The sequence below is a fragment of the Tachyglossus aculeatus genome, chromosome 25 (assembly GCF_015852505.1).
Source record: "Tachyglossus aculeatus isolate mTacAcu1 chromosome 25, mTacAcu1.pri, whole genome shotgun sequence".
Lineage (NCBI taxonomy): Eukaryota > Metazoa > Chordata > Mammalia > Monotremata > Tachyglossidae > Tachyglossus > Tachyglossus aculeatus.
Window position 1 is genome coordinate 7,618,294 of NC_052090.1, and position 72,089 is coordinate 7,690,382.

A 72,089-nucleotide genomic window follows, 5' to 3' on the forward strand; every position below is an offset into this window, starting at 1 on the left:
TGCTTGTATCTACCCCAGCACTTAGTACAGTACCTGACACATAGTAAGTGCATAACAAATACCATAATATCATTATTAGCACATATTACCTGTCCTCCAGGAGTTTACAGTCTAACAGGCTGAATTGTAAAAGATTGAAAGCTCAGGTAATTGAAGGGTTTGGGTGTGGTGTAGGGTAGTTATGGTGGGGGTAATCATGGGGTTGGATAAGACAGTACTGTAAATTGGACTCTAATAGACTGGGACTTAGACATTGGCATACCAGTCCAAATCCCTCAGGATGTGAGCACTGTGATAATAGTGATTATGATATTTGTTAATGTTTATTATATGCCAAGCACTGTGATAAGTGCTGGGGGTAGATAAAAGATATTCAGGTTGGACACAGTCCCTGTCCCACATGGGACTTATGGTCTAAGTAGAGGAAGTAGAATTTAAAGCATGTAATTTTCTTCCTAAAACCAAAATTTGGTGGGCCAAATTATGATTTGCTGGACACAAAAAGGAATGTAGTGTAATTTTCTCTTCTCACTTTATTTTAATGGTATATGTTAACACTTACTATATGCCAATCACTATACTAAGTGCAGATATAAGATAATCAGGTGGACCCAATCCCTGTCCCACATGAGGCTCACAATTGTAACCCCCATTTTACATATGAAGAAGCTGAGACAAGGAGAAGTTAAGTGACATGGCCAAGGTCATCCAAGAGATAAGTGGCAGAGCCAGGACTAGAATCCACGTCAATTGACTCCCAGGGCCATGCTGTTTCCACTAAGCCATGCTGCTTCTCTGCTTGACTCACTGCAGTTTGAATTGTAGAAATGAGGTCCAGGGCTCTAACCCGTGGGATTCTATGAACCACAGAGGAACAAGACTCAATTTTCCTGGCCCTTTCAGTAATTTTGGCCTCATGTAAGCATTTATCTCTTCCTCGCACACAACAAATTGCAGCTTGCCTTTCCTAGGTCTATTTTTCAGGCATCGTGTCTTCGATGCGACCACCAAACACACCAGCTGAAGATGAATGGCAAGAACCTCAAACGGGGAAGAATCTTCAAACTTCCACCTCGTGCCCTTGTCCAGTTCCCATCTGAGGTTTAGCTGACAGAAATTCTACCCATTAGTTGCTTAGAGCAAAAATGGTCAGCTAGTGTTGCTCTAATTCTTCTGGATGACAATGATGAATTGAGCCATTTATTTCCCGCCTATGTGGATTTCTTGCTTTACTGATCTACTGAGCTGGGGATCAAAGCAAGAATGAGCTCCATTGCCCCTATCTTCCTTCTCAAAAAATCCTTCCTAATGTTATCGCTCATTGTGCAGTAGATTGTAAACTTGTTATGAGCAGGGAAAGTGTCCGCTAATTTTGTTATATTGTACTCTCCCAACCTCTTGGTGCAGAGCTCTGCACATAGTAAGCTCTCAATAAATGCAGCTGAATGAATCACATATTATGATTTTTGACCCAAAGGGAAGGAAGCCATTAGACTGTAGACGACACTTTGGTTATAGGCCAGATACAATAAGAGGCACCATTATCCCAAAGCCACTTGGATCATGATTTTCCAACGTGAAGGAGCCTGAAACATTAGATAGAAGGTGTTTGGCCTAGATAAACCAAGCAACCTATAATCCTGACTCCAGAAGCCTCTGAAGCCTCCAAAGGATCACATTTCTTGAAAAGTTCTGGTCTCATAATCTGCCACTGACCTCTCTTCTAGACTGTAAGCTCCTTGTAGGAACATGTCTGCCAACTCTATTCAACTGTACTCTCCCAATCTCTTAGTTAGGTGTTCTGCCCAAAGCAAGCACTCAGTAAATACAACTGGTTAATTGTTTGACTGTATAATCTCAGTGAGTCACTAAACTTACCTCTCTCTCAGTTTCCTCAACCATACAACATAATAATAATAATTACTGTGTGTCAAGCACTGTACTAAGTGCTGGGGAGGATATGAGCAAATCAGGTTGGACACAGGCTCAATCCCCAAATGAGGTAACTGAGGAGCAGAGAAGTGAAGTGACTTGCCCCAGGTCACACAGCAGACAAGCAGCAGAGCCAGGATTAGAACCCATGACCTTTTGACTCCCAGGCCCGTGCTCTATTCACTATGCTGTGCTGTTTCTAAGTTCAAATGAGATTGTGCATGCACTTGAGAAGATAAAAGCACAAGTAACTTCGTGGTAAAATGGTGATGATGATTATTTCTCCTTCACACCAAAAATTCAGTTCCTGGCTTTTCTGCGGAGTCCTTTTGCGGATGTTTAATGCTCACTCTTCCTGTGAAGTGGAAAGGTGCTTAAAGGAGCATTAGGAAATCAGAAACGGAAGCATTCATTCAGCCCTTCAAGCACAGGTTTGAGACGTGTTGACTAAGGTGCATATTTGCTCTTGGGAATCACTAATCTCCTAAAAGTGGATAATGATTACAACAAGGGCATCCACCATAAGAGTTATATGTGATTAGATGGAAAATAATCATGTTTAATTCCCCATCACCGCTTTCCTGAAATAAGCACAAGATGTCAGCTGCAAACCCAGAGAAGTAGCGTGGCCTAGTGGATAGAGCTCGGGACTAGAAGTTAGAAGGACCTAGGTTCTAATCGTGGCTCAGCCACTTGGCTGTTGGGTGACCTTGGGCAAATCACTTCATTTCTCTGGGCCTCAGTTACCTCAACTGTAAAATGGGGATTAAGACTGTGAGCCCCATGTGGGATGTGGACTAGGTCCAACCTGACTAGCTTGTATCTACCCCAGAGCATGATACAGTGCCTCATTCGCTCCCACGGCTTCAACTATCATCTCTACGCTGATGACACCCAGATCTACATCTCTGCCCCTGCTCTCTCCCCCTCCCTCCAGGCTCGCATCTCCTCCTGCCTTCAGGACATCTCCATCTGGATGTCCGCCCGCCACCTAAAGCTCAACATGTCGAAGACTGAGCTCCTTGTCTTCCCTCCCAAACCTTGTCCTCTCCCTGACTTTCCCATCTCTGTTGACGGCACTACCATCCTTCCCGTCTCACAAGCCCGCAACCTTGGTGTCATCCTCGACTCTGCTCTCTCATTCACCCCTCACATCCAAGCCGTCACCAAAACCTGCCGGTCTCAGCTCCGCAACATTGCCAAGATCCGCCCTTTCCTCTCCATCCAAACTGCTACCCTGCTCATTCAAGCTCTCATCCTATCCCGTCTGGACTACTGCACCAGCCTTCTCTCTGATCTCCCATCCTCGTGTCTCTCTCCACTTCAATCCATACTTCATGCTGCTGCCCGGATTATCTTTGTCCAGAAACGCTCTGGACATATTACTCCCCTCCTCAAAAACCTCCAATGGCTACCGATCAATCTGCGCATCAGGCAGAAACTCCTCACCCTGGGCTTCAAGGCTGTCCATCACCTCGCCCCCTCCTACCTCACCTCCCTTCTCTCCTTCTACTGCCCAGCCCGCACCCTCCGCTCCTCCACCACTAATCTCCTCACCGTACCTCGCTCTCGCCTGTCCCGCCATCGACCCCCGGCCCACGTCATCCCCCGGGCCTGGAATGCCCTCCCTCTGCCCATCCGCCAAGCTAGCTCTCTTCCTCCCTTCAAGGCCCTGCTGAGAGCTCACCTCCTCCAGGAGGCCTTCCCAGACTGAGCCCCTTCTTTCCTCTCCCCCTCGTCCCCCTCTCCATCCCCCCGTCTTACCTCCTTCCCTTCCCCACAGCACCTGTATATATGTATATATGGTTGTACATATTTATTACTCTATTTATTTATTTATTTATTTATTTTACTTGTACATTTCTATCCTACTTATTTTATTTTGTTGGTATGTTTGGTTCTGTTCTCTGTCTCCCCCTTTTAGACTGTGAGCCCACTGTTGGGTAGGGACTGTCTCTATGTGATGCCAATTTGTACTTCCCAAGCGCTTAGTACAGTGCTCTGCACATAGTAAGCGCTCAATAAATACGATTGATTGATTGATTGATTGGTTAATAGTAAGCGCTTAACAAATACCATTAAAAAAAAACAACCCTGCTTTTTACAGTTCTCTTTCCTGAGGCACAACCCTTACTGGATTTTTCCAGAAAGAGAGGAAACTGTCAGCACAGAAGGGAAACATCATCAGGGATAAAAAAAAAAAAATCAAGACATCATTTGTTTTTGAGCTCCTGCTGGTGAGATCCTATCCATATACATGGGGATGGCTGGAGAGTTTGAAGCATATCCAACAAACAATTCCACCTTGGGAATGTGGAAAGGTTGATCCTTCCTGCTCTGGAATTTGAAGGGACTGCAATTTTTTTGAGCCTGCCTCTTGGTTCTGTGACCTCCTTGAGGCCACTGCTCAAGGAGCACAACTTTTCTCTTGAGATTGCTACCTGCCAGACCAATCTGTTTGCTGAGGTGGTCTCCCAGCAGGCTCCGGCTATAACCAATCAGTCAATAGTGCACTTGCTGAGTGAAGACCACTGTACTAAGTGCTTGGGAGAGTACAGTGGGGATAAAAAGCATGATTGCTGCTCTTATGAAGCTGACACTCTAATGGGGCTGACATGCACAAAAAAATTTACAGCTAGGAGGATGAGAGAATGGAAAGATTGGAGAGTGAATACACTTAATATAGCATAGTATGTAGTAATGTTTAATATCCCACGTGGGATAATGACAGCATCCAACCTGATTATCTTGTATCTACCCCAACACTTAGTACAGTGCCTGGCACACAGTTAGCTCTTCACAAATACCTTAAAAAAAGTGATTTGTAAATTTTCTGCACATCTTGTTTTGTATGTGGCTAAAAGCACAGTCAGCAGCAGATAATTCCTGGATAATTGTCTCAAGACTTTCCCAGATGCTCATTATTTAATTATTTTGAAGAGTTTCCTGGTTGATCAAAAGCTTAAATACATTCCAGTAACTAAGTCTCCAAGGATGGATTCATAAAATGGAAAACTTGGAACTCAAGAGGGATAGGGTAAAACTAAGATGCCAGATAAGTTAAGCTCTCAGCCAAAGAGCAATTAAATCATTTCCTCAGTTTAGGAAAATAATGACATCATTCACAGAGTTGGGAGAAATAGTCCACTCTCAGCAAAATTGTGCAGGCAACCCTTGGACTTATTAGTTCCTGAAAACTGTACCTTAAGTTGAAAAGCCAGTTGAAACCAATCTTCTCATATTTTATTATGAACAGATGATTGATTTCTGAAACAAAGTCAGATGCTTGATTTTATTTTCATCAAAAACATGTGTGTTCAATCATAGATAAATAATATAGATACATTAATGTTTTTGTATTGATTTGGAGAGGTATGATGATAGCCTGTTTTGATTTTGTTGAAATTAAAATGGATGGGTGGACCTTCCTAGGTGACCCCTTCCCCTCTGACATCCTCACTTAAATGGCTCCTCTCCCCCACTATCGGTCCCCAAATTCAGCCCATCAGGAACTACTGCATGGGAGAGAATCAAGCAATCAAAGTATTCATTTGAGCTCTTACATTGTGCAGAGCACTGTACTAAGTTTATGGAGATGGAGCTAGTGAGAGAGAGAGAGAGAAGAAAGATGGCCTGGAGAAGCAGCATGGACTAGTAGATAAAGACCTGAGGATTTCGTTCTAATCCCGGCTCCACCACTTGTCTTCTGTGCATCCTTGGGCAAATCACTTCACTTCACTATACCTCATTTACTTCATCTGTAAAAATGGCGATGAAATACCTGTTCTCCCTTCGTCTTAGGCTGGGAGTCCCAGGTTGGGCAGAAACTGTGTGTTTCGTCTGCTCATATCCTGGTGCTTAGTATTATATTTGGATAATGCTATTCCTGGCTCAGGCCAATGGTCTATCCAGTCCAAGATTCTGTTTTCCAACAGTGGAAATAGGATACTTGGAGGAGCTTTGTGACGGTTGCTCTCAATCAATCGTATTTATTTAGATCGTATTTATGTGTAAGATAGTCTGGATCATCTGACATAGTAGTGGTAGTATCCAACAGAGTGGAAACAGCATGGCCTAGTGGAAAGAGCACAGGCCTGAGTCAGAGGACTTGAGTTCTAATCCCAGCTCTGCCACTTATCTGCTTGTATGACCTTAGGCAAGTCACTTAACTACTCTGTGCCTCAGTTCCCTCATCTGCAGAATAGGGATTCAATACTTGTTCTCTCTTCTACTTAGACTGTGAGCCCCATGTAGGACTGATTATTTCCTATCTATTCCAGCACTTAATACAGTGCTAGACTCATAGAGCTGAACTAACACCATAATTGATAACATTCTTAAGTTTCCTCCTCTGGTATCCTAATTCACCCTCCAGTAAACCATGAATTAATCAAAAGACATTTAGAAGTAAAATAAGATGGAAATGTTATACCATGAATTAAACCATGAATTAATCAAAATTCATTTAGAAGTTAAATAAGATGGAAATGTTAAACATAAACTTTACAGAGAAGAACATAATCAATCAACCAATCCATGGTACTTATTGGGCACTTACTGTGTTATTGAGCATTGTATTTAGTGCTTGGGAAAGTACAGTACAACAGAGTTGGTAGATGGGATCCCTGCCCACAAGGAGCTTACAGTCAAAGGGGATGACAGACATTTTTAAAAACTGAATGATTAGGGAAACAGTAGAGCACAAGAAGCAGCAGCGTGGCCTAGTGGAAAGAGCCCAGGCGTGGGAGTCAAAAGGACCTGGGTTCTAATTCTGGCTCTTCCACATGTCTGCTTTGTGACCTTGGGCAAGTCACTTCACTTCTCTGTGTCTCAGTACCTCATCTATAAAATGGGGATTAAAACTGTGAGTTCCATGTGGGACAGGGACTGTGTCCAAACTGATTAACTTATATCTACTCCAGCGCTTAGAACAGTGCTTGGCATGTAGTTAATGCTTAAGTACCATCATCATCATCATAAGGGTATTAATTAAAGGGTATTAATTAAAGAGTATTAATTAATCAATTAATCAGTTGAAAGTGCTGTGATGATGATGATGGTGGTATTTGTTAAGCGCTTACTATGTGCAAAGCACTGTTCTAAGCGCTGGGGAGGATACAAGGTGTTTAAGTTGTCCCACGTGGGGCTCACAGTCAATCCCCATTTTACAGATGAGGTAACTGAGGCTCAGAGAAGTTAGGTGACTTGCCCAAGGTCACACAGCAGACATGTGGCGGAGTTGGGATAAGTAAAAAAGTGCCTAAGGGGCACACAGAAAAGTCCAGAGTTGATGCAGAGGGGAGAGGGGATAAAGTAAATGAGGGCTAAGTTAGGGATGGGAATTTAGGTCCCAAGACAAACTGGACTGGTAGACTGTCAAGAAATATACCTCTATCATGCCTTTATAAAGCTCTATTAAGGGTGCCCAATTTTATTCATTATTGCTTTTCCATTTTAAAATACAGCCCAAAATATTTAAGGGGTATTTCTATTGATACATGTCAACAGTGGGTAATTTGGGCTAATTATCATCAGGGTCTCTGTGGATTTTTGACACAGTTTCCATTTCAGTAAGCAAAATTCAGCCAAATAAAATATTGTCTTATGTAAAAAAATTTCCTAATTTGACAACTAAAATAAACTGCCCATCCTAGCTGCCAAGAACAGAGATATGCCTTTTCAATGAAGGTTCAGTCTAAAATAATCCACTCTTCGGGAGTAGCAACATGGTATATTGTTTGGTTTGTTCATGGTTCAAGCTATGAGAAGTAGCATGGCCTAGTGGATAGAGTGTGGGAGTCAGAAAGACCTAGGTTCTAATACCAGGTGTGCCACTTGTCTGCTGTGTGACCTTGTGCAAATCACTTCATTTCTCTGGGCCTCAGTTTCCTCATCTGTAAGATGGGAATTAAGACTATGAGCCCCATTTGGGACATGGGCTGTGTCCAACCTGTCTGGCTTGTTTCTACTCCAGCTCTTAGTACAGTTCCTGGCATAAACACTAACAAATGCCATAAGAAAATGAAGTGGGATTAATGAAGAGACATCAGCTAATCTCTGCCTGAGGTAGAAAAGAAAGGGCTTTGGCAGGAAAGACATTTCACCTTACTGGAATCAATAACTCTCAATTGGGTTTTGTCAACATTCTCCTGGGGGGTCTTGTGCTAGGATGGTGCTGCCCTGGGGGTCAAAATAAAGCTGGAAGAAAGCACTAGACTTCCAGCCCTCCACAGAAAGAGGCTCAAAGGAAGGTGACGATGATAATGGCTCCTAGTAGTGCTTAATATAGTACCCTGCCCACAGTAATCCTCTAGACTGTATACTCATTGTGGGCAAGGAACCCATCTACCAACTCTGTTGTATTGTACTCTCCCAGGGCTTAGTACAGTACTCTGCCCATAAGAATCCTCTAGACTGTAAACTCGCTGTGGGCAGTAAACTTGTCTATCACCTCTGTTTTATTGTATTCTCCTAGGGCTTAGTAAAGTGCTCTATACACTGTAAATGCTCAATAAATACCATCGATGGTGAATAAATGATCTGTAAATGCCATTGGTTGAGTGGAAGATTTGAGAAATGTGATCCATTTCCTCTAATAATAATAATCATTGTGGTATTTGTTAAGCACTTATTATGTGCCAGGCACTGTACTAAGCATTGGGGTGGATGCAAGCAAATCAGGTTGGGCACAGTCTCAATCCCTATTTAACTGATGAGGTAACTGAGGCACAGAGAAGTGAAGTGACTTGCCCAAGGTCACACAGCAGACAAGTGGCAGAGCCCAGAATCAGAACCCATGACCTTCTGACTCTCAGGCCCATGCCATATCTACTACACCATACTGTTTCCCTAAGGTAAGCAATGGTGTGATAAGGGAGAAGGGAGCTCAATCCTACTGGTTCTTGGGTGGATTCAATAAAAGAAAGAGCATAGCTCTTGCCCTTAAGGAATGTACAGTCTAATTCAATCAATCAACCAGTCAGTGGTATTTATTGAGTGTACTTACTGTGTGCAAAGCACTGTACTTTAGTGTCCACCATACACTGTATATACTTGAGGAGTACAATAGAACAGAGTTGGTAGTCACGTTTCCTTTCCAGAGATTTCTGGGAAGGAGAAAAGTTTGAGGAAGAATGAAAATGAAGGGAGTCCCCTGGAAGCCCTGTGCCACTGAGGAGTGAGTGATAGCACTGTGGAGTGAGGAGAGCTGCCATTGCTCTTGCACTTTGGGCCATGAAGACTGACGAGTTCATTTCTTCCCTTCCAGCAGGGACTCCATTTTTAACGTTGACAGCCTCCCGTAGGGCTGCTCTGAATTACAGGGCCATCTCGTCAGAGTTATAAATTTCCTCGGGGGAGAACGCAGACAACGGCTCAGGACCTGAAATGGCAGCACCATCTTTCTGACGGTGACTCTGTCTGGGATTTGCACTTTTTTTCCAAATGTTGGAGGAGCCGATACCTCTCCAACGGTCAGCAGTAATGACATTTCTGTTTCTGGTTTCCATTGCAGAGGGATGGAGAAGGGAAAGGACTTTCTGAAGGCTGAAGTATCTCAGATGGATAGCAGGCTCTTCCAAGGGCATATCCTTCCCCAGTCCTGTCTCTCTAACCTCTTTTATTTTTTAGATCGTATTTGTTAAGCACTTACTATGTGTCAGGCGCCATACTAACCTCTGGGATAGATCCAAGCAAATCACGTCGCACATGGGACTCACAATTTCAATCCCCATTTACTGATGAGGTAACTGAGGCCCAGAGAAGAGAAGTGACTTACCTAAGGTCCAACAACAGACAAGTGGCAGAGCCAGGATTAAAACCCAGGTCCTTCTGACTCCTGGGCCTGAGCTCTAGCCATTAGGACCGCATTGTTTTCTCTCCACTTATACCACATTCAGAAATTTGAGTTGGGTGTGGTGTTACTACACTTCACATTTTCCCATTCCAGAGCTCTTCCGACTGAAACCATCCAGAAATCCTAGGGTTGGCAGTCCTCTGGTTGGAAGGTGATGCTGTTCATGGCAAAATTGGATCCATAAGTGTGAATTTTGATGAGAGAATCACTTTGGCACACTGCACCCGTTGAAATACAATCATTAAAATAATACTTCTTTTCCAGCCCTTTCCATTTGGGATAAGCATTACTCAGAGACCAGTCAGTCAGTTGTGTTTATTGAATGCTTACTGTGTGCAGAGCACTGCATTAAGTGCTTGGGAGAGTACAATATATCAATAATGATAATTATAATAGTAATAAAAATAACAATTGTGGCATTTATAAAAGCACTTACTGTGTGCTAGGTGCTGTACTAAGCTCTGGGGTGGGTACAAGCAAATCGGGTTGGACACAGTCCCCATCCCATGTGGGACTCACAGTCTCAATCGCCATTTTACAGATGAGGTAACAAGCACAGAGAAGTGAAGTGACTTATCCAAGGTCACTCAGCAGACAACTGGTGGAGCTGGGATTAGAATCCATAACCTTTTGATCCCAGGCTCATGCACTATCCATAGGCCATGCTGCTTCTCCAATAACAATAAACATCTATTCCCTGTCCACAACAAGTTTACAGTCTGTCAAGGAACATTTCTGTATGTCCCTCAGACTAAGGAGGCTTATGTTTCCTAGGTTTATGTTTTTGTGGAGATTTGGGGAACTTTTATCGGTCTGTCCACTCCACTATACTGTGAGTTTCCAGAGGACAATGATAATATATTTTGCTTCTCAGGTACTCTCCCAATCTTTGACTACCATTTTGTGCACTCATTTGCTACTCAATAAATACCATCAATGATAACAGCCCTTTGGCTACAGTGTTGTACACTCATTAGGTACTTAAGGAATACTATCAATGATGATGATGACGATGAAAGTCCCAAAAAGTAGCCAATAAGCCAGCAGAGAAGAATGGGAGGTGGATTTATAATAATAATGATATTTCTTAAGTACTACTATGTGCCCCTCTCTAAGAGAGAGGGAGAACTAGTATTTTAATCTCCATTTTACAGGTGAGAAAACTGAGGAAGAGAGGCAAGAGGTTGTTGTGTTTTACACTCTTTCCACTACACTATGCTGGCTGAATTTCTCTCCTTCTCCTTCCCTGCTGCCCTCTGGATGCCAGAGAGAGCAGACTATGAGTTTGACATTCCTGCTTTATAATCATTCTCGACAGATCTCCAGGTGAATAATGTTTCAAACAACTAGCCCTTTAATAACATCCAGCCTCATACCAGTTACCGAATTCTGAAAGAGTGTGGTTGGCTGATTATTTTTTCTAAAACACAAAAAGTCTATAAAAGGCAGAACATCAAATAACAAAACACAAAACTTGGACCCGTTTCATTGACAGTTTTCTGATGACAGAGTGAATTTTCAGCCCTTACCTATATGCTGTCAGAGAATTTCAGCCCAGGTCCTAGGAAGTAGCAAGAGAAACTGAATCCGTAATGCAAGGCAAGGAATAAAGGAGGTTTTATAGAGAAGGGACAGCTGACATGACAAGGTATTATTTCTGACATGACGGGATGTGCTAAATTCTGCCCTGATAGCCATGAGAATTGTGGCACTTTGTAGGAGGATTGTATTAGAGAAGCAGTTTGGCCAGGTGGAAAGAGCACAGGCCCGGGAGTCAGAGGACCTGAGTACTAACTCCTGGCTCTGCCACCTGCCTGTTATTTGACCTCGGGCAAGTCACTTCACTTCTCTGTGCCTCAGTTCCCTTGTCTGCAAAATGGGGATTCAGTAACGGTTGTCCCTCTTACATTGATTGTGAACCCCACATGGGACTTGATTATCTTGTGATATGCCCCAGTGCTTAGTACGGTGCTTGACATAGTAAGTGCTTAACAAATGCCATGTGTATCATTATCATTGGGTTGAGTTGAAATTTGTGATTAAGGGCTTGGAAATCTAGAATCCTCAGCATTAAAATGCTGCCCCACTCTGTTGTTTTAAGCTTAGCATCAGCATCGATGGCTGCTCCTAGATGCAGAACAATGGATGAGAAGCAGCGTGGCTCAGTGGAAAGAGCCCGGGCTTGGGAGTCAGAGGTCATGGATTCTAATCCCAGCTCCCCCACATGTCTGCTGTGTGACCTTGGGCAAGTCATTTAACTTCTCTGAGCCTCAGTTACCTTATCTATAAAATGGGGATTAAGACTGTGAGCCCCAGGTGGGACAACATGATCACCTTGTATCCCCCCAGGGCTTAGAACAGTGCTTTGCACATAGTAAGCACTTAAGTGTCATCATTAATTCTATCACAGTACAGTGCTCTGCATACAGTAAGCAATCAATAAGTATGATGGACTAACTGATGGATGGCTCACAATCTAAAAAGGAGGGCGAACAGGAACTGAAGCCCCATTTACAGATGAGGAAACTGAGCCACAGAGAAGTTGTTTTATTTATCCAAGATCACACAGCAGGCACACGGTGGAGCTGGGATCAGAATCCAGGTCCTCTTACTCTCAGGTCCATGCCCTTTCCACTGGGCCACGCCTCTCCAAAGAATATGTTTTCTACCATCTCACACCCAGCAACTTCCTTTTCATTTGTGGTAACTTGAATGCCATTTCCAAATCATAAACCATGAAAATAAAATCTCTGACAAAGCTAATTTCTCCTTGTGGCATTTTAATTAAAATAAAGGCATCTGGGCCAGAAGATGGTTTACTCTTCTTTCCGTTTAAATACCTTGATAAACCACTAACCCTCACTAAGGCAAAAGGCACTACAATGTTGTTAGATAAGAATAATATATTCATGAACTCTCTGAATTATAGGCAAGAGCTAATTCCATTAAAACTTGAAAAAAAGAGAACAGTTTCCAAATGACATTCATGTAAAACCCCTGATGAATTTTCAATATAAAAATATACATAATGAAATACTCAACTGCACAAACACCCACTGGGGATGGGGTAGAGGCAAGGAAGACGTTCAAGTGGTATCCTGCTGGAAAGGACCGTCTTTTAAAAAAGTAGTACTAGTTAAGTCCTTACTATGTGCCAGGCACTGAAATAAGCCCTGGGGCAGATACAAGAGAATCAGGTTGGACAAAGTTCCTGTCCCACACTGGGCTCACGGTCTTAACCCTATTTTACAGATGAGGTAACTGAGGCACAGAGAAGTTAAGTGACTTGTCCAAGGTCACACAGCAAACAAATGATCTAGCTGGGATTAGAACGCAGGTCCTTCTGACTCCCAAGCCCTTGCTCTATTCACTAGGCCACAATTCATCCCACCTTGCAGCCTTTTTTCTGATATATCTTCTGGAGCTGTGTAATAATAATAATACAATGATGGCTACTAATAAATACAATAGTATTTGTTAAGTGCTTCCTACATGCCAAGTCATTTAGATTTCTGGGCCTCAGTTTCCTCATCTGGAAAATGGGGATAATACCTGTTCTCCCACCTAGTTAGACTGTAGACAAACTACAATCCATTATCCTCCGTCTCATAAACCTGTAACCTTGACATTTTCCTCGACTCATCGCCCTCATTCCACTCACATATTCAGTCTGTCACCAAATCCTGTCAGTTCTATCTCCAGAACATTGCTAAAATCTGTCCTTTTCTCTCCATCCAAACTGTTTGCCATGCTCATCCGAGCACTTATGCTATCCTGCCTTGACTACTGCATCAGCCTCCTGCCTCTCCCCACTCCAGTCCATACCTCACTTTTCTGCGTAGATCAATTTTCTAGAAAAATCTTCAGTCACATCTCCCCACTCCTCAAGAGCCTCCAATGGCTGTCCATCCACTTCTGCATCAAACAGAAACTCCTTACCATTGGCTTTAAAGCACTCCATCAGCTCTCCCCCTCCTACCTTAATTCACTCATCTCTTACTTCAGCCCAGACCGAACACTCTACTGCTCTGGTGCTACCTTACTCACTGTGCCCCAATCTTGTCTATCTCACTGCTGACCCCTTTCCCACGTCCTCCCCCTACCCTGGAGCTCTCTCCTCCTCCCATATATGCCAGACCACCATCTCTCTCCTTCAAAGCCTTATTAAGGTCACATCTCCTCCCAGAAGCCCTCTCTGATTAAGCCCTCTTTTCTCCGGATCCCTCTCCCATCTGCATCACCCATGCAATTGGATCTGTGACCTTGAGACATTTGATATATGCTCCACCCCTAGTTCCCAGCACCTATGTACATATAATTAAATTATATATTATTAATTATTCATTTGTCTTTACATCTCTTTCCCCCTCTAGGCTATAAGTTCATGTGGGCAGGGAATGTATCTGCCAACTTTTGTAGTGTACTGTCCCAAGAGCTTAGTACAGTGCTCTGCACATAGTAAGCGTTCAATACATACGATTGATGATGATGATTGTAAGCCCCAAGTGACCAGTGACCGATTTGATCATCCTGTATCTACCGCAGCACTTAATACTGTGCCTGGAACATAACACTTAACAAATACCAAAATTATCATTGCTGTTATTGCATGCTGGAATCTGTTTCAGGGGCCCTGATAGAGTTTCTACTCTGCGAGGAAGAAAAAATAAAGAAAAGGTCAGAATTAAGTTCTCCAGACGTATGGATCACAGAAAGCCAGACAGTGGGGCAGAACGATAAGGATAAAAGGCAGGAGACAAATGCATCAAGAGTTAGGGAACGAAGAAGTGGATCCACAAGGGATCATAACAATAAAGATAAACAATGACAAGTAAGAAGAAAGCAAGATCAGAGAGGAGCTACACAAGATAGAGGATGCCATTGCCTTCTAAATTTTTGAATTACAAGCACTCCCCAGAGGCGAAGATTTAGAGGCAAAGGGATGGCCCCTCTTATCTAAAATAGATAAGCTTTGCAGTACTTAGCCTGCTTTGATTAATACTGCCCTATTGAGAGGAAAAAGCAGAAGTAAGGAACTGAAACAGTTGCCCATAACTTCCAGCAGTTTCCCATCCACTTCAGCATCAAACAGAAACTCTACCTTTGGCTTTAAAGCATTCAATCAGCTCATCCCTCCTACCTCACCACACTGATTGTCCTTTAGACTGTAAGCTTGTGGTGGGCAGGGAATGTGTCTGTTATTTTTACACTGTACTCTCCCAAGTGCTTAGAACATGCTTTATACACAGTAAGCACTCAATAAATAGGATTAACTGACTGACTTCTACAGTCCAGCCTGCATACTCTTCTCCTCTAGCATCAGCTTGCTCACTGTGCCCCAATATCTTCTGTCTTGCCACTGACCCCTTTCCCACATCCTCCCCCTGGCCTAGCATTTCTTCCCCATCCAAATAGGCCAGACCACCTTTCTCCTCACCTTCAATGCATTATTAGGGTCTCATCTCCTCCAAGAGACCTTCCCCGATTAAACCCCTTTCCCCCACCTAACTCTCCTGGCTGTATCCTCTAGACTGTGAGCCCGTTGTTGGGTAGGGACCATCTCTATATGTTGTCAACTTGTACTTCCCAAGGGCTTAGTACAGTGCTCTGCACACAGCGCTCAAATACGAGTGAATGAACAAATGAATCTTCTATGCACTTGTAGAGAAGCAGCGTGGCTCAGTGGAAAGAGCAGAGGCTTGGGAGTCAGAGATCATGGGTTCTTATCCCAGCTCTGCCACTTGTCAGCTGTGTGACTTTGGGCAAGTCACTTAACTTCTTTGTGCCTCAGTTACTTCATCTGTACAATGGGGATTAAGACTGTGAGCCCCACGTGGCACAACGTGATTACCTTGTATCTACCCCAGTGCTTGGCCCATCGTAAGCGCTTAACAAATATCATTATTATTATTATCTTTGTCCTTGGGACATTTGATATTCACCTTGGCCTCAAACCAACAACATTTATGTACAAATCTTTAAATTTTATATAGTAATTTGTTTATATTAATGTCTGTCTCCCCCTTTAAACTGGTTATGGGCAGGCCACATGTTCACTGATTCTGTGGTATTGTACTCTCCCAAGTGCTTAGTACAGTGGTCTGCACATAGTAACTGCTCAATAAATACCACTGATTGATTGGTTCATTGATTGGTGAGGTAACTGTGGTACAGAGAAGTTAGGTTATTTGCCCAAGGTCACCCAGCAGAGAAGTGGCTGAGCTGGGACTAGAACCTAGGTCCTCTGGTTCCCAGGCCAATGCTCTTTCTAATAGGCCATGCTGCTTCTCATGCCCTGATTTTCTTTAATCTACCCTGATGCTTGGCCCATAGTAAGTACTTAACAAGCCAGTTGTTGGGTAGGGACCGTCTCTATATGTTGCCAACTTGTACTTCCCAAATGCTTAGTGCAGTGCTCTGCACACAGTAAGCGCTCAATAAATATGATTGAATGAATGAATGAATCACAGTTATTAAAGGCTGCTTTACACTTAATCTAGGAATCACTCGATATCATTGTCCTGAAACAGCTGCTCACAACAGTTCAAAAGTCAGATTGAGGTGGAAAAAAATGGTGTGATCAGTCTGGTGACTTCCAAGCCCACTCTTTTCACTATAATAATTATGATATTTGTCCTTTGATGTCTGGTTTGGTATTGTTAGTATATTTCACTATACTATGCTGCTTCCAATTCTATAGACTTCAATTTTATGGTTTCCAATGCCAATTCCTTCCTTAAGCTCAAAAATTGTTTTAGTGAGGGCTAGATTTCTCCATGAAAAGGAACATCACATGTTGTTTGGTTCACTTGGTGTTTTCTAATTTAGAAGGTCTAAACCCAATTGTTCATTTTAGTTTTGAATTGACCCATTATTCTCTGAGGACCAGATATTCAATTCTATTTGCTTTGTACATATAACCTTGGTGCCTTGAATAGCCTTCAGAAAATAAGCCTGTTTAAACACAAAAACTCTACATGGCAGAGACAAGGGGAGAGAGCACTTTCTGATGCTTCTGAACAAAACAATGTGCCTAAATAGAACATTCAGTGATAAAATTAATGGGTATTTGTATCACATTTTATGTATGCTATAGTATTTGACAAATGGAATTACTAAAATATGGTGTACTTTTAAAAATGAGATTAAAATCTTTGATTTTGATATATTAATTGATACTTGTCACAACCAACTGACTTTTAGAGCCTACTTTGATCTTTTTTTAAAAAAGTACTATTACGACCTGGTTGCATGTTATAATAATACTTGATGTAATTTTCAATGTTTTATTGGGTCTAATCAGTGATTTTTTAACATATTTTGGTACTTGTGAAGGGCTTATTATTTGCCAGGCACTGTACTAAGCACTGGGTAGATACAAGCTAATAAGATTGGACACAGTCCCTGTTCCACACAGGGCTCAGAATCTTAATCCACATTTTACAGATGAGGTAACTGAGGCACAGAGAAATTAAATGACTTACCCAAGGTCACACAGAAGACAAGTGGCAGAGCTGGGATTAGAACCCAGGTCCTCTAATTCCCAGGCCCATGCTCTATCCACTGGACAATAATGTTTCTCATGGTTTACCCCTGTTTTTGGGAAATACTCAGCTTTAATCACTTGTCATACCTCAGACTGGTAAAAATGGACACCCCTCTACAATCTAACCACAGTTATCTTTAATAATAATAAATTATTATAATTTTATTCTTTTATTATTTATTATTATAAATTATAATAATAATGGTATTTGTTAAGCACTTACTATCTGCTAAGCATTGTTCTTTAAGAAATCTGTTATTCTAGGCAAAATCTATGCTCCATATGAATACAAAAGATAAAGTAATTATTCCACCTTTATGCACAGATTAATTTGAATTTGGTAAAGTGATCTCTGTCTCAAGTTATATCATGGAGAATCTTGAAGTGGACGGATTTCCCTTCTGATTTTGAATTTAAATAGTTTGATAGTAGTCCAAGATTTCTAAGCAAAACTGCTTCTTCTTAGTTAAGAAGCAGGATAAAACTGTTTGTCTACCTCTTTTTCTTTTAGAAGCAAAGGGCCTCAGTGATTAGGCTCCTTGGGTCTACGCTCAAGAATTGCATTGTGGTGCAGCCATATAAAACTTTGAAGATATTGAAAATTGAGGCCTAAGTACTCTGACTCAGTTACTTCATCTGTAAAATGGGGATTAAGACAAGTCCCATGAGGGACATGAACTGTGTCCAACCTGATTAGCTTGTATCTACCTCAGCACTTCTCAGTACAGTGTCTAGCATATAGTAGATTCTTTAAATACTTTAAATTCTTTAAATTTAAATACCATTAAAAATGCCAATTTAATTCACATTTAGGCTTTGAACTTGCTTGGAATAAGGTTCTATTTAATTTAGGAATTTCTTGCTTCCTGCTACTTTGTATTTATGTATTTAATGCTTATCCTCAACACTTATGATCATATGTGTAATTCTTTGATTAGTCAGTTAAAGATAACAGTCCTAGGAATCAGGATACCTAGTTTCTAATCTCAGTTCCCCCTTTGCCTTTTGCAAGACATTTAACTTCTCCTTGCTTCATTTGTTAAATGGAGATGATATATTTGTTATTCCACACTGTGAGTCCCATATAGGACAGGGACTATGTCTGATCTGAATTTATTGTATTTTATCAACCCTAATGCTTAACACAGTTCTTGGCACATTTAAGTGTTTAACAATGTTATTATTATTATTATTGTTGTTGTTATTATTATTCAGTTCCTAGCTTTTAGTACAGTGCTTCACACAGAGTGGACACTCGATAAATATCCTAATCTCTTGATTTGTAGTTTTCCAAGGAATGCTCAGATATAAATGGGAAAAAACAATACTGATTTCCCTTTTGCATTTTTATACCTTTGCATGCACCAAGTTTTATCACTTTGGCTGTAATATCTTCATCTCCCCAGAGGAAAAATTTCCAAAAATCTCTCTTTATTAATAACACCCCAAGCCTCCACAGACTATGCTTAATGATTTTTCCCTTGTCTTTTCTTTTTCTTCTTTTGTTTTTCCATTACCAGGCATTTTCATATGACAGTCGCATTTTTCTTTAGAGTTCTGCTTCCTTAATTATCAACTCGGCCTTTTTCTTCTGGATCTTTAATTGTGTTAATGGAAATTATACCTGAATGGTTATTCTATGCGGAGAATTCCTGCCTCTGCTGCATAGCTGAATTTCACTCTTCAAAATCATCTTAATGATGGTGTTGAAAATCTTGTGAAAAATATTTCTGGCAGATTTGAAGTTTTTCTCATTATCCAGTCAATGGAATTAATTGAGTGCTTGCTCAATAGAGCACTGAACTAAGCACTTTTAAAAGTGATATGAGTCAAGCACAGTTCTAAGCACTGCCATCAATACAAGTTAATCAAGTCAGACAAAGGCCCTGTCCCACCTGCAGCTCACAGGCTATTTAGATAGGAGAAAAGGTTTAACCATTTACTATTCTATTTATTTTATTCTGTTAATATGTTTTGTTTTGTTGTCTGTCTCCCCCTTATAGACTGTGAGCCCGTTGTTGGGTAGGGAACGTCTCTATATGTTGCCAACTTGTACTTCCCAAGCGCTTAGTACAGTGCTCTGCACACAGTAAGCACTCAATACGATTGAATGAACGAATGAATGAAAAGATATTCAATAAGTTTGAGAGAGTGCAGGGCAACAAAGTGTGTAAAGAGTATGTAAAACTCACAAAGAGGTTTTAGTCTAGAGGGCGGGGACAGGCAGTCATAAGTAAATAAATTATGGGTATTTACATAAGTGCTGTGGGTCTGAGTCTGGGATGAATATCAAGTGCTTATAAGGTACAGCTCCACTTATAAAATGCTTTATTTTCAGTATATGTTCTTAAAAGCTCACCCATTTAAATGCACTTTTCTTCTCAGACTTATGTGCTCAGTATGCGCCAGGGACTATCCTAAGTGCTGGGGTAGACACAGGGTAATTGGTTGGCTACAGACCCTGTCCCACAGAGGGCTCACAGTCTTCATCCCCATTTTACAGATGAGGGAACTGAAGCACAGAGAAGTGAAGTGACTTGCCCATGGTCACACAGCAGACATGTGGAAGAGCCGGGATTAGAACCCAAGGCTTTCAGACTCCCAGGCCTGTGCTCTGTCGACTACATCTCCTCCTAGGCTGGAAAAATCAGTGTGGTTATGATGCTGCCCTGATCTGTGTGCCGTTTCTTGTTGTATTGTACTTTCCCAAGCACTTTGTACAGTACTTTGTGCACAGTGGGTGCTTAAATATAATCGACTGAATTGAATGAATCTGCATGCCTGTAGTGTCCTGACTGCCCCCCTGTTGTGAAAAGAATTATTGTTCTGCCCACCTGTACTTATATCATGAATCAGTTTCTCCGCTGATTAGGCCAGTGGATACTCCACGATTATCCCTCAAGTCTCAGGCTATCATTCAGACCCAAGGATTAGTAGTTTAAAAACACTTTAGTCATTGCTGTTAGTTATGCAGCTATAATAATAATAACAATTATATCTGTTAAACAGTTACTATGTGCTAAGGACTGTACTAAGCACTGGGATTGATACAAGATACTCAGGTCCCATATGAGACTCACAGTTTAACTCTGAGGGAAAATAGGCATTGAATCCTCATTTTGCAGATGAGGGAACTGAGGCACAGAGAAGTTAAGTGTTCCCCAAGGGCACACAGCAGGCAGTGGCAGAGCTGGGAATAGGACTCAAGACCTCGGACTCCCAGGACTGTGCTCTATTCACTAGACAGTACTGCTTTGCTGAAGAGGGCAGTTTAAGCACTTGATAGCCACCCTATCCTCAGCCCCACAGCACTTAAGGACATATCCAATGCCTTCTAGATGGGGAATGTGTCCAACAACTCTGATGTTTTGTACTCTCCCAAGAGCTAGTACAGTCCTCTGCACATAGTAAGCACTCAGTGAATACCACTGACTAAGAAATTCAGGTCCAATTATGGAACTCCTAACTTTTGATACCCAGAGCCACAACCAGAGCAATTTGCCACAGGGGCAACTGAATAACCATTAATTCAATAATAATTTCTGTTTGCCTAACATTTTCATCTTTCCAGATCAGCTTGGAGTCTTAATTTTCATTACATCCTGACAACAGTCTTGTGAGATAGGGAAAGGCAAGTAGCATTGTCCCCATTTTCCAGATGAGGATACCGAGGCCTAGATCTGGTAAATGACTTACCTGAGTTTACAAACAAGGGCAGTGGCAGAGATGGATGGTAATCTGAGAAAAAAAAAACCTTGAATAATATGGCTTAGTACAGAACACTATATTAAGTGGTTGAGAGAGTGCAGTATAACTGAATTGGTAGACATGACCCCTGCTCAAAAGGAGCTTTCAATCTAAAGGAAACAAAAAAGGCAATATACTCCATTTATACTTTAGAGGAACCAAGGTGGAAAGAAATTGGGAGGAATATGATTGATTGATTGAATTATATCAAAAAGTAAAACAACCTGCCCCTATGAAGATGTTCCTCTCTGAAGAGTAGAGAGCCAGAGAGGAATCACACTGTATTTGACTTGCTTGCACACTGTAAAATTACTCCTCATCTGCTTCTTTTCTTCTTCTCATTCCCCTAATCATAACACTGAGATGATTCACTGAATTTCCCAAGAGGATTAGAGCACTTAGGAATGTCACCTGGAAACACTGAAATAATGAGCACATCATCCTCACCTCAATTCTTTTTGTAACAAAGGCTCATGGATGCTACTTTGGGAAGCAATGTGGATTAGTGGAAAGAGCATGGGTTTGAGAGTCAGGGGACTTGGGTTCTAATCCCAATTCTGCCACTTGTCTGTTGTGCAGTCTTGGGAAATTCACTTAATTTCTATATCCCTCAGCCACCTCATCTGGAAAAATGGGGACAGAATACCTGTTCTCCCTTCTCTTAGACTGTGAGCCCCATGTGGGACAAGGACTATGTCCAAACTGATTGTACTGGATTAATCTCAGCCGTTTGTTCAGTGTCTCTCCCCATTCCAGTCCCTGCACTTCACTCTACTGTCCAGATCATTCTTATTAAAAAATGTTCAGTTTTCATCTCCCCACTCCTCAAGAACCTCCAGTGATTGCTTGAGCTCATCTATCTCAACCCTAACCCCTTGCCCTCATCCACCCTCTGGTCTGAAACTCCCTCCCCCTTCATATCTAACAGACCATCTAATAAGCCTTTAGAGACTTATTAAAAATCACCATCTCCTCCAAGGATCTTCCATCCAAGCCCTCATTTCCTCTTCCCTTTCTACCTTCTGCATCACCTAAGCACTGGATGTGTACCCTTTAAGAACTTAATATTCACCCCACCCTCCGCACTTATTGTACATGTCCTAATTTATTTATATTAATGTCTGTCTCTCCCTCTAGACTGTAAGTTCTTGGTGGGCAGGGAATGTGTCTACCAACTCCGTTGCATTGCACTCTCTCAAGCATTTAGTATAGTGCTTGGCATACAGACAGCACTCAGGAAATACCGTTGATCTTTTCCTCTATCTCCTTCTCCCTCTCTCTTTCCTTTTCTAAAAAAGGAAAGAAAGAATGTGAACAGAGGCACCAGAGGTGGAATATTCTGTAAGAGCCTTACTTCTACGAGGCAAATGTAAAATATTTACAAATAAAATCTACATGTATGAGAGAAACTTCACCTGAGCTATTATTTTTTAAGCTCCTCCAATTTTTACAACCCACACATCCAGCTCTGAACTATGGAAAGTGGGAGGACCAGAAAAATGCTACCTCGAATGAGATTTTGTTAATGGTATTTAAGTGTTTACTATGCGGTAGGTACTAATCTAAGCACCTCAGTATAAACAAGGTGACTGGGTTGAACACAGGTCCTGTCCCTTGTGAGGCTCACAGTCTTAATCTCCAGTTTACAGATGAGGAAACTGGGGCACAGAGAAGTTAAGTGACTTGCCCAAGCTCTCACAGCGGGAAAGCGGTGAAGCTGGGATTGCATGAGAAGCAGCATGATTTACCGGATAAAGCACCAGCCTGGGAGTCACAGGGATCTGGGTTTTAATTCTGGCTCTGCCACTTGTCTGCTGTGTGACCTTAGGCAAGTCACTTCAATTCTGTGTGTCTCAGTTACCTCATCTGTAAAATGGGGATTAAGACTGTGAGCCCCATGTAAGACAGGGACTGTGTCCAACCTGATTAACTTGTAACTCCCCTAGCATTTAGAACAGTGCTTGGCACATAGTAAGATCTTAACAAGTACTATTACTATTATTACCAAATATCATAAAAAGGTATTTATTGAGAGTTTACTGTATGCAGGGCACAGCAGTATGAGCTTGGGAGAGTACAATACAATAGAATTGGTAGACATGATTCCTGTCCACAAGGAATTTACAGACTACAGGGAGAGACAGTCACTAAATGGATTACAGATAATTTTCCCAAGCCCAATCCACAGAGCATTCTCCCAGAGAGGTCTCTCTCATTGCTCTATAATTATGATATTTCTTAAGCGTTTATTATGGGCCAGGCACTGTACTAAACACTGGGGTGGATACAAGCAAATAGGGTTGGACACAGTCCCTGTCCCATGTGGGGCTCACAGTCTCAATTCCCATTTTACAAATGATGTAACTGAGGCCCAGAAAAGTGAAGTGACTTGCCCAAGGTCACATGTGACAGAGCTGGAATTACAGCCCATGCTTCTGACTCCCAGGGTAGTCAGTGTTCTACCACTAAGTTATACTGTGTCTCACTATGCCATGCTGCTTCCCTATAGTCAGAGACCCCAGGAGCTTAGTCCTTCATAAAGCGCAAGATGAATTAATTTCAACCCAAGAGCCTCATTAAGACAGCTGGAGAATAGAAATGGAAAGGGCTTTCAGCAAAGGTGAACTGAGCCTACCCAGGGTTGGATGTTAAAGCTATTTAAACTGCCCATCTTGCCCGATTTCAAGACAATCCCTAAAAGGCTGCATTGTTCAGCTCTTGGCCTATCAGACAATGATGGCCAAATTAGCTGTGTCCGAGCTCTCCGAAAAGCTGACCACCAGCCTCTGGCCCCCCCGGCGACCTCTCCTGTCCCTTCTTTTTCCTTTTTTAATACAAAAATCTGTCAAAAAAATGGAATCCATTTAACAGGATGCCAGCTTCCCATCCCAGGCTGAAATGGCAGGCCAACGTTATCCTAAAAAGTTTGGATGAGTATTGCTCTATGGGTTTAAGACAGCTCACTCTTCCCCTCACTTCCTACCATGCTCACCCAATAGGATTTTAAGAGAATGTGGTCCACTACAGACCAAGCACTTAAGCTCAAAGGGGAAATGAAGGTTTAATCAGGGAAGGCCTTTTGGAGGAGGTATGATTTTAGTAGGGTTTCAAAGGAAGGGAAAAGGGTGGTGTGTTGTATATGAAAGCACAGGGTATTTCTGGCCAGAGGGAGGACATGGGCATGGGTTTAGCGGCAAGATAGATGAGATCAGTGTACAGAGAGTAGGTTGGTGATAGCAGAGCAAAGTGTAAGGGCTCGGTCATAGTATGAATCAGAAGTAATTAGGAGGGAGAGAGCTGATTATAGCCAATGCTAAAGAGTTTCTATTTGATGCAGGGGTGTGGGGCAACCAATGGAGTTTTTTGAGTGGGGAAAGGTCTCTTACCACAGAGTAAAGGCAGTAAGGTTCAAACTAAAAGGAAACACTTCCTCACTCGGAGGATGGCAAGCACATGAAAAAGCAGCAGCAGGCTTGGGAGTCAGAGGACCTGGGTTCTAATCCCAGCTCTGCCCTTTTTTTGCTGTGTGATTTTGGGCAAGTCACTTACTTCTCTGTGCCGCAGTTCCCTCATGTGTCAAGTAGAGGTTAAATCCCATTCTCCTTTCCACTTATTCTGTGAGCCCTGTGTGGTATAGAGACTGTGTCCAACCTGCTTTTTATCTATCCTAATGTTTATTTCAGTGATGATAATGATAATAATAATGTTGGTATTAAGCGCTTACTATGTGCCAAGCACTGTTCTAAGTGCTGGGGTGGATACATGGCATAAGGTAAGCACTTAATGAATACTCATTACTATTATTGAACTTTTTCCACAGCAAGTTGTGAAAGCAGAGCATATCAGAAGGTCTAAGAAGGTTTTGGATAAATTAAGGGATGAGAATTCTGTAATGGATCATTATGGGCATGGAGTGTGTCTGCTAATTCTCCCAAGTGTTTAGTACAGGGCTCTGCACATTGTAAGCACTTAATAAATACCTTTGATAGATTAGATGAAATGTTAGAAGTTTTAAGGGTATGAAGAGGAAAACGTGGTTCTCAGAAGGCAGGAAAATGGTCCAATCCACACGAGTTATTACATGTACAGGAGACATAGAAGGGAAAGGTTTAGCGTGTTAAATGGTCTATCTCATTCAATCATATTTATTGAGCACTGACAGTGTGCAGAACACTGTACTAAGTGCTTGGTCTATTTGAAGCTGGATGGACTATTGGTCTGACCGAATAAAAGCTTTCACAGTCTGATGTCTCTTCCTTTACTCAGATAACCCATTAAAGCAAAACCTCCATCAGTTTAAGCAAAATATTCTCTAATTCCCCAAAATGCAAGAAAAGGCCCCGTTTATGTTTGGGATGACAATAATACAATTGAGAGGGATTTTATTTAAGGAGTTGCATCACTTTCCTTTTACTTCAGTAGAGTTCAGGACAGATTAAGAACAGACTGCAGGTCTCTCACAAAAACATTAGAGAAGGAATAAGGAGAAGAAAGGTAGTGTTAGGTCCTCACAGACATTATTCCTGTGATTTATGCCTGTCAGCACTCTCTGAATTGCTGGTATTGATTTTACTCTCACCAGATAGTTTAAGTAACACAGGACACATTTTTCTCTTCCTCGACTTTTCACACAAGTCACCATGAACCTCCACAAACTTCATTTAGCTATTTCTTTAGGGACAATTAAAATACCATTTTTAAAAAAGATTACATGCAGTCACCTGTTTGTGGTAGACAATGATGTTTGCAAACAAATGGTGTCTTCTTCACAGCTCAGTAGTCTGATTTCCCGAGTGTGAGATGTGAGCATATTTCATTTCCCATGTGCTAAAAAAAAAAGAAACATTTACGATTTGGAGTTGTTTACATGTAATCTAATGATTAAGCCACTACGTGAAGGTATCACTTTATTTTAGGTGGGTTTAAAATTACCACTCCTACCCCCTCCTTCAGCGGAGATTTGATTTCATGGGTCACCATGAAGGACATTGATGATCTAAGCACACCCACACTATAAACAAAGAATGAAGCAGAGAATCAGGATTCTTTGAACATTATAATAAGAAGTGGCAATTTACTGTGTGGGGTCTGGTGCACAACCACGATGAATGGCATCATGGGATTATCAGCAAATAACTTGCCTCTATAGAGTCCTGAGATCAATCAATCAATTGCATTTACTGAGTACTTACTGTGTTCTGCGCTTGAAAGAGTACAATATAACAATATAATACAATACAGAAGCAGCATGGCTCAGTGGAAAGAGCCCAGGCTTGGGAGGTGGAGGTCATGGATTCTAATCCCGGCTCCACCACTTGTCTGCTATGTGACCTTGGCCAAGTCACTTTACTTGTCTCTGCCTCAGGTACCTCAGCTGTAAAAGGGATAAAGCCTGTGAGCCCCATGTGGGACAACCTGATTATCTTGTGCCCCCCCCACCCCCCCAGCTCAGTGTTTAGAACAGTGCTTGGCATATAGTAAGCACTTAACAAATGCCATCTTTTTAAAAAAAAAAATAATATGAAAGAGTCATTAGACACTTTTCCTGCTCACAGCCATCTTACAGTCCGGAAATCAGAGAAGTAGCATGGCCTAGTGGAAAGAACATTGTCCTGGGAGGCCCGGGGTCCAAATCCTGGCTCTGACACTTGCCTACCATGTGGCCTTGGGTAAGTCACTTGACTTCTCTGTGCCTCAGTTTCCTCATCTGTAAAATGGAGACTCAATACCTGTTCTCCCTCCCCTTTAGACAGGGGACTTTAGTAAGACAGGAACTGTGTCCAACTTCATGACCTTGCCTCTACCCCGGGGCTTAGTACAATGCCTGGCACATAGTAAGCTTTTAACAAATACCACAATGATCATTATTATCAGTGTAGAGAAAATGATCTGGGAAACCAAAATAAGAATTATATTATGGCATATAAAATTAGAGACTGTGGTGAATGGTTTAAGATGACTGTCTCAGGGCAGATGGCATGCAAAGTTGATAATCAGCTCTGCTTCACAAGGCAGGCCAAAGTGCCTACGAGATGTTAGCTCCATAGCAGCAACTACAAACCATCTCAGATTAACACCAGAGGCTGGTGGGGGGCCTCAGAGGCATCATTTTTATTAGGGCGAAAGAAGGGAGTTCACTTTTGACTTAGAATGGTGAAAAATGTACTCTCTGATGGTTGGGCAAAAAGGAATTAGACCTGCAGAATTCACACCAAATGGAAGACTTTCTGGTAGAGCCATAACGTCCAAGTCAAAAGAAACGCGGAAATGACCTAATAATAATGATTATTGTGGTATTTGTTAAGCACTTACTATGTGCCAGGACCTGAGGGGCAACACAAGTAAACTGGGTTGGACACAGTCCCTGTCCCACTTCGGGCTCAGAGTCTTAATCCCCATTTGACAGATGGGGTAACTGAGGCACAGAAAAGTGAAGCGATTTACAAAAGGTCACACAGCAGATTAGTGGTGGTGCCGGTATTAGAACCCATGACCTTCTGACTCCCAAGCCCATGCTCTATCCACTAGGCGATGCTGCTTCTCAAGTTTCCATTTTAAAAGCATTTTAGAGAAGCAGCTTGGCTCAGTAGAAAGAGTACAGGCTTTGGAGTCAGAGGTCATGGGTTCAAATCCCGACTCTGCCAATTGTCAGCTGTGTGACTTTGGGCAAGTTACTTAATTTCTTTGTGCCTCAGTTACCTCATCTGTAAAGTGGGGATGAAGACTGTGAGCCCTCCATGGGACAAACCGGTCACCTTGCAACCTCCCCAGCACTTAGAACAGTGCTTTGCACATAGTAAGTGCTTAATAAATGCCATTAAAAAAAGTCTTTTATGATTGGGTGTCTTTCCATTTATTACAAGCAGTCAGGTACTCTCCTGAGGTGGGGATTACCTTTGTGAAACAGGAATGGAGCCTTCTATTGAGGATTAAAGACTCCAAAATGATAATCCTAGTGGCTGCATGACCTCTGATATTCAGAGCACATATCTGCACTGTAGATAGAATCTCCTGGCAAGAATAATGGTGTGAGGTTTCAGGACTAAGAATCTGGTCTTGCAGGAATACTGATAGCATTGGGAAGCAGCAGGGCCCAGTGGATAGAACACTGTCCCAAGAGACAGAAGGACCTGAGTTCTAATTTTGACCCCACCTCTTGGATTCTGTGGGATCTTGGGCAAGTTATGGGGATTAAGACGGTGAGCCCTATGTGGGACATGGACTGTGTCCAACCTGATTAGCTTGTATCTACCCTAGTGCTTAGTACAATGCCTGGCACATATTAAGCACTTAAATACCACCAAAAAAGTCCTGTGGAAGCATTTTGGGTATTAAAAGCTCTCTATAAAGTTAGACTAATGGAATAGTACTCCCTTTCTTCCTCTCTCTCCCTACTCTCCAGGTCAGTTCGAGTTCTAAAAGTTCAGACGCAACCATTTTCTGTATTGGAGGTATCACATTTCTCAATCAATAGTATGGATTTTACTAAGCGCTTGGGAGAGTACCATAAAATCACTGGACACAATCGCTGCAGAAGCAACATGAGGCATCAGGACATAGGAAGAATCTTAGTGCATAGACTGTGTTCCCGTCTATTGTGTTGGGTAACCTTGCTCCCCCCTGGGAGTAATTCCCTCTAACCCAGTCACCAGCCTCACTGATGAGGGTCAATTGGAAATAGAAAAAGGTTTTGGGCACCGTTCTGATTAAACTCAAATAGCCTGTCAGTGAAACAGGGATTAGTCGATCGATGGTATTTACTGTGTGCAGAGCACCATACTAAGCGTTTTGGAGAACGCAGTATAAAAAGGTGAGTATAGATGATCCCTGCTCACAAGGAGCTTACAGACTATGACCCAGGGCCCAAGGACTCAGTCTTTCCCATTGTCTTCTTGGTAATCCTCCTTCTCCTCTTCCAAAGGTGGGCTTTGGGAAATGGGAAGCAGAAAAACAGAGCTGCTCATTCATTTTGAACCTTGGACAGTCTTAAATAATACTGTAATTTCTCCTTTTTTATGGTATTTGTTAAGCGCTTATGTGCCCTGTTCTAAGCATTAGGGTAGATACAAGATAATCAGGTTGGACACGGTGCTTGTCCCACAAGAGGTTCACAATCTTAATCCCCATTTTACAGATGAGGTAATTGAGGCACTGAGGAGTGAAGTGACTTGCTCAAGGTCACACAGCTGATAAGAGGCAGAGCTGGGATTAGAACCCATGACTTTCTGACTTCCAGGCCTGTGCACTAGGACCACACGGCTTCTACTTGATTAATTAATGCTTGAATTATGCTTCCAAGTGCCTGTTAGTCCCGTTCCATGCAAGGGCTACCTAAATGACGGCAATTGCTCAATCAATCGATTCTATCTATTGAGGGCTTACTTTATGCAAAGCACTATACAAAGCACCTGGAAGTGTACAATACAATTGGCAGACACAGTCCTTGCCCACAAGAAGTTAACAGTTTAGATGGGGCAATTTTTTTTTCAGACTAATCCAGCTTTCCTGGAGCAGGTTTGGAGGGATTACGGAAGAAAAATAAATGTGTCATTTTCTAAATGGTGATATTTGAGTTTGCATCGGGTCTGGAAGCTGGTGAATAAATCTAGGCCTCCAACTAGTGCTGAATTCTTCTTTAAAAGCTATGGTGACGCATGTCTTGGTTACACACTATCAACTTTCAGAGTAAATGGATTCCTTTGCATACTTTAGATGTCATCTGTGCCTCCTTCCTTGGCAGATCATCTTACGGGCTATGACTTCTGTTCAGTTGAACTTAACACAACAAGAGACAACCTTTTTCTGTGCATGTGGCCATGACTGTGGATCCTGCATTGGCCTGTTCAGTTACACACCCACTCCGAGGTGAATTTCAACATCACTGGTGTTTTCTTGGAATACAGAGGACAACTATATTTACCCAAGTGGCGGAGGGCAGGGGTAGTAGTAATTACAGTAGTACTTGTTAAGCTCTTACTATGCTGCCAGAGCTGTTCTAAGCACTGGGGTACACACAAGTTAATCGAGTTGGACATGGTCCCTATCCCCCATGGGGCTCACACTCAATCCGCATTTTACAGATGAAGTAACTGCATCCCAGAGGAGTTAAGTAACTTGCCCAAAGTCACACAACAGTCATGTGGCAGAGCCAGGATTAGAACCCAGGTTCTTCTGACTCCCAGCCACTAAGCCATGTTGCCCCCACCGCCTCATATACTCACACACAGATGTCTTTTTTACACCTCCTTAATCTCAACCCTCTGGTACTATAAAAGAATGTATATACTTTTCCTTGAGGAAAATCTTTGAGAAGTCATTTTCCCTTTAGAAAACCCAAGGAAATCTTCCCTTTTTCCCCAGGCCCCATCCAGATGGCTATCATCCAGAGAAAATGCTTGGCCTAGTGGATAGAGCATGGGCCTGGGAATCAGAAAGACCTAGATTCTAATTCCGGCTCTGCCACTTGTCTGCTGTGTGACCTTGAGTGGTCACTTAATTTCTCTGTGCTTATTTACCTCATCTGTAAAATGGGGGTTAAGATTGTGAGCCTTTGGACTGTGTCCAAACTGGTAATCTCATATCTACCCCAGTGGTTTAGTACATTGCCTGATACATAGTAAGCACTTAACAGATCCCATAAAAATAAAGTGGAATAGGAATCTCTATTCATGCTTGTGGTAGTCCGTGATGGTGGTATCCAAAGGGTACCGAATCCACAAAAAAGGCTAAAAAGATCAGATGTTTTCTAGCAGTCCATCAGTCGACTTTATTGACTGCTTGCTCTGTGCAGACCACTCTAGGAAGCACTTGGGATGCTACCGTACAGTTGGTCGACTTTGTCTTTCAGGAGTTTACCATCTAGTGGGAGAAACTGACACTAAAATATACTGTAAGTAGGGCAAAGCCACAGTTAGCTAATCAATCAGTGGTTTTTACTGAGCACACACTGTGTGCTGAGCACTGTTCTAAGCTCTTGGAAGAGTTCAATAAAGTAGACACACTCTCTGACCTCAAGGCCCTTTCAGTCTAGCAGAGTTAAAATTTGTATATGCTGTCCATTCCTTAGTAGATTCAGAGACTGTCAGCTTGTCACGGATAGGGAACATGTCTTCCAATTCCTGTGTCTCGTATTCTCCCGTGTGTTTAGTACAGTGCTCTGTACACAGTGAGTGCTCAATAAGAACTATTGATGATTAATTTTGGAAAACCTACTGAATTCCCCACTTTGAGAAACTGCAAGGCATTTTATTATGAACCAAGACACAGGTGAAGAGAGATTTTTTTTAAAAAAAGAAACAGGAGCAATTCATCCAGAAGGAGAAAGCTCTTACAGTGAGTTTCTCTTTCAACTGTGTGGTACAAGTCAGAGGCCTAATAAGGTGAAGAGAGGCAACCCTGAGGCTACTATTGACTCTTGAAATGGATGAAAGTCACTACTTACTGTTGGCTTTGTTTCTGATGAATAATGCTAGCACCTCAGATTCATACCCATATTGCCTTTATGTCAGATGAAAGCATCACTGAAAGCATGGGGGTGAAGGAGGAGTTGCTTAAATATCTCTGTGGAGGACAAAATCTCTCCATGTCATTCTAAAGTGAGAGCATTCTAAAAGTGTTTGACACTTTCAGATTTACATTGCAGTCAGAGAAGACAAGGCAATGCTTTATATGCTACTAAGCTAGAAATCCTTCCAGGATTGGTTAGTAATCATAATTATGGTACCTGTTCATTAATCAATCAATGGTATTTGAGTGCTTACTGTGTGCAGAGCACTGTACTATTCACTTGCGAGAGTACAAATCAGCATTGGTAGTCACATTCCTGCCCATAATAAACTTATAGTCTAGAGAGGGACAAAGACATTTATATAAATGGATAATTTATACTATATAAGTAAAGCACCTACTATGAGCAGCATGATGTAGTGGGTAGAGCATGGGCCTGGGATGTCAGAAGGTCATGGGTTCTAATTCCGGCTCTGCCACTTGTCTGCTGTGCTGTCTTGGGCAAGTCACTTCACTTCTATGCCTCAGTTAGATCACTTGAAAATGGGAATGAAGACTGAGTCCCACGGGAGACAGGGACTGTGTCCAACATGATTTGCTAGTATCTACCCCAGAGTTTAGTACAGTGCCTGGCACATAGTAAGCACTTAACAAATGCCATAATTATTATTAATTATGTACCAAGCTCTCCCCTCTCAGGTTGGCATCTGAAGAGTTTCACGTACTCTATCATTCTCAACTACGGGAGGGAGAGTCAAGCAGAGGCATACCCATTCCATTCCTAGTTTGGGCAGTGGCTAGTGAGTAGAAGGCAATCTGCTACAAGTCAAAACGTACTTTTGTGGGGCAGCAGCAGCATGGGACAGAATCAAGGGTGGAGATTCAAATTTACTGTATGGAAGAAAGCAATGGTAAACCACTTCTGAATTTTTACCAAGAAAACTCTCTGGATACACAACCAGAATGGTTGTGGATGGGGAGTGGGGGGTTCTGGGAGAGATGTGTCCATAATAATAATAATAATGGCATTTATTAAATGCTTAGTCACTGTTCTAAGTGCTGGGGAAGTTACAAGGTGATCAGGTTGTCCCACATGGGACTCACAGTCTTATTTCCCATTTTACAGATGAGGGAACGGAGGCACAGAGAAGTTAAGTGTCTTCCCCCAAGTCACACAGCTGACAAGCAGTGGAGCCGGGTTTTGAACCCATGACCTCTGACTCCAAAGCCCGGGCTCTTTCCACTGAGCCACGCTGGCAAAAGACAAGACCAAGCATTGGAGTAACTGCAAGATAAGCAGGTCAGACACAGTTCCTGTCCTATATGGGACTCACAGTCTAAGTAATAGGGAGAATAGGTTGTTGATGATGAATGATGGCATTTTTTTAGTTCTTACTATGTGTCAGCGACTGATTGACTGAACCAAGGACTTTCCTTCCGGCCCTCTGGGACATCCAGAAATTACAGGCAGTTGAAGCAACCAAAATCTAACATCTCAGCACGCCCAAGTGAAGTGGACCCGGGGTTAATCAATTATTATTATTAATCATATTTATTAAGCACTTACTGTGTGCAAAGCACTGTACTAAGTGCTTGGGAGAGTACAATATAACATCAGTCACATTCTCTGCCCACAATGAGCTCACAGTCTAGAAGGGGAGACAGACATTAATATAAATAAGAAATAAATAAAATCCATTGAGCAATCAATGTATTAAGTGCTCACTTTGTGTAGAACACTGTTCTATTGATCAATCAATGGTATTTATTGTTGAGCACTTGTGTACTAAGCACTGTACTAAGCACTTGGGAGAGTACAATACAGCAGAATTAGCAGGCAATCTCTGCCCTTCTCAAGTTTACAGGGAAGATGGGAGATGGACTTTAATAGGAATAAATAAGTACTTTATAATGTAGAATTTAAAGAGGTGTACAACAGTTAATCATATTTATTGAGCACTTAATGGGTGCACAGCACTGTACTAAGCACTTGGGAGAGTACAACAGTTTGTATTGTGTATGCAATTAATCAGTTTAAACTGTGAAAGGGGACATTGGTTATGAGACCCTCTAAACTGTCAGCTCATTGTGGGCAGGGAATGAATCTACCAACTCTTTTGAATTATACTCTCCCAAGCTATTAGTACACATTCTGCACACAATAAACACTCAAATAGCACGGATTGATTGACTGGTAGATTGGCCTAGGTCAGTTTAAAAATCATCCCTCATTGATATTCAGGGGATGCTTCTTTTGAGGATTATTTAACACATACGAAGGTAATTGAGCTATCAAGAGGCTGACAAGACTATAGAAGGAAATTGAGTTCTTTATAGCTTCACTCTCACTCAGTCCTCTAAGGTTCCCAAAACACATAATGAAGGCAGGATAACAATCAGTTCTATTGAATGGGCCTCAGAATCAAACCTTAATTCCAGACGAAGTGCTCATCTCCCTAATGAGGTCCAGTTGAAAGATCACAACTTATCATTTGGAGTGGTCCTTAGGTTACATGACCTTGTTAAACCAGTTCCTCAGATTTTCCCCTCCAATATAAGTTAATCACATACAATTAAGCTATTTTGTAGCTACTCCTACTTCCTGTATATATTTCAATGCCCTATTCATCATGCAAGGTAAAATGATGAGTCTCAATCAATCCATGGTATTTTTTGAGCACTTACCATGTGCAGAGCACCGTACTAAGTGCTTGGAAAGAGGACAACAGAGTTGGTAGACATTCTCCCTGCCCACAATGAAATTACAGTCTGTGGACTCACGCTCCTTACCCTTCTGTAAGGGAAGTGTCAGATCTCTCAAGTCCAGTGAGGGTTGTTTCTAGGCGCTTTAAGGATGGGGAAAGGTAGGAAAGGTTATGTCCCGTGCCTCTCAACAATGTTGAATGGTAAAGATGGCATTTTGAGTTTGGAACATACCCAAACGCCAGACTGCTGGCAGAAAATCCTGCCATTGGTACCCTCTGATACTTTCTCCACTGAGCTCAAAGAGTCAACTTGAGAAGTGGAATGAGCTAATGGAAAGAGCATGGGCTTGGGAATCAGAGGATCTGGATTCTAATCCAGACTCCAACACTTGTCTACTATGGGACCTTGGGCAAATTGTGGCACTTCTCTGGGTCTCAGTCACAAATAGAGATAAATCCTGAGAGCTCTATGTCAGACATGACTGTATCCAACCTAATTATCTGGTATCTACTCCAGTGCTTAGTAGAGTGCCGGCACATAGTAAGTGCTTAATAAATGTCATTAAAACCTCCCAAAAGATTGAGCAGCAGCATAATGGGTGACACTGTTGTGTGTTCCCCCCTACTAACAGAAGATAAGGAAGGGTAGTCACCTCACCCTCAGCACCACAGCACTCATGAATGCTGCGAACCTCTGGTTTGTACCAGCCAGGACCTTTCTGGACAGGGGGAAACTCGGTGACATGTAGTAGTTTTTTTTTGTTTTAAAGCGCTTACTATGTGCATAGCACTGTTCAAAACGCTGGGGAGGTTACAAGGTGATCAGGTTGTCCCTGGTGGGGCTCACAGTCTTGATCCCCATTTTACAGATAAGGTACCTGAGGCACAGAGAAGTGAAGTGGCTTGCCCAAAGTCACATAGCTGGCAATTGGTGGGGCCAGGATTTGAACCCATGATCTCTGACTCCAAAACCCAGGCTCTTTCCACTGAGCCACACTGCTTCTCTAACCACACCTCTTATCACCAAGGTTACTGTGGAAAGTTTTTTTTACTTAGTTTTACTAATGTGCAAGGGAATGACACAGACACACTCTCACTCACTCCACTAAGGGTCCAATACCTGTTTGTGGTCAAAGGAGCCCATTCTGGCAATGCTTCTTCTTTCTGCTTCCAAGTGATACTGCCTTCTGCTACTCCAATGCTTTGTTCTCTCTGCATCTGAGAGTACATCTGGGCTGCTTCTCTGCATGCTTCTCTCTCTCTCTCTCTCTCTCTCTCCCCTACCCCCAGGTGTGCCTCCTCAAGATTCGCAGCAACAGCCTTTTACCTGGTTTAGGCAAAGCAGCTGTGGCTCTACATAGCGGTCATTGATTCGTCCAGGCCTGTTATAGGGTAGAATAGGGAGAGAAAGCCATGCTTCCTTCCATGCTCCACCCCCACAAGCGTGCAATCACCTACCTCAGGTAGAGCCCATCAGTGGCTTCGCAAAGTCTCTTCCTTGTTGTTCATGGGATCACGGTCAGTCGCTAAAAAGGCAGCTTGTTGTGGGCTCACAACATCAAACATATCCATAAGTTATTTATTTATATCATTGTCTTTCCCTCTAGACTTGTAAGCTCCTTGTGGGCAGAGAACATCTACCAACTCTGTTATATTGTACTTACCAAAGTGTTTAGTATAGTGTTCTGCACATAGTAAGTACACAATAAACTTGATTGACTGATTGGAAGAAGGCTTCTCTCCCTTTACCAGTAGAAGATAATTTCCCTTTCTCTCCCAAATTCCTACACCTTTAGAGATGGCCTTGGATCACTATAGAATGGAAGAAGTTTGTTAATTCCCCCCCAAATAATTTGGCTACCTTCTCTCCACTCTAGTCAGTCAGTCAATCACATTTACTGAACACTTTCCATGTGCAGAAAATGGTACTGAACACTTGGGAGAGTTCAATATAACAATATAACAAACACATTTCCTGCCTGCAATGAAGATTCCAGTCTAGAGGGAGTGGCAGACATTAATATAAATAAATAAATGCAGATATGTATGTAAATGCTGTGGGGCTGGAAGGGGGTGAATAAAGGGAATAAGTCAGGGCAGCACAGAAGGGTGTAGGAGAAGAGGAAAGGAGGTCTCTTGGAGGAGATATGCCTTCAGTAAAACTTTGAAACAGGGGAGAGCAATTGTCTGCCAGATTTGAGGAGGGAGGACGTTCCAAGCCGGAAGCAGGACATGATCCTGTCTCCTGGCTCATGCTGTTCCACTAGCCTGGAAACTCTGCCAAATCACAGCTGTCCTCATTTTCAAACCTACCTGAGAATCTCACCTCCTCCAGGAAGCCTTCCTCAATTTATTCTCACCCCAAATCACATCAATTCGAAAACCATCTCCAACATAAGAATTGCACGATTTATTGATTGGTGGTATATATAAGTATCTTACTTGTTTCATTCACTTATTCACTTTATTCATCTTCTTCATTTTCAAGAAGCAGTGTGGCCTCATGGAAAGAACCTGGGTCTGAGAGTCTCGGAGGACCTGGATACTAATCCTGGTTCTGCCACTTGACTGCTGTGTAACCTTGGCTAAGTCACTTCACTTCTCTGTGCCTGAGTTCCCCCATCTGCAAAATAGGGATTTAATACCCATTTTCTCTCCCACTTAGACTCTGAGCCATATGTGGGACCTGATTATCTAGTATTTACCCCAGCACTTAGTACAATACTTGGCCTATAGTAAGAGCTTAGTAAGTACCACAATTATCATTATTATTTGATACCTCTGCTATTGCTCACATTCAGAAGCAGTATGGCCAGGTGGAGAGAGCACAAGTCTGGGAGTCATAAGGACCTGGGTTCTAAGCCTGGCTTCACCACTTGTCTTCTGTGTGACTTTGGGCAAGTCACTTAACTTCTCTGTGCCTCTATTACCTCATCTGTAAACTAGGGACTAAGACTGTGAGCTCCTTGTGGGACATGGACTGTGACCCAGCTGATTATTTTGTATCTACCCCAGCTCTTAGTGCTTAACAAATACCATTAAAAGAAGAATTCTCCGACTCCCATAATTAGAAAATGTTTTTCAACCTATTTCCCTCACTGGAGAACATGCTGCAATGGCATGGACTAGAAGAAAGAGTGTGGGGCTGTTAGGAGACTCGGGTTCTAGTCCCAGCTCTGCCACATACCTGCTGAGTGACCTTGGACCATCACTTAACTTTTCTGTTTCTCAATTTCCTCACCTATAAAATGGGTACAAAACACCTGTTCTCCTGCAATTTAGACTGAACTCTGTGTGGAACAGGTAACTGTGCAGAATCCAATTACAATGCACCTACCCAGCACTCAGTACAGTTCTTACCCCATAGTAAGTGCTTAATGAAAAACACAATCTTTTTTTATGATTCGTGTTCATTCATTCATTCATTCACTGGTATTTATTCATCATCATCATCAATCGTATTTATTGAGTGCTTACTGTGTGCAGAGCACTGTACTAAGCGCTTGGGAAGTACAACTTGGCAATATATAGAGAAAGTCCCTACCCAACAGTGGGCTCACAGTCTAAAAGGTAGTCACAAGGTTTCTGCTGCATAGGGACGGGGCATGGGCCTGGGAGTCACAAGGTTTGCTGCCATTTGTCTGCTACATGGGGTTGGGGCACAGGCCTGATAGTCATCATCATCAATCGTATTTATTGAGCACTTACTGTGTGCAGAGCACTGTACTAAGCGCTTGGGAAGTACAAGCTGGCAACATATAGAGAAAGTCCCTACCCAACAGTGGGCTCACAGTCTAAAAGGTAGTCACAAGGTTTCTGCTTCATAGGGACAGGGCATGGGCCTGGTAGTCATCATCAACAATCGTATTTATTGAGCGCTTACTGTGTGCAGAGCACTGTACTAAGCCCTTGGGATGTACAAGTTGGCAACATATAAAGTCCCTACCCAACAGTGGGCTCACAGTCTAAAAGGTAGTCACAAGGCTTCTGCTGCATAGGGATGGGGCATGGGCCTGGGAGTCACAAGGTTTGCTGCCATTTGTCTGCTGCATGGGGTTGGGGCACGGGCCTGGTAGTCATCATCATCAATCGTATTTATTGAGCGCTTACTGTGTACAGAGCACTGTACTAAGCGCTTGGGAAGAACAACTTGGCAACATATAGAGAATGTTCCTACCCAACAGTGGGCTCACAGTCTAAAAGGTAGTCACAAGGTTTCTGCTGCATAGGGACGGGGCATGGGCCTGGGAGTCACACGGTTTGCTGCCATTTGTCTGCTGCATGGGGTTAGGGCACGGGCCTGGTAGTCATCATCATCAATCGTATTTATTGAGCGCTTACTGTGTGCAGAGCACTGTACCAAGCGCTTGGGAAGTACAAGCTGGCAACATATAGAGAAAGTCCCTACCCAACAGTGTGCTCACAGTCTAAAAGGTAGTCACAAGGTTTCTGCTGCATAGGGACGGGGCATGGGCCTGGGAGTCACAAGGTTTGCTGCCATTTGTCTGCTGCATGGGGTTGGGGCACAGGCCTGATAGTCATCATCATCAATCATATTTGAGTGCTGGAGTAGTTACAAAATAATCAGGTTGTACACAGTCCCTGTCCCACATGGGGCTCACAAGTCTAAGTTGAAAGGAGGGGGATTTAATCCCTGTTTTACAGATGAGGTAACTGAGGCACAGAGAACTCAAGTGATTTACCCAAGGTCACACAGCAGACAAGTGGCAGTTCCAGGACGAGAACCTAGGTCTTCAGCCTCCCAGACTCATGCTCTTTCCATGCTCTGCTTCTCTTACCATTGTATTGTAATGTACTCTCCCAATTGCTTAGTACAGTGATCTGCACAGAATAAGGGCTCAATAATTACCACCGATTTATTGATTAATCAATCTTTTCACCCTCGCCCCCACCCATCCTCTTCTCTCTGAGCACCTGAGGCAACTAAACCTGACCTAAACTCTGCTTGGATGTCAAAATTTCATGCGCCTACCGCTTCTTATCACCTATTTCCTGTAACACCAAAACCCTTCAGAGTTTATATATAATCTTGAAAGAACCTCTCCAGGGGAGTATGTTTAGAAACATTTCCATTTTATTAGGTCCCTAGGACATAAGAAATGCTTTCACCCGACTTTCCGATAATGGCCTAAGCTCAGAATATTTCCATTTTCCCTTATATATTAACTTTTCTCAATGAAAACATTTCCCTGTTAAATTATCTCTCGCAGTCATAGGTAATATCCTTGGTCCAGAAGATGAATTGCTATATTAACTTTCATATTACAATGTTATACTTTTATAAAAGGGTTGCTTTTGTTATTATTATTATTATTATTATTATTTATTAGGTGCTTATTATGTGTCAAAAACTGCTTTAAGCATGGGGATTAATCCGGTTAGACATAGTTTTTGTCCTTTTATGGGGTTCACAGTTTTAGTGGGAGGGAGAACAGGTATTTAATCCCCATTTTGCAGTTAAGGAAACTGAGGCTGCTCTCTGAGAACATCATGTTGGACCTCATATCCAAAATGCTTCCCTTTCATTCATTTCATTCAGTTGAATTTATCGAGTGCTTACCATGTGCAAAGAGCACTGTACTAAGTGCTTGGGAGAGTACATAAAACAACAAATAGACACATTCCTGGCCACAAAGAGCTCACAGTCTAGAGGGGGAGACAGACATTAATATAAATAAATAGATAAATACATTAATGCTAATAGTAATAATAAGTGTGGTATTTATTAAGTGCTTACTGTGTGCACTTACCAGGCACTGTACTAAGTGCTGGTGTGGATACAAGCAAATCAGGTTGGACACAGTCCCTGTCCCACCTGGGGTTCACAGTCTCAATTCCCCACTTTACAGATGAGGTAACTGAGGCACAGAGGAGTGAAGATGACTTGCCCAAGGTCATGCAGTAGACAAGTAGCAGAGCAGGGGTTAGAACCCACTGAACCCCAGGCCTGTGCTCTATTCACTATGCTGGGTTGATCTCTACTTTCACTGGTAATGTTCACCATTTTATGAAACTGAGGTGGTTTGCTAATCCCACTAAGTTTGTCTATGCGAGCAGCATGATTAGCAAGAGGACACCCAAACAGCTGCTATAAGAATGGCTGAAACAGAACCAATACAAGCTGGAAGGGCAGAAAAATTATTGTGGTATTTGTTCAAGAGCTTACTTGGAGCCAAGCACTGGGATAGATGCAATCAGAATGGCTCCAAACCCTGTCCCACATGGACCTCACAGTATAATGGGGAGGGACAACAGGACTTTACACTCTCCCCCATTTTACAGATGAGGAAACTGAGGCATAGAAATCATATGTGACTTTCCCAAGGTCGTACAGCAGAGAATTGGCAGAGCCCAGGATTAGAACCCTGGTCTCTTGACTCCCAAGCCTCTTCTCTTTCCACGGGGCAACACTGCTTTCACATTATCATGCTTCTGTTTGAAGTGTAATAGTCACCGTGGGGCTGGCTTCCATCCTCTAAGCGCTTCCACATCCTGCCTGTTTCAATATAATTCTGTTAGCATAATCATTACTTATAGAGTCAACGTTTACCTCCGTTGGAGAAAACTTACCTTTCTTGAGAAGCAGTGTGGCCAAATGGAAAGTATATAGGCCCTCAGAGACTTAGGACTTGTTGTCAATGCTGTTGCTCTGCACACAGTAAGCACTCAATAAATAACATTGATTGATTAGTCAGTCCTTAACAATTACCACTTTTATTACTATCAAAAAGTCTGTGTTAACCTCTGAATTGATTTTGTAGCTCTGAGGGGCTCAGAAAGTGAAAAGATCTGCCTCAGGAAAGTCATTCATGGTATTAGAGTCCTCTAGATGGTAAGCTTGTTGTGAGTAGGGAATGTGTCTACCAACTCTTTTATATTGTACTCTCCCAAGCTCGTAGTACAGTGCTCTGCACATAGTGAGTGCTCAATAAATACCATTAATGATGGTGATGAGTCCTACTCCAGGTTCTGCCACTTGTCTGCTGGACAATTCACTTGAACATCTCCAGGCCTCAGTTTCCTGAACTGTAAAATGAAGGCTATCTCTTCCTCTTCTACTTAGACTGTAAGCCCAATGTAGGACAGACTGTGTCTGGTCTGTTTAACTTGTATCTACACCAACTGTTGGTCTATAGTGAACACTTAACAAATACCCATGTTAGGAAAGAAGGAAAACTTATTTTCATCTCTATTTTCTTCCATTTGCTGTTGACTATTTTTCAGTTGCCAAATCAAGATCGGAAGAGGAAACTACCTGACAAAGTGATTTGAATGTGAAACTGTTTCATGAGTATTTGGAAAGATGAACTTAAATACTTTTATATTTATACCTCACTTTCTCCTCCACTATGTTTTTCTCCTCTCTCCCACCTAAAAAAACCCTCTAATAACATAATAGCTTTTATAGCTGACTGGTAAGTTTCTTCACGTAAAGTTCAGTGGCTATTTACAATCACTGTTCTCTCAGGTCTGGTCTCTGAATCAATTTCCTTTGAATTACCAGTTAGTCAATATAATTTACCTCTCTTCAGAAGCACTTTTCCTTGAGAGTATCTTTCTTGATTTGCTCCATTTTCTTCCTAATTATTCTGTGGATCTATTGTCTTAATTATCGCTTGTGCTTCTTGAATACACTGGAACTCCTGGGTGGATTGTCAACTTTTCTTTTTCCATGGTGAAAACATTCAACTTTCTTTTCACTGGAACCAATCCAATAAAGCCTCCTCAGACGCACTGTTGTCAAGAAATAGTACTGGTAGGGAGTGATGTTCCCTGGGATCTAGTTTAGTGAGAAGAAGCCTGTGACCTACTGAAAAGAGCCCAGGTCTGGGAGCCAGAAGTACCTAGGTTCGAATCCCCGTTCTGCCACTTACCTGCTGGCTGGCCTTGGGCTGATCACTTTACTTCTCTGTATTTGCCTCATCTGTAAAATGGGGATTATGACGAGCCTCATGTGGGACACGGACTACATCCAAATTGATTAGTTCTTATCTACTCCAGGACTCCGGACCAGTGCCCGGCACACAGTAAGAGCATAACAAATGTCATTCAAAAAAATCACAGTAGCGGGATCCAGGAGATGTATGTTTTAACACTGCCTCTGCTGCTTGTCTGCTGTGTGACCTTGTTCAAGTCCCTTTAACTTCTCATGCCTCAGTTTCCTCATCTGTAAAATTGGGTAAAATATCCATTCTCACATTCCCTTAGGCAATGAACCCCATGTGGGACAGGTGCTGATTATGTTATCTGTACAGTGTTTGGCACATGGTAAGTACTTAACAGATACCGCACTTATACTTTGAGAGGAATTGATTTTTTAATGTGAGGGAACTGAAGCAACCTGGGGATGTCAACTGTGGACCAAACCACTTCCTGTTTTCCAGAATCCCTATAGTAGGCCTGAGGTGAAGATTTAGAACCATCTCATCTCCATCTATGATGCTCTCAAGCCTGGATCGTCTGGGAGGGTCCCTTCAGCTCTGGGATAGACAAAAGATAATCCACAGTCCATGTTCTACATTGGGCTCAAGCCTTAATCCCCATTTTACAGATAAGAGAATTTAAATGACTCACCCTAGGTCACACAGCAGACAAGTGGCAGAGCTGGGATTAGAACTCAGGTCTTTTAGAGCCCAGCTTCCTGTTCTAACCACTAGTCAAGGCTTCATTCATTCAATCGTATTTATTGAACACTTACTGGCTTCCCGAGAGGCCCGCCTGCCATCACACCGCGAGGCCTTGCTGCTGCCGGAAGGTTCCTCTCCTCAGAGCGCGCCGCCATAGACGCCCGGGACTCCGTTCCCGAGAGGCCCGCCCGCCATCACACCGCGCGGCCTTGCCGCTCCCGGAAGGCTCCTCTCCTCAGAGCGCCGCCATTGATGCCCGGGACTCCGTTCCCGAGAGGCCCGGCCGCCCACCCACCCGCCATCTCAGCGCCCCCACGGACGCCCCCCCTGCTTCCACCCCCCCACTTAGGAGGCCTTCCGTAAAGTGCCCCTCATCCCCCCCCCCCTTCCCGGTCCGGTCCTGACTGACTCTCCCCCCGCCCCCAGGTAAAAAGCCCTTGTTAGCACCTTGTTAGCACCAAGTTAGCACCACGTTACATGGTACATTAACAACAACCTCATTCACACCTACTCAGCCCTGCCATGCTAGTTGACTGTTCGCTCCCCTCCCCAGGTATCTCTGCTCTCTGACCCCCCTTAACTGGCCCACCCTACTCCAGCTCTTAATAGTTTGTATCTGCTCTCTGTGGCATCACTATCTGCCAATTCTATTATTGCCATAGCATATTGATTGCTTAACTACACCCTGTGATGCCATCACCTACTTTTATCATTGCTACTGTTTTATTGCTTCTGCATCTCAATTGTTAACCCCCCCCCCCCCCCGCTGTACTGTCACTCGCCCTGCTGACCTCACCATGAACTTTCAGTTCCCTTGCTCCCAACTGCCATTCCCATTCCTCACCTTCCCCTTCCCCTCTCCCACCCAGCTGTTTCCCTCCCTCTCACCCACCAAGACCGCTCCCCCTCACCCCCTACCAAGGATTCCTCTGTACCAGCGCAGGTCCTCCGCTTCTCCCTCCCGGCCCCCTCACTCCCCTTCTCCCCGCCCCCACCCCATCCCAGTTCTCCTTTCCCATCGCCACCCCCCTTCCCACTCTCCCCGCCCAGGCCCCCGCCAACTCATCCCAATCCAAACCCTCCCCACCCCTCGCACCCTTCCCCCTCCCTCCCCACCCTCGACAGCTGCTGCCAAGTGTGGCCTCTGGAACCCCCGCTCCGTGTTAAGTAAGACCCCTTTCATCCTGGACCTTTTCCTTTCCAGTTCTCTACTCCTCCTCGCCCTAACTGAAACATGGCAATCGCCGGACGACACAGTCTCTTCTGCTGCTCTCTGCAGTGCAGGCCTCTTCTTCTCCCACTCCCCCAGACTCACCGGAAAAGGAGGAGGTGTTGGTTTCCTTCTCGCCCCCCCATGTCGCTTTCACACTATCCCTCCTCCCCCTTCCCTTTCCTTCCCTTCCTTTGAAGCCCACATTATTCGCCTCTACCACCCCCTCCAGATTCTTGTAGCCGTCATCTACCGCCCTCCCGGCCCCACTTCCAACTTCTTTAACGACTTTGACCCCTTCCTCACCTTCCTTCTCTCCTTCTCCATGCCCACTCTGATCCTCGGAGACTTCAATATCCACATGGATATCCCTAACGACTCCTCTGCCGCCCGCCTTCTCTCTCTCCTTGACGCTGCCAACCTCTTCCTCCACCCCACCTCACCCACTCACCAACTTGGTCATACCCTCGACCTCATCTTCTCCTACCGCTGCACTGTGTCCACCCTCACCAACTCTGTAATCCCTCTCTCTGATCATAATCTTCTCACCTGCGTCCTCACTCACACTCCTTTCCCCTGTAAATCCGTATTACTCCCTCACAGAGATCTCCGCTCTCTGGACCCCACCCATCTTTCGGAGCGCCTCACACCCCACCTCGCCGCCCTCTCCTCTCTACCCAGTCTTGATGATCAGATTACTGCTCTCAACTCTACCCTTTCTACTCAGCTAGACTCGCTCGCTCCCCTTTCCCTTCGCCGCTCTCGCACCACTAACCCACAGCCCTGGATCACTGCCACTGTCCGCCTCCTTCGCTCTTATGCTCGAGCTGCCGAACGCTGCTGGCGAAAGTCTAAACACCATGCCAACCTCGTTCACTTCAAGTTTATCCTTTCCTGCCTTAACTCAGCCCTCTCTTCTGCCAGACAAAACTACTTCTCCTCCCTTATTGACACCCATGCCCATCACCCCCGCCAGCTCTTCCGTACATTCAACTCCCTTCTCAGGCCCCCGGTTCCTCCCCCTCCTCCTTCCCTCACCCCCAACGATCTGGCCCCCTACTTCATTAACAAAATTAAATCCATCAGGTCCGACCTCCCCAAAGTCTCTTCCCCCCTTTCTCCATCCCCCCGGCTCTCAACACTCTCTGCTACTCTCCCATCCTTCCCAGCGGTATCCTCAGAGGAACTCTCCTCCCTCCTCTCAAGTGCTACTCCGGCCACCTGTGCTTCTGACCCCATTCCCTCTCATCTTATGAAATCTCTCGCTCCATCCCTTCTCCCCTCCTTAACTTCCATCTTCAACCGCTCACTCTCCACTGGTTCCTTCCCCTCTGCCTTCAAACATGCCCATGTCTCTCCCATCCTAAAAAAACCCTCTCTTGACCCCACCTCACCTTCTAGTTATCGTCCCATATCCCTCCTACCATTCCTTTCCAAACTCCTTGAACGAGTTGTCTACACGCGCTGCCTAAAATTCCTCAACAACAACTCTCTCCTCGACCCCCTCCAGTCTGGCTTCCATCCCCTTCATTCCATGGAAACTGCCCTCTCAAAGGTCACCAATGACCTCCTGCTTGCCAAATCCAACGGCTCATATTCTGTCCTAATCCTCCTCGACCTCTCAGCTGCCTTTGACACTGTGGACCACCCCCTTCTCCTCAACACGCTATCTGACCTTGGCTTCACAGACTCCGTCCTCTTCTGGTTCTCCTCTTATCTCTCCGGTCGTTCTTTCTCAGTCTCTTTTGCAGGCTCCTCCTCCCCCTCCCATCCTCTTACTGTGGGGGTTCCCCAAGGTTCAGTGCTTGGTCCCCTTCTGTTCTCAATCTACACTCACTCCCTTGGTGACCTCATTCGCTCCCACGACTTCAACTATCATCTCTACGCTGATGACACCCAGATCTACATCTCTGCCCCTGCTCTCTCCCCCTCCCTCCAGGCTCGCATCTCCTCCTGCCTTCAGGACATCTCCATCTGGATGTCCGCCCGCCACCTAAAGCTCAACATGTCGAAGACTGAGCTCCTTGTCTTCCCTCCCAAACCTTGTCCTCTCCCTGACTTTCCCATCTCTGTTGACGGCACTACCATCCTTCCCGTCTCACAAGCCCGCAACCTTGGTGTCATCCTCGACTCCGCTCTCTCATTCACCCCTCACATCCAAGCCGTCACCAAAACCTGCCGGTCTCAGCTCCGCAACATTGCCAAGATCCGCCCTTTCCTCTCCATCCAAACTGCTACCCTGCTCATTCAAGCTCTCATCCTATCCCGTCTGGACTACTGCACCAGCCTTCTCTCTGATCTCCCATCCTCGTGTCTCTCTCCACTTCAATCCATACTTCATGCTGCTGCCCGGATTATCTTTGTCCAGAAACGCTCTGAGCATATTACTCCCCTCCTCAAAAATCTCCAGTGGCTACCAATCAATCTGCGCATCAGGCAGAAACTCCTCACCCTGGGCTTCAAGGCTGTCCATCACCTCGCCCCCTCCTACCTCACCTCCCTTCTCTCCTTCTACTGCCCAGCCCGCACCCTCCGCTCCTCTGCCGCTAATCTCCTCACTGTACCTCGTTCTTGCCTGTCCCGCCGTCGACCCCCGGCCCACGTCATCCCCCGGGCCTGGAATGCCCTGCTCCCTCTGCCCCTCCGCCAAGCTAGCTCTCTTCCTCCCTTCAAGGCCCTGCTGAGAGCTCACCTCCTCCAGGAGGCCTTCCCAGACTGAGCCCCTTCCTTCCTCTCCCCCTCGCCCCCCTCTCCATCCCCCCATCTTACCTCCTTCCCTTCCCCACAGCACCTGTATATATGTATATATGGTTGTACATATTTATTACTCTATTTATTTATTTATTTTACTTGTACATTTCTATCCTATTTATTTTATTTTGTTGGTATGTTTGGTTCTGTTCTCTGTCTCCCCCTTTTAGACTGTGAGCCCACTGTTGGGTAAGGACTGTCTCTATGTGTTGCCAATTTGTACTTCCCAAGCGCTTAGTACAGTGCTCTGCACATAGTATCAATCAATCAATCAATCATATTTATTGAGCGCTTACTATGTGCAGAGTATGCGCTCAATAAATACGATTGATTGATTGATTGATTTTTTCAGTTCATCCTTATGTGTATATACATATTACATGTACATCTATACATACAGAGAGGGCTTCATTGTTTTGGAAAATGACCCTACCGATGGTAAGGCATTTTGTTGAAGAATTCCATACTGGAGCACCTACAGATTATCCGTTCTCGAAGTACTGCATCATCACTGGCAAAATTAATCTCTGTTTTCGAATCCTGTTCTTGGTCTCCCAACCTGCTGCCAGCCTCTGCTCGAGGTGAACAACGTCTTTTTCGATTGCTGCATGTCAGGCTGGTCTGTCACTAGCATTGGGTCTTACACTTACTACATTCACTGACTCACAATTCATTCATTCATTCAATCGTATTTATTGAGCACTTACTGTGTGCAGAGCACTGTACTAAGCGCTTGGGAAGTACACAATTGAAAGCAAACTGGTGGTGCTCAGTGTTAGCGATATTACTGTGCTTGTGAAATGAGGTCATTCTCCAGCTAAATGCTCAATTATTACACGTACTCCCTTTCACGGGCATGAAAACTTCACATGCTTTAGAGAAAGTAGTTAATGTTGCAGAAAACAGGATGCACTATTTCTAACAATTTGTATTTGTTTAAGTAATTCAGTGTGAGGGGGAGTAATTATCTGGACCACTTTAATAACCATTTGTCTTGAAATGTTATTTTTGCTTAGGTCAACCCTTTCCAATTGGGCTTTCTAATTGCTCTAGTTGTCTTTTTCCACTTCACCCCATTGTGTCACTACTGGAATTGCTTTTTGACCCACTGATCTTATTGCTGCGATTGCTGTACCTTGAAATACATGATGCCCATTCCAGAGGTTTGCTGTTACATTTAAAACCAGGTTATTTTGGTATTCCATTATTAGAGGAAATAGTATGGCCTAGTGAAAAGAGTATGGGGCTGGGAGTCAGAGCTAGTCCCAGTTCCGCCACTTGTCTGTTGTGTGACCACGGGCAAGTCACTTAACTTCTCTGTGCCTCAGTTACCTCATCTGTAACTGTGAGCCCCATGTGGGACAGGAACTGTGTCCAATCTGATTAACCTGTATCTACCCCAGTGCTTAGTATAGTGCCTAGCATATAGTAAGTCCTAATATAAAAAAAGAGAAAAGAGAATTGTATATCATGGGGATATTTTGCCACTATGACAGGAAAGTACCTTCAAAATCAGTCATGGCATATTAAAATAATGTTTTACTACCCTGTACCATTGTTTACATTTGTGTTTTTCAATCACAACTCTATCTACTATGGGATAGAGGTCCTCAAGGTCCTTCTGTGGGGAGTCCTGGGCCCTAAAATCCAACTCACGTAACCCACGGACCTGACCCTCATTCCGTACTTGAGGCCTGGCTCGGCTCCCTAATTTTTTCAGGTGGCTCAAGTCCCAGATCCAATTCTCTCTCTTCATTCCCCGGATCCTGACACTCTCCTCCTCCCTCCTCCTCTTTCTGATGTGGCCAGAAATGGGGCTAGGTAGCTAGCTCATTACCCCCCACCAAGCAGGGCACAGGGAAGATGGGGTGTTCACCACCACTGCTCAGAAATCTGGGGTAAGGCTCACTCTGCTACCTCTGGACAAAGAGGCCAGCGTCCTGACCACCAGGGCTGAGGCCTGGACATTTCCCACCTGAAGCAGCAGTGTCAAGCACCCTGTGTCTCTAATTATTTTCTCTACTACAAAAATGAAACGCCAACACTTTGCTCATAGGAGACTGCCATCCCTGCTTCTAATTTTGGTTCTGAATAATAATAATAATGGCATTTATTAAGTGCTTACTATGTACAAAGCACTGTTCTAAGTGCTGGGAAGGTTACAAGGTGATCAGGTTGTCCCACAGGGGCTCACAGTCTTAATCCCCATTTTACAGGTGAGGTAACTGAGGCACAGAGAAGTTAAGTGACTTGCCCAAAGTCACACAGCTGACAATTGGCAGAACTGGGATTCAAACCCATGACCAACAAAAGCCCTTGGTTTCTGCTGACCAGGCATGAGCCATGCTCAGTGCCCCCCAGCCCTGAGTGCTTAATACAGTGTTCTGCACATAGTAGATGCTCAAAAAATACTACTGATTGTGATTGACTGAGGTTGCCTGAATTCCATCAGGCTCTTCACCAGTCTTGGCTGCTGCTTCTACTTCTTGTGGTGTAAGACCACTAAGCATCATGTCTTTCTCTGGCCACCATAGGAACGTGACTCTGAGAGAGAGAATAATAATCATGATAAATGTGGTATTTGTTAAGCACTTACTATGTGGCAGGCACTGTTCTAAGTGCTGGGGTGGATACAAGCAAATCGGGTTAGACACAGTCCCTGTCCCACACAGAACTCAGTCTTCATCCCCATTTCAGAGACGAGGGAACTGAGGCACAGGGAAGTGAAGTGAGTTGCCCAAGGTCACACAGCAGACACATTGTGGTGCTCGGACTAGAATGTTGTGGGCATGGAATGTGTCTGTTTATTGTTGCATTGTACTCTCCCAAGTGCTTAGTAAAGGGCTCTGCACAAAATAAGCGCTTATTAAATATGATTGAATGAATGAACCCAGTTGCTTCTGATTTCTGAGAAGCAGCATGGCTCAGTGGAAAGAGCCCGGGCTTTGGAGTCAGAGGTCATGGGTTCGAATCCCGGCTCCGCCACGTCTGCTGTGTGACCTTGGGCAAGTCACTTAACTTCTCTGAGCCTCAGTTACCTCATCTGTAAATGGGGATTGACTGTGACCCCACGTGGGACAACCTGATCGTGTTATATCCCCCCAGCGCTTAGAACAGTGCTTTCCACATAGCGCTTAACAAATGCCATTATTATTATTATTATTATTATTATTATTATTATTATTTCCAGGCCTGTGCTCTATCCACTAGGCTATGCTGCTTCTCACTGGGCCACACTGCTTCTCAACAAGAAACACCCACCTCCACTGCAGGTTAGCCTCTGTGGCTCCATTTTCTTTGGTGAAACGATTCTGAACTCCATGCGGAGCTAGCAATACACCCCGATTTTCCAAAGCTTTGTTCACTGAGGTGTCTCTCACTAGGCCATGCTACTTCCTAAGGATAAACCATCCCCAGAATCTAACCCTTTAAGAACAAAAGGCTAGATTCTGGGGATGGTTTATCATTGAGAAGTAGCATGGCCTAATGGAAAGTGCACAGGCCTGGAAATCGGTCATCCTGGGTCCCCATCCAGGCTCTGTTGTTTGCCCACTATGTGGCCTACTGACCAGCTGAAAGCAAGGCTGCCCATGGTAAAACTGGCCATCTTACTGACCAGCCTAGGTCTCAAGGCCTCTGGCCCCAAAGGCTTCAGGGAACCTGGCTTCACCTCAGTTGTGTCTCTAAATCTCTGGAAGCCCCAGCCCCTGAAAGTTCTTACTCCCTTCGCTTCTGGCACTCAAAATGAAATGGTTGCCTGATTTCAGTTATTCCAAATTTCAGTTCTTTTGAAGCACAACGGGAGAACCATTTGGGAGGAAAAGCGCCTTTTCCAAACCTGTGTTTCATTCAGTTACGACAGGAAGATGAAAATCAAGGAGGGCAGAAGTAATGTTCTGAGGAAGTGGTAAAAAGACAGGCTCAGATATCGATGAATCTGGCTGAGAACTGGGAGTCAGTGGCCTAAGATAGACCGGTTGGGAGCACTAATCGGGGAACAAAGAGGCTCTTTTCCAGCCTAAGCTTTGTAAGGAATGAGAGACAATGAGGGCAAAAAAGAAAACAGCAGCAGGAGCCGCTGACATCCAGCATGAAAATGCTACAGAGAAGCAGTGTGGTTTAATGAATAGAGCATGGGCCTGGGATTCAGAAGCACTTGGGCTCTAATTCTGGCTTCACCACTTTTCTGCTGTGTGTGACCTTGGACAAGTCACTCAACATCTCTGTGCCTTATTACCTCATCTGTTAAATGGGGATTAAGACTGTGACCCCCATATGGGACAGGAATTGTGCCCAAACCAATTCGCTTTTATCCACCCCAGCACTTAGTACAGTTCCTGGCACATAGTCAGCGCTTAACAAATACCACGATTATCATTATTATTACCAAAGGACGGCCATTTTATCTACATAATATGGACAGGATTGTGGATTCCCTATTGTCTTTTCAGCCAAAGAGAACGGGCCTATAGGTCAGGGAACCTGGGCTCTAATCCCAGCTCCTCTACTTTCCCACTGCATGCCCTTAGGCAAAATCCTTGACTTCTCCATGCTTTGGTTTCCTCCTCTGTGAAATGGAGATTAAATACCTGTTTGCCCTACTTCTTAAGGGTGTAGAACCATGTGCAAAAGGGATTGTGTTTGATATGATTGCATTGTAGCTACTTCAGGGCTTAGTATTGTGTTTGGTACATAATATCGCTTAACAAATGACACTGTTATTTATTATGATGAGTCTTACTGTTATTATTAATTTCACCATCAGCAATACCCAATCCATCCATCAATCAAATGCATTTATTGAATGTTTATGTTGTGCAGAGTACTGTTAGCTCAATGTAATAGAGTAAATATGATCCCTGCCCACAAGGAACTTACATACAAAACAGGGAGACAGGTGTTTGTATAAATTACAAATAGGAGAAATGGAAAGAGTCTAAGGACACATAATTGTTGTGTGCATGAAGTTACAGATCTAAGTGACACCGCGGGGGGGGCGGGGGGGAGATGAAGGCTTAATCAGGGAGGACCTCTTGTGTTTTTAGGAAGGCTTTAAAGCTGGAGAGTAGTAGTCTGTTGAATACGTAGGGGGAGAGTTTTCCATGCCAGATGGAGGATGTGGGCCAGGGGACAGAAATCATATTTCCTCTGACAGGCCTTCGCCAACTAAGTAAGTCTTCTTCTCCCCTAGTACCTCTCCCTTCCACATCACCTATGCACTTGATAGTCACCCCACCCAGCCCCACTGCACCTATGCATATAGTTGTAATTTATTTTAATATCCGTCTCTCCCACTAGACTGTAAGATCCTTTTTCATGGTATTTGTTAAGCACTTACTATATGTCAAACACTGGGCAGGAAACGTTTCTCCCACCTCTTTTACACTGTACTCTCCCAAGCCCTTACTACAGTGTTCTGCAGAGAGCAAGCACTCAATAAATAGCCCTGATTGATAGAGGAACGGAGAAAAGGTTGGTATTAGAGTAGTGAAATGAATATGCACACACCAAAACACACGCACACACACAATTCATTTCATTTCTTGTCCCTATAACCTAATCCTCAACTGACAATTGCCACATTGTTGCAACAACACATTCATCCTTTTACCTTTAAAAGTGTAAAGACACTTTTAAAAATTCGCCACTTGATGTCACTAGTATTCTCTCAACTGCAATGAACGGAAAACCAGCATCCTCAGTATCCTTAGCTCTGGGGCTCTTTATTAAAGCACCCAATACAGTCAGCTGAATTATATTGCAGGTGAGAAAGCCCTTTCTTCAAACAATGTGTTTCTTTGTTGTTGTTGTTTCAAAGTCTATATTGGAGGGGAAGTTATTTGCTGGTACGATTGTAGTTTTCAGATATAGGGAAACCAATACTCAATCTAGTTTCCAGGAGTCACAGTTTTTTTTTAACAAATAAGGTTTCAAGATTCTAGGTTTGGACTCAGTAGGTAGCATTTATCGCAGAAGAATGGAAGCCAAGATACCCGGGCTTCATCATGAAGCTTCGTTGTGTCCTTTCTCTGGATATTCAAGCTTTATCCAACAGGAAATTGGGTACTAACTGTCTTATTTCTCAGCTTTTGCCAGGCTTCCCAAATCACTGCACTGTGCTTTTGTGTATTTCTCACTTCACCCTCTAACTATCTTCGATTTCTGACACAAATCGCTTCAGGTTGGAAAAAGGCAGTGTAACTGGCTTTCCTCCCAGGGCTGTACAGAGATTTGCATTAACATTTATAAACAACCATGAAAACAGCTGTGGAAATGAAACATATTATCATGAAACTGTGAACTGTGAAGACCAAGGCTATGGAAAACGGACCAGAGGGTATTTTCACAGAAGGTAGAAGAGGAGGAAATAAAGAATGTTGCTTTCCACATGAGTCATAAGTGTTGAATTTTTTAATCGAACTCTTGAAGCGTTATGAAATATAATGAGGCCTGCTGAAAAGAGATTCAGGCCTGGGATTCAGATCTGGGTTCTAATCCCTGCCCTGCCACTTCTCTGCTGTGTGACTTTAGTCGTCATAACTTCTCTGTGCACTAAATCAATCACTGTTTTTTACTGAGTACTTACTGGATGCAGAGCACTGTACTAAGTACTTGTGAGGGTACAAATACAAGAGGTGGTAGACATACTCCCTGCCTAAAAGGAGATGATAGTCTAGAGGGGAATGCAGACACTAAAAATTATAGTGGATATGTACATAAGTACTGTGAGCCTGAGGTTGGAGTGAATATTAAGTGCTTAAAGATTATTAAAGGATATTTCCAAGTGCATAGGTGATGCAGAAGGGAAAGGGAATAGAGGAAATCGGGGTTTAAAAAGGGAAGGTCTCTTGGAAGAAATGTGATTTTAATAAGTCTTGGTGAGGAGAGCAGTGGTCTGCTGCAAAGAAACAGGGAGGTCATAGGCAGGATGCAGGCAAGGACTCAGCAGTGATGGAGGTAGAGTCATTTGGCATTACAGGAGTGAAATATGTGGACTGGGTTGTATTAGGAGAGGTCAGATAGGAAGAGGCAAGCTGACTGAGCACTTTCAAGTCGATGGTAAGGAGTTTCTGTTTGATGGAGAGGTGGACGGGCAACCACTGGAGGTTCTTGAGGAGTGGGGAGATGTGGATTGAATGATTTTGTAGAAAAATGATCTGGGCAGCAGAGTGAAGTGTGAACTGGAGTGTGGAGAGACAAGATCAACCAGGAGGCTGATGCAATAGTCAAGGCAGCATAGTTTAAGTAATTGGATCCATGTCATAGTAGTTTTCTCTTCTGTAAAACAGGGTAAAATACCTTTTTTCCCCTCCCCCTTGGACAGCGAGGCTCACTAGAGTCAGGGACTGTAATCTGATTATCTTGTTTTCACCACAGTTCTCACTACAAATGCCTACAAATGCCACAACAATTATTGTTAACAGCAAAAACCAGTAAGGCTATCCCATTATATATGCAGGGAGAAATGTCCTACCTACCTTACAATCAAGGTAACAGTCCCAGAGATGGCTTGGAGAAGCTAAGCGGATATGGTTAGACGTTGAGGAACAGAATGGCTGGAAAGAGCAATGGGCCTCGGAACCAGAGGACCTGGGTTCTAATTCCAGCTCCTCTACATGCCTCTTGTGTCATCTTGGGCAAGTCACATCACTTCTGTGCCTCAGTTTCCTCATCTGTAAAATGGGAGTTCAACACCTGTTCCCCCTCCTAGACTGTCTCATGTAAGACAGGGACTTTGTCCTGGAAGACAGAAGGACCTGGGTTCTAATCCCAGCTTCGCCACTTGTCTGCTGTGTGACCTTGGGCAAGTCATTTCACTTACCTGCCTTGGTTATGTCATCTTATGTAAATTGGGGATGAAGACTGTGGGCCCCATGTGGGACATGGACTGTGTCTGGAACATAGTAAGTCCTTAACATATGCCATACATGAAATAAGAATAACAGTGACCCTACTTTGCAATCTCCTCAGAGACTGCAAGTAGCCATCCCTGCTGACCAAATGTAAGAACTGTTCCAGTGCTTGCAGTGTTAGACATATGCTCAAATTCAACAGACATATTGCATATGGAACAATAAATACGATTGAATGAATGAATGAATAGGGAAGAGCCAAATTTCTCATCTTTCAGCTTCTACAATGTCTTCAGCTTTCCCCAAACAGGCCCAGAAAATAGTTCTTGGGGATGCATCTGCTTTCTCTATAAATCTTCTAGGATCCACGTGGAATCTACAGCCCTGGAATTCTAAGCCACGCCATTTACACGCATGTTATACTGTCAAAAGAAATGTACCCAGCTCCAAAGTGAAAACTAGGGGATTGGGTATACAGAGCAAAAGAGTCAAATGCATACTTCAACAGTTGCATAAAAATTCAGAAAGAAGAGGAAATGAGTGTGTCTCAAATAAAATGGGAATAAAAACCCATCTATCCCTTTACTAGTTCCGCTTAGTTCATTTTGGATGGCTTTAGAGGAGAATTTTGCTGAATCTTGGGCTTCCTGCTGCTCACCACTCACTGAATCACATTCCCAGCTCCTGTGGATCTTCCTCAAAAATCTTTCTTCTCTCTAGTCTTCTCTTCTTCAGGTTTTCATGGTAAAGGATACTAGCTTCCACCCGATCTCCATTTGCAACCTTTTCCACTAATCTCTGATGGCTTCTGAAATGCAGACCAGAATTAACTCAAGTATCAGTCAATCCATCATCAGTGATATTCACTGAGCACTTACTGTGTGCAGAGCACTGAACTAAGTGCTTGAGAGAGTACAATATATCAGTGTTGGCAGACATGTTCCCTGCCCACAGCTTTTGGGGGAAATTATCTTTCGAGGTCACTTCAGAGGTGGTGTCTTCAGGGTCTTACACAATCAAGTTTCTGAATCAGCTTCCATCCCGGCCTGGCATGGAGTGGGAGAGGATTAGTGATGTAATTTGGATTTTGCAAAATATCCCACTCTTCCTATCCTACCTTTCTCTGGGTAGCCCCAGTTCCCTTTTTCCTGTATTCTCACCCAATCTGCCCTCCTCTTTTCCATCATCTATGCAGTTCGGTCTGTATCCCCTTAAACACTTTGATATTCACCCTACCCCAAGCTCCACAGCATTCATGTCCATGTCCTTACACTCTGCTACTTCTCTTATCTGTAATGCATTTTAATGTCCATTTCCCAGTCTAGATTGTAAACTACTTGAGGGCAGGGATCTTGTCTACTAACTCCATTATATATTGTACTCTCCCAAGCACTTAGTACAATGGTCTTCACACACGAAGCGCTCAGTAAATGCCATTGATTGATTGAATAAGGTATTGCCTAAGCAATGACAATTTTTTCCCCAATATCTTTCTTATGCAATGAAACACTGCTTTGGATTTTCTCTCTCTATCTCTCTCTCTCATACACACACACACACACACACACAATCTCTCTCTCTCTCGGGGAAATGGTGATGAAATCTTTCATGGAGAAAAACAGATGAGCCAGAAGTCCTGGGATTTCAGGGCTGAGACCTCTGCAAAGGATGGGATTACAATGAGAGTGATTCCCACAGGACTGAGAACTGGCCAGAGGAATTGATTCCAGTGTCAGTGGCTTGCCCGACATCACTTGGATTCTCCTGTCTTGCCAGTCATCTTCGCCCTGGGACTCATAATACACCAGGCAGGTGAGCTCCACATAGCAGAAGTCATGCCAAGGTTTTTTGGGAGGGGCAGGATCCATTTTTGGCTCAAGTGACAGCAGATTGGTATCAATCTGTGCTGTGCCATCAGTCCATAACCCAGCAGGAGGAGGACTTGTAGCTGCTGCTGTCTTTGCTGCCCACTTTGGTCTGTTCTTTTTCTGGATCCTTGCTGGAAGAATCCGGCAACCCTTAGTTTCTCGATCAAGGCTAGAACCCAGGTCAGCTGATTTCCCGATCTGTTCTGTAATGTGCTAAAGGTTATTAATCTCAATTTTATCTATATATAATGCACATCTATATATCTTTATCTACACGTCTATACATGTAAATATACTATATGTCCATATATCCATGTCTATATGTGTATACCCACATATACACATAATATATATAAATGATACTTGTTCAGTGCTTACTGTGTGCCAGGTACTATACTAAGCGCTGGGGTAAATGCAAGATAATCAGGTCGCACACAGTCCCTATCCCACATGGCTCTCCAGGATGTGAGAGCCATACTGTTAAATTGTATTCTCCCAAGTGCTTAGTACAGTGCTCTGCACACAGTAAGCTCTCAATAAGTACCACTGATCGATTGTTTATCTCACTGTCTAAGAGGGAGGGGGATTTAATCCCTATTTTATAGATGATATAACTGAGGCACAGAGAATTTAAGTGATTCAGAATTGATAGCTATCACCCCAAACTATACAGCAGGCAGGAAGCAGAGCTGGGATTAGAACCCAGGTCCTCCGACTCCCTGTCCTGTGCTCTTTCCCTTAGGCCACACTTCTTCCCTAGATAGAGAAGCAGTGTGGCTCAGTGGAAAGAGCCCGGGCTTTGGAGTCAGAGGTCATGGGTTCAAACCCCAGCTCCACCGCTTGTCAGCTGTGTGACTTTGGGCAAGTCACTTAACTTCTCTGTGCCTCAGTTACCTCAACTGTAAAATGGGGATTAAGACTGTGAGCCCCCCAAGGGACAACCTGATCATCTTGTAACATACCCAGCTCTTAGAACAGTGCTTTGCACATAGTAAGCGCTTAATAAATGCCATCATCATTATTATTATTACAAAACTGTGTTAACTTCCCTTCCTCTAAACTAGGGTCTGTCTCAGCTATCGTTGGAAAAGCAAATATTAGGATTTTCCCTCCAAGAGAACATTGATTTCTGTTTCGATTCGGCTCTTCAAAGAGAACCATACTGTCCTCATCGATCTTCCCAAAATGCATAGTATTCTGTGCTGGCTGAAAATACCTGACTGGCAGTAGAGCTTATCCCTAAGTAAAGAGATATGGAATCCATGCCTGTCCATTCCAGCCACAGGGTTTACTGCTCGGGATAGATTTTCACCATTATGACTTTTTGTTCTCTTGTTGATTGTTGTGATGGTTTGCTTCACATCATCCACATTTCCTGGTCACCTCCCACTGCGTCACACAAAGCAAAACTCCTGCATGGAGTCAGGCTATGAAGAAATGCATCTTCTGCCTTGTGACTCATCTCTGCCTGTGGCAATCTGATGATGTCCTGTGGCAGAGGGAAATCAAAGTCCAAGAGCCAGTGACCATGCTGGTCTCAGGTGAAACTGGGGGCTGACACTCAACTTGGGGCCGGGAGAAAATTTGGAACTCTCTGGTTCACCCCTGAACAAAAAGACCACCAAAAAAATGTGTCTTTCCCTCCCTGCTTCATGACTCTAATGGTTAGAGCCCAGACTGGGGAGTCAGGTGGACCTGGTTTCTAATGTCGGCTCTGCCACGTGTGTGCTGTGAGACCTTGGGCAAGTCACTTAACTTCTCTGTGCCTCAGTTACCTCAACTATAAAATGGGGATTAAATCCTACTCCCTCCTACTGTGAACCTCACGTGGGACAGGGCTGTGGCCAACCTAATTAATTTGTATATACCCCAGCACCTGGAAAAGTGCTTGGCATTTAGTAATCACTTAATACCATTATTATTATTATTATTATTATTATTATATTTTAGGAGAATTATGGCAGCCTGTTCTTGGACTGTGAGCTCCTTGATGGCGGGGGCTGCATTTTTACTTACTTTGCCTTCAACCATGAAATTCATTGATTGCCTCTTGATAGGCACTCATTTCAGTCAGGTTGATGATTGTTGGAGGAGAGAAATGAAGGAAGTGGAGGAAGGCCTGTAGGTTCTGAAATAAATTCTGTGTGTCCTAATAGAAGCAAGCCCGGGCTCAGATTTCATTCAACATCAACACTCAGAACACTGTCACTCAATTTTGACAAAGTTTCTTTTGTGACAGTAAATCACAGACCCTTTACTACCCCACAGGCACCAGAGTTTTCTTGGCTTTGAATGGATTTTTATTTAATTTCTCTTTGAGCGTGTGTGCCATTTTCAATTGCTTGAGACTTTTCTTTGAACGTTTATATGAGGTATTTCATTATTTTCTTCAAAGTGGACCTCCTTAGATGCTTTGAAATGGGTTACGCTGTTTCCAGGTTTGGTGATTTCTTTCCTCTACTAAAGTCATCGTGTAGCATCTGATGTTAGATTAAATTATCCAGTTGTCTGCTGGAGAGAAATCTATTTCTTCAGGCCTGAATTTTTGCATGATATTATTCTTCTGATTTACAAAGGCTACTCCACAGCATCGATTTCGAGTTTAATCCTGAAGGGGTTTGAAGACGGCAGTATTTATTTAGCTCTCACTGTGTTCTGAGCACCTTCCAAAAGTAGGAGCTGTAGTAATACCACTTAAGTGCTCAAGGTGTGCAGAGCACATGCTAAATGCACACATGTGGGGATTGGACACAGACCCTGATCTAAAAGGGTCTCACAATCTAATAGTAAAAGCGGGGAGAGGGGACTGGTGACAAATAGAGAAGCAGCGTGGCTCAGTGGAAAGACCATTGGCTTTGGAGTCAGGGGTCATGGGTTCAAATCCTGGCTCTGCCAATGGTCAGCTGTGTGATTTTGGGCAAGTCACTTAACTTCTCTGTGCCTCAGTTACCTCATCTGTAAAAAATAATGGGGATTAAGACTGTGAGCCCCCCGTGGGACAACCTATCACCTTGTAACCTCCCCAGTGCTTAGAACAGTGCATTGCACGTAGTAAGTGCTTAATAAATGCCATAAAAATGCATAAGGGGAGAAGACAAAAAAAACTCGAACAACAAAGACAAAGATTGAGAAGCAGCATGGTTTAGTGGCAAGCAGACAGGCTTGGGTGCCAGAAGTCTTGGGTTCTAATCCCAGCTCCGCCACTTATCAGCTGTGTGAGTTTGGGCAAGTCACTTAACTTCTTTGTGCCTCAGTTGCCTCATCTTTAAAACAGGGATTAAGACTGTGAGCCCCCCGTGGGATAACCTGATCACCTTGTAACCTCCCCAGCACTTAGAACAGTGCTTTGCACATAGTAAGCACTTAATAAATGCCATTATTATTATTATTATTATTTCCCCTACCTGTAAATTATCTCAATGTCTGTCTCCCTGTCTAGATTGTAAGCTCCTTGTGGGCAGGGATCATTTCTGCCAACTCTATGGTATAGTGCTCTGCACGCAACAAATGCTCAAAAATACCATTCAATGATTGGTTCGGCGGGGTCAGGGCAGCGAGGTCTACAGGGTTTGTTCTGCTGCTGGGAGAGGATCTCATTCATCCTGTTATTTTAATGCAGTCTATTCTTTTTCAGTTCTTCACAGTTCACATGGCATCCCTAAAACAGGAAGCCTCGAAACCAAGCATCTTCAAATCAATGCCCCTGTATTTCTTATGAATCATCAGCTATTCATTAGTTCTCAAATCTTAACCTTACCTGATTTCCCAGAAAAAAAAATACTCAACTGGAGCAGAGAGAACAGGCTCTGAAAGGAGGAAATAAAGCGGAGAAAGATAATCTCCTTTGCCTCTTCACCAAACGAGGCAGGGCAGAGTGGATAGATTGTGAAAAGGCTCTCCGTTACTATTACTGGTGTCTTTAACTTGAACATTCAGCACATACTGTTATATATGGAGCTTGTAACCAAAACTGACACTGACCTTGGTAAAATAACACAACCGTTGAAGAACAGCCACATTCTTCCACATTACTCAAAGTTAGAGAAGAAATCTCTCTTGTCCAGCCAGCTCCCACCCTCATTTTCTGTGCATGCCTCCTCAAACCTATCTTGTTCACTCATAACCTCCTAAATAATCTGAGTTCTGTCAGCTACAGCTTGATACACTGGTTTTCTCTATATACATCTACAACTTCCCAGGGTAAAGCCTCATCCTGGGTATTTTATGTTTTCCTCATTTAACTTCATTTTTCTATTAATCAATCAAATTTATTTACTGTGTGCTTACTGTGTGCAGAACACTGCACAAAAAGCTTTTGGAAAGTACAATATAACAATTGGTAGACATGTTCCCTGCCCAGAACAAGGTTACAATCTACAGGGGGAAACAAACATTGATACATAAATTATGGTTATGTATGTAAGTGCCGTGGGGCTGAAGGAGGGGTGAATAAAGGGAACAAATTCAAGTGCAAGGGCAAGGCAGAAGGGAGTGGGAGAAGAGGAAATGGGGATTAGTCAGGGAAGCTTCTTGAAGGAGATGTGCTTTCAATAACACTTTGAAGGTAGGGAGAGTAATTTTCCGGGGACAGGAAGAGGGAGGGTATTCTAGGCCAGAGGCAGCATGTGGGCGAGAGGTTGGCATCAAGATAGAGGAGATTGAGGTACAGTGAGTAGGTTGGCACTAGGGGAGTGAAGTTTGCAGTCTGGACGGTAGTAGGAGAACAGAGAGGTGAGGCAGGAGAGGGCAAGGTGATGGAGTGCTTTCAGGTTATTCATTAACAACACTTCGTAACTCATTTCAGTAGAGTACTGGAATTCCATTCAAGTTTAATGAACAATGATCACAGCTTTTCCCGAGTGCTTGGATTTGGGGGCAGAATTAGGAAAGGTTCATAAATTAACTTCTGTCCATTTTGGCAATAAAAGTATAAAGAAAAATATTTTTAAAATGATTTTTCCCCCCAAGTAACCTGTTATTTTAAAGAAATGAATGCAGTGGTAGAAATTGGGTTGGAATAAAACTCTGGAATTCCTTACCCCACTTTTACATAATCATATTTTGTATCATAATAATAGTACATACATTCACACCCACACACACAAACATATGTACACACACAACTGATGGTCAGGAGACCCAAGCTCTAACCTCAGCTATGCTGCCTCCCTGCTGGCTGCCGGGTGACCTTGGGTAAGTCATTTAACTTCCCTGAGCCTCGGTTTCCTCATCTGTAAAACGGGGATTAAGTACTTCTTTTCCCTCTTCCTTAGACTATAAGCCCCATTTGCCACAGGGACTGTGACCAATCTGATATTTCTAAATCCTCCACAGTGCTTAGAAGATGCTTAGTACAATCAATAAATGTCATTGATTGATTGGTAAGGGTTTAACAATTACTACTTCTATTACTATCAAAAAAATCTGTCATTTCTTATGAGTTGATTTTGCAGTTCTGAGGGGCTCAGAAAGCATAAAGACCTTACTCAGGAAAGTCATTTTTGGCGTTAGAGTCCTGTAGACTGTAAATCTGATGTAAGGCATGTGACTACAGACTCTTTTATATTGTACTCTCCCAAGTGCTTAGCACAGCACTCTGCACACAGTAAGCACTCAATAAATCCGAGTGATTGATTGTCTTAAACTGTATGCTCAGGGAGAGCAGGAGCTGTTCTCTTTCTTTTGTTGAAGCCAACCAAGAGCTTAGTATAATTCTCTCCCCCACTAGGCACTCAGGAAATACTGCTGATGGAGTGATCGATTGATGGATGCTTACAGAAAAACCCACGATCAATCGGTGATATTTAGTGCTGACGGTGTGCAGAGCACTGTATGGAGAGCTTGGGAGAGTAAAACAGTTGGTAGACAGTACCTGCTCACAATGAGCTCAGATTCTAGAAGAGTAGACAGACATTAAAAAATTATGGATATGTGCATAAGTGGCGTGGGGCTGAGGGTGGATAATGGGTATAAATCCAAGTGCAACACTCAGAACAAGATTGTAATAGAGAGGAAATTATTCCAAATTTGAGCATAAGGAAAATTGCCAGCAGTGAAGGGGAAAAAAATAGCACCACCCTCCTCATTCTCCTCTTGAGAGCATGTTCCCAGATCTGTAGATTTTAGGTCCTTCAGACCCAGGGGAGAGGAAGTGGTGGAGGAAAGAGAAAGCTGAAGAGGGTAAAGAAGTTGTCATTAGCTTGCCAGCTAGAAGGGGGAGTGAGTATTCCTCTCTTCATTTGCTCTCTGCAAAGTGAAACCATTGGTGATTCTCCACAAAAAGTGACCTGGCCAGTGTCTGCAATGAGGGTGCTATCTAGAGGCCAGGATGGTGCTCTCTGCTTAGCTCCAGGGCAGTAGCAACAGCAAACATAAATAAAAGTTCAGGTTTGGGGCCTGGACTTGTTTACTTTGATCCTTTGTTAAGAAGTTTGATAATAATAATTGTGGTATTTGTTAAGCACTTACTATGTTCCAGGCACCTTACTAAATGCTGGGATGGTTACAAACAACTCTAGCTAGGTACAGTCCCTGTTCCACATTGGGCACACGGTCTTAAACCCCATTTTACAGATGAGGTAACTGAGGCACAGAGAAGTTAAGTGACTTACCACAGGTAATGCAGCAGGCAACTTCAGAGCCGGATTTGGAACTCAGGTCCTCTGACTCTCAGCCCCTCAATAAGCCACACTGCCCCTACCTCCCACTGTGGCGAGACCTATGTCCCCACCGCCAGTTAGAAGCCTGTACTTTGCCAGACTGCTGCATGAAAAGGAGGTGAGGTAGTCCTCACCTCTTCCTGACATTTTTTAAGACACTTTTCCTCCCCTCCACACATTGCAGGGAGAGTCAGGGTCACATAACATCTGGAATTAGTGACCAATTCAATCAATCAATCGTATTTATTGAGCGCTTACTATGTGCAGAGCAAATAGGAACCATCTCTATATGTTGCCGACTTGCACTTCCCAAGCACTTAGTACAGTGATCTACACACAGTAAGTGCTCAATAAATATGATTGAATGAATGAAAACGGGAAGACTTGTAATAAGGGAAAAATCAGAAATTGTGGATAAAATGGAAAGCATCTTTTTCCTCTGAGGGGTGGTGTAATTCATTCAATCGTATTTATTGAGCACTTACTGTGTGCAGAACACTGTAATAATAACAATGATGGCATTTATTAAACGCTTACTATGTGCAAAGCACTGTTCTAAGTGCTGAGGAGGTTGCAACGCCATCAGGTTGTCCCACAGGGGGCTCACAGTCTTAATCCTTATTTTCCAGATGAGGAAACTGAGGCCCAGAGAAGTGAAGTGACTTGCCCAAAGTCACACAGCTGACAATTGGCAGAGCCGGGATTTGAACCCATGACCTCTCACTCCAAAGCCCAGGCTCTTTCCACTAAGCCACACTGCTTCTCTAAGTGCATAAGTATGCATATGTGTGTATGCGTGTGTGTGAATGTATGTATATATGTGTGTGCATTAGGGTATGTGTGATGTATGTGTGTGAATGTGTGCATATATATTTGTGCATGAGTGTATAAGTGTGCAGGTGTGTGTGTGTTTGTATGAATGTGTGGGAGAGCATATGTGCAAGTGTGCAGATGTGTTTGTGCATGAGTGTGTGTGTGTTTCTGTGTAGATGTGTTTGCCTGCATGGGGGGGGGCGGGGGGCACATGTTGGAATGTGTATGTGTGCTTGCACATGTGTTGGGGAGAGTACACGTGTGTATATGTGACAGGTTGACGATGGTGGCGGTGGGAGCAATGAATCTGTCGGTGGGCGGGCTCCGCGTATTCCGGAGCGAGGGTGGGTGGTGGGCTCCCCAGCGCTAAGTCGGGGAGAGCAGCACTGTCCGCAGCACGCTCTGCAGCACGGCCAGCTCTGGCTGTACTAAGCTCTTAACAATAATAATGGCATTTAATAAGCACTTACTATGTGCAAAGCACTGTTCTAAGTGCTGGGGAGGTTACAAGGTGATCAGGTTGTCCCACGGGGGGCTCACAGTCCTCATCCCCATTTTACAGATGAGAGAACTGAGGCACAGAGGTGAAGTGACTTGCCCGAAGTCACACAGCTGACAATTGGCGGAGCTGGGATTTGAACCCATGACCTCTGACCCTGTGGGTGGAAGCCCCTGCAGGTTAATTCAAGGGAAAAAACAGCCTAATGGAAAGGACATGGCTGGGTTCAAATCCCAACTCTGCCACTTGCTTGCTGGGTGACCTTGGGCAAATCATTTAACTTCTCTGAGCTTCAGTTGTCCCTTCTACTAAGACTGTGAGCCCCATGAGGGACAGGAACTAAGTCCAATCTAATTAATTTGTATCTACCCCAGTGCTTTGTACAGTGCCTGGCACATAATAAGCATTTAACTCCTCACTCTCGGCTTCAAGGCTCTCCATCACCTTGCTCCCTCCTACCTCACCTCCCTTCTTTCCTTCTACAGCCCAGCCCACACCCTCCGCTCCTCTGCCGCTAATCTCCTCACTGTACCTCGTTCTTGCCTGTCCCACTGTCGACCCCCAGCCCACGTCCTCCCCCTGGCCTGGAATGCCCTCCCTCCACACATCCACCAAGCTAGCTCTCTTCCTCCCTTCAAAGCCCTATTGAGAGCTCACCTCCTCTAGGAGGTCTTCCCAGACTGAGCCCCCTCCTTCCTCTCCCCCTCCCCATCCCCCCCCGCCCTACCTCCTTCCTCTCCCCCTCCCCATCCCCCCCCGCCCTACCTCCTTCCTCTCCCCCTCCCCATCCCCCCCTGCCCTACCTCCTTCCCCTCCCCACAGCACCTGTATATGTTTGTACAGATGTATTACTCTATTTTACTTGTACCTATTTATTATTCTATTTTATTTTGTTAATATGTTTTGTTTTGTTGTCTGTCTCCCCCTTCTAGACTGTGAGCCCATTGTTGGGTAGGGACTGTCTTATATGTTGCCAACTTGGGCTTCCCAAGTGCTTAGTACAGTGCTCTGCACACAGTAAGCGTTCAATAAAAAAGATTGAATGAATGAATGAATTTAACAAATACCATAAAAAAATAGATGTTACCTCTTTCCTGTCCATACTGTGTACCATCCATTAGGATAATAATTATGGTATTTGTTAGGGTCCTGTAGACTGTAAATTTGATGTAAGGCATGTGTCTACAGACTCTTATATTGTACTCTCCCAAGTGCTTAGCACAGCACTCTGCACAGAGTAAGCACTTAATAAATTCGAGTGATTGATTTTCAAACTGTATGCTCAGTAAGCATACACTAAGCTCAGCTCTGGGGCAGGTAGAAGCTAATCAGGTTGGACACAGTCCCTGACCCATATGGGGCTCACAGTCAATCCCCATTTTACACATGAGGCACACAGAGTGAAGTGATTTGCCCAAGATCACATGGAGCAAGCACATATCAAGCACGTAAATTCCATTTAAAAAAATTTGCTCTCTGGACTGTTCCCCTACCCCTGGACTGTAAACTTGTTTCAGAAAAGATGTGTGTATTTATTGCTGTATTGTACTCTATCAGATGTTTAGTTCAGTGCTCTGCATACAGTAAGCCCTCAACAAATATGATCAACTGACTGACAAGGACTGCGTATTGATTGGATTGTCTCTATCTTAGCATCTTGCTGGACACGAGGTTGATTAAGAGCACAATTTTTCCAGAGCCCAGTCTCCCAAACTGGTTAAAACTCTGAGTGAAATGTTAACCAACAGGATAATCTCCTCGAAGTCCAGGAAAGAGGAAATGTTAACTCTTACCATGATCCAAAGGTTTGAAGAGATGAATGAGTCATAGGCAGTTCTCCATCCACTATTGAGTTTTATGTTCTCTGGAGAGCAGATGGTGTAAATAAGCCATCCAACAATAGCAGGTGGGTTTGCCCAGCACTAAACTCTGGAAAACACCAGGCATCTACTAAAAACATGGCCCAGAAAATGTAGCTTCAAAAATGAAATATCTGAACTTTTTGGTTACTCATTCATCCGTTTAATCGTATTCATTGAGCCCTGTACTAAGTGCTTGGTAGAGTGCAATATAATAAACAGACTAATTCCTTACCCACGATGAGGTTATAAAATGCCTTCACCTTGAAGGTAATCAAAGTCTTGAGGAAATGTTTTGATTCTATACTACCTTGATAGAACTGTATCTTCATGTTTGGGGGAAAAGGGCATAGAGTTGTCTAGTGGAAAAAGCACAGGACAGAGTCGGAGGACCTGGGTTCTATTCCCAGCTCCACCACTGGTCTGCTGTCAAATTAACATCTCTTTTCCTTGGTTTACTCATCTGCAAAGTGGAGATTACCATTTTGAGCCATGTCAGGGACAACTCAGATTGGAAGGCAGAGTTGTTCTCTGTCCTTGTGGCTTCTAACACCACAGGGAGAGAATGTTTCAGGAGTTTGCACAGGTGACGTGGTGTTGCCCGTTGTTGAAAATGGACAGAGGATAATAGTTGGAATGAACTTTATCCCACCTTTACAATGTCCCATCCTGCATCTCAAGCCATTTATTGGCATCCCCTAGACTGTAAACTCATCATGGGCAGGTAGAGTGTCAGCTAATTCTGTAGTTCTATACCCTCCCAAGCACTTAGTAAAGTGCTCTGCACAGAGTAAGTGCTCAATAAAAGTCACTGATTGATAATCTAAAAACCAGACTCCCTTTATCAGGTGGTAGGGCAGAATCACCAACAGAGCCTGGAACTTGACTTTGATCTCCTCAACATCAAGGTGATGCACACTGCAATGAGGTTATTTTGGATGGAACATGTGAGGAGGATAATAATAATAGCAATAATAATAATAGCTGTAGTATTTGTTCAGTGCTTACTATGTGCCAAGCACCGTACTAAGCGCTGGGGTAGGTACCAGATGATCAGATCCCACATGTGGCTCATAATCTAAGTAGGAGGGAGAGTAGGTTTTGACTTCCCATTTTGCAGATGAGGGAACTGAGGCACAGAGAAGTGACTTGCCCAAGGTCACACAACAGGTGTGTGGCACAGACAGGATTAGAACCCAAGTCTTCTGACTCCCAGGCTTGTGCTCTTACTAGGCAACACTGATAGAAGCATGGCCAAGTAGATAAGGCCCAGAACTGTGAGGGAGATGTGAATTCTAATTCTGACTCTGCCACTTGTCTGCTGTGTGACCTTGGGCAAATCACTTTGCTTCTCTGTGCATCAGTTACCTCACCTACAAAATGGATACTAAAACTGTGAGTCCCATGTAGGACATTGGCTGTGTCCAAACTGACTAGTTTGTATTGTCCCCAGACACTTAATCTAGTGCCTGGCACATAGAAAGCGCTTAACAAATGTCATTAAAAAAAAATATTGTGGTTAGTGTGGTTTAGGGGATATTAGTGTCCTCATTTTCATTCTGGGAAGCCCAACTCCTCAAACAGAACCATGCAACTCTATCTGTTTTAATTATCCTTCAGGCACTTAATTATCAGACTTGTTCAATCCCTGGGTCCAACTCAAACAGATTTCTGAGAAGTCGAGTTTGGCTGGGCAAGCTCGTTCCTAGGAGGAGCAGAAGTTGAAACTCATCTCGCTAATGACAGTTGGAAGTGTTTGTGCCGATCAGGGCATCGAAGCAGGATTCGGTTTCTGGGAAGCGGGCTCTTGTTTGCCAGAAAAATGATTGGTGATCAAAGAGGGCTGTTTCCTCTTGCCTGAGCTTGGGGCTGGTTGGATTTACAAAAGCTAAAGCGAGTTGCAGTGTATCAAGCTAAATGATTCAGTCCACCCATTTCCAATTTTGGACTCGGGTGAAAGTCAGTGATGGATCCTTGCCCTCTTCAGTCTGCTCCCACCAATCTCACTGTTGCCAATGGGAATCAGCTTTCCACGGGTGTGGAAGGAGAAAAAGGATTCCTTCCCACAACCAATTTATAGTGATGGATGAGAAGCAAAGTGACCTAGTGGAAAGAACACAGGCCTGGGTATCCGAGAACCTAATTTTAATCCCAGCTCTGCCACCTACCTGTTTTACCTTGGGCAAGTCACTTAATGAATCAATGATATTCATTGAGAGTTTATTGGGTACATAGCACTTGGGAAGAGTACTAGGTAAAAGAGTTGATAGACATGTTTGCTGCCCACAACTTCTCTATGTTTCAGTTACTTCATCTCCAAAATGGGTATTAAAACTATGAGCTCCATGTGAAACTGGGACTGTGTCCAACATGATCATCTTGTATCTACCCCATCGCTTAGTACTATGTGTACTGAGGCACATAATGAGCACTTAGAAAAATTGAGAATTAATGATGATGATGGAGGTGTTAAGTGCTTACTATGTGTCAAGCACTGTTTTAAACTCTGGGCTAGATCCAAGCTATTCAGGTTGGGCATGGTCCTTGTCCCACACGGGCTCACACTTTTAATCACCAGTTTTACAGATGAGGCAACTGAGGCCCTGTTTCAAGTAGAGGAATCCAAAAGACAAAAGCTGCCTTTAAATTCCCATTTAAAGATAAAGCAATTGAGGCACAGAGAAGTTAGGTGACTTGCCCATCATCCCACAACAGACAAGTGGTGAAGCTGGGATTAGAACCCAAGTCATTTGAATCCCAGGCCCGGTCTCTTTCCATTAGGCTACACTGCTTTTACAGACTTTCCAGACTGGACTGTCTTATAACACAGTGATTGTATAATTGAAAGAGTTTTAAAAATATCTCAATTATCATTATTCACAGGGTCCTCATGGCCTCTTATTTAGTATCAAGGCAGGGATTTTCTTGAGGGGGGGGGGGGGTCCTCACTGCTGTATTTAATGCCCCCCCCATAATGGCATAAGCTCATAATAGGCAAGGACTATGTCTGTTATATTGCTATGTTGCAGTCTCCCAAGCACCTAGTACAGTGCCCTGCACAGCATAAGCACACAAATTCAGTTGATCGATTACCTTCAGGTCACCTGAGAACCACCCTGGATTCAATCACTGACATTTATAGAGCATTTGTGTCAAGTACTATACTAGTTGCTTGATTCACCTAAGCGGTTCTATTGCTCTTCCCTAGCAACAATGAGTGTCTCACAATTCATGAGCGAGACTGTACAAGAACCTCTGATTATGAACAAACAATTGATGTTTACTTAGTTTAGGATTTTAACAACAGATACGGCACCATTCTTAAACCAAATCCAAGAGTAACCACCTCTCCATAGCCATCTGTCAGTGATATTTAGTACATACTTACTGTGTGTGTCCTGTAGTGGGTACTTGGGAGAAGCAGCATAGCCTAGTGGAAAGAACACAGGCCTGAGAGTCAGAGGACCTTGCTCTGTTCCCAGCTCCACCACTTGCCGGCTGTGTGACTTTGGGCAAGTCATTTCATTTCTCTGAGTCTCAGTTCCTTCATCTGCAAAATGGGGATTAAATACATGTCATGTTATACTCTCCCAAGCGCTTAGTACAGAGCCCTGGGAACAGTAAGTGTTCAATACATACAACTGTGCTCTCCCCCCTAGACTGCAAACTCCACACAAGACCTGATTTTTTTCTCTACCCCAGCACTTGACACATAGTAAGTACTTTACCAATACCACAATTCTTTCTGGGAGAGTATTACAGAATAAATAGGCCTGATCCCTCCTCTCAAAAGGCTTCCAATACAGTGTGGAAGACAGACATTTAAATAAATGAGTTAGAAGAAGCAACCAAGTTTAAAATTAAACACATCAATGTTATAAGGGTGAATATTAAAGTGCTTAAGGGCACAAAGATTCTAATGCAAAAAACAATACAGAACATTTTTGTATTTAGATCAGCAGAACTGTCTTTTATGGTTTGTTAAGATATTGTGATGTGCTCTGGCATAGTTCACTGTTCTAAGCATTATAATAGATACAAAACAATCAAGTTGAACACAGTCCCTACTCAACATGAGGTTCACAATCTTAATTACATTTTACAGGTGAGGTAACTGAGGTACAGAGAAACTAAGTGATTTGCCCAAGGCCACACAGCTGACAGATAACAGAGCCAAGACTAGAACCCAGGTCCTTCTGATTCCCAGGCCCATACTCTCTCCACTAGGCCATACTATTTCTCCCTAAAAGCCTCTCCTGGTTTTCCTTGAAAGCCTCAGTGATGTTTCCTGAAATTTATCTACCAGGTCTATTATACTGTACTCTCCCAAGTGCCTAGTAAAATGTTCTGCAGACAACAAGCACTCAATACCACTGATAGGTAATTTTCTATGATCACACTACTACCAGGCTCCAGCCTAGACTTACATCCTACTAGGACATAGCCTTTCTAGCTCACATCAGCTTACCATTCTAGTGCCAAACAAGAACCACAAGAGCCTTTCCTTCCCTACTCCATTTCTTCCCTCTGAACTCTAAGATATAATATTCCCCATGACTAGCTCTCTCTTCATCCTTCTACTTCCCCAACCCTTCCCTACAACTGGTTTCCCTCCAGCTGGTAACCTCACATGAGTGGTTGCCTTCTGAACCCTAAAATGGAGTTAGGGCCTGCCTCCTTGCTGTAATTCTCCCCTTTGATTGGCCAAGCTCCAGTTGATCTCACCAGGTGAACGGCTGTCATCATAGGCAAATGAGCTTTCCTTCTGAGAGAGGTGTTGTAGAGTAGTTTCTTGCTCTAGAAAAACACCTGAGGTTTCACCAACTTTTTCCACCTGTTCTCAACTTGTGGAAGAGTCTAAATTGGACAGTCACACCTACCTGCAAAGCTAACATTATTGACTTCATATATCTTCATAAGTGAAGCAAAGATAGCTCTTGTTCCATGGACTAATGAATAGACACTCAGATTGTCCTCAAGCACAGACATGATTTACAATAGCATGCCACACACTGTGAAGTTCATGAATTTCACGTCAGCGGCACCTGTACTGTTATACTGCCTTCTCACGGAAAAGCAATTATCGCACGTTCATAAAACAGCAGAGCCGGCCGCCATTCACCTTTATTCCTCCCCTCCATGCCTTCTGGCTTTTACACAGACTTGATTTTTTGAGGATTTTGCAGTTCCGATCCCGTGCAAGCCCTCATTCAAACCCAGGACCCAAGGTTCGGTGTGAGAGCAATGGGATACTCTGAGAGATGACTGGCACACCTGCCTAAAGGGAGGGGAGGCTCTGACTCATCCAAGCTCAGAGATCATCTTGATAAAGAGGTCTGATATGGGCACCATCTTAAATTCCAAGTATTGGCTACCTTGAAGGTGGAAAGTGTTATGCTGTCGTTGGCCACCCTCAGTCAACTGTTTGCTTATTTACAAATTAATGTCCATCTCCCCTTAATTTGCATTTTAATGTTTCTCATTCATTCATTCAATTGTATTTATTAGTGCTTACTGTGTGCAAAACACTGTATTAAGTGCTTGGGAAGTACAAGTCGGTAACATATAGAGACGGTCCCTACCCAGCGATTGGCTAACAGTCTAGAAGAGGGAGACAGACAACAAAACAGAACATGTA

The 72,089-nt window shown here is 43.5% G+C and overlaps 1 non-coding gene across 1 annotated transcript; it reads left to right on the forward strand.

Moving 5' to 3' along the window:
* The first annotated feature begins 32,275 nt into the window (after positions 1-32,275).
* LOC119945586 lies at positions 32,276-32,413 on the forward strand. The gene has a single exon (XR_005456251.1). It is a non-coding gene; the product is annotated as a small nucleolar RNA SNORA7 (small nucleolar RNA).
* The last annotated feature ends 39,676 nt before the right edge of the window (positions 32,414-72,089 follow it).